Source organism: Schistocerca americana, chromosome 2 (assembly GCF_021461395.2).
Source record: "Schistocerca americana isolate TAMUIC-IGC-003095 chromosome 2, iqSchAmer2.1, whole genome shotgun sequence".
NCBI classification, from domain to species: Eukaryota; Metazoa; Arthropoda; class Insecta; order Orthoptera; family Acrididae; genus Schistocerca; species Schistocerca americana.
The window spans coordinates 595,146,662-595,218,750 of record NC_060120.1 but is presented as its reverse complement, the minus strand read 5'-3'; the positions used below and the strand labels follow the sequence as shown (position 1 = coordinate 595,218,750).

Sequence of the window (72,089 nt, the reverse complement as noted above, 5' to 3'; positions counted from 1 at the left end):
AATCGAAGATTTCCAGAGTCATAACACAACATGCATTTGAAAAAAGACAGATTACAATGGGGAGAAGTCGAAAGACGGGCAGATATGAAAGAAAGGAGGTGACTGGCGCGGCTTTCAATGCTCGCAACGCAGCTTATGATACTGTTAACCACACTAATTCAAGATTACCAGCCTCTCTCATCAGTGGACGATGGGGACGTGGATAAATCCATACAACATATTTGTAACAGATCGGACAGCTCAGCAATCAGCAGTCAGTAGGAGACGCACTACCAAGGACTCATCATAGACTGACCGTAAAAGCTGTAGCGTCCCATTTAAAAGGCGGCTCAAATCGAAGAAGACACCTTGGAGAGTTTTCACAGAAGAACTGGCTGCTGAGATTCGTGAGCTACCTCCAGTCGCTAACTCCTATGACACACTTATACAGCTCACCAGACGAATGTCTCGGGAACACATCCCTACAGGCTGCCCGAAGGAATACTAGCTGGACTTAATAACAATGTAGAAATAATCCTAGAAAAGTACAAGCATCTTTACAATATCGACTGTTCTCTGAAGACACATTGCAGTCTGGAGTGGAGCTGCTCGGAGTCTTACCAAGGTGAAGTGGTGTAACTTAGTCACATCACTGGGTATGCAGCGAACAGCAGACAAGCCTGGAGGCTACTCAGGAATATCGGCGATGACCCAACAATCTACAAAACACTGACACTGGTGTTTCGACAAATCAAATCGCCCATCAGCTTCTACTCAGTGGAAAAACCGCCCAAAGATTGTCCCGGCTTTCGATCATAAAAGACTGGGAAAATGAACATTCACTTGAGGCTCCTGCCATAGCTGTGGAGCTGCGGATGGTAATAGACGAAATGAAAAATAATAAGGGAGCCGGTCAAGACGATTTAAGGATCGAACAAATTAAAATAAACATTTTGGGCCAAAAACCCTCAGTTACCTAACGGACCTAATGAGCAACTGCTTCAACACCATACAGATCCCCAGGGTTTGGAGAATGCCCACCCAAAACCAGGCAAGAATCCGATAGATGTTAGGAACTTTCGTCCAGTATCTCTGCAGTGTCACTTATTTAATGCTCTCGAGAGAGTGATGCCGCCCAGAATATCCATACTTGTAGCTGAGGTCCTAAGCCCTGAAAAAGACGGTCTTAGACCAGGACGCTCATGCAGTGGGAAAATTTTGACTTTAACACAGCACGTTGGCGAGAGATATGAAAGAAAGGAGGTGACTGGCGCGGCTTTCAATGCTCGCAACGCAGCTTATGATACTATTAACCACAGTAGCTGACATATTATGCTGTGACTTGGCAAGACAGCCAAGCCACTATGAGATAGCCGAAAGGCATGCGTTTAAGCTCACGCAGGCTGGCGTGAGGTCTGGAACAGTTAAAGGAGTTGAGTCTAGTAAAAAAAGTACGTAGCTTCTGGAATACTTAAATTTAATCCATAATTGGTAAACATCGGTCTGACGGTACATGGATCACAAGATAAATAGCAAATGTTAGTGGCGCCTTGCTAGGTCGTAGCAAATGACGTAGCTGAAGACTATGCTAACTATTGTCTCGGCAAATGAGAACGTAATTTGTCAGTGAACCATCGCTAGCAAAATCGGCTGTACAACTGGGGCGAGTGCTAATACGTCTCTCTAGACCTGCCGTGTGGTGGCGCTCGGTCTGCAATCACTGATAGTGGCGTCACGCGGGTCCGACGTATACTACCGGACCGCGGCCGATTTAAAGGCTACCACCTAGCAAGTGTGGTGTCTGGCGGTGACACCACATATTACGTTTACCATTTGAATAGGGGTTTTTGATTTTCACGATTCGTGCAGTGATTACAAAGAATAGCCGCTTTTATGTTAAAACGCAGGGAAGAAATAGTAGGTGGAGAAACCAAAAAGATTGGTCTCGCTCAGGCTAGAGTATTACCTCCATTGCCGTATGGGGTAGCCGTGCGCCAGGGGCGCCTTGCCATGGTTCGCGCGGCTGCCCCCTGAGCCGTGGCGGCTCACATCGATAGTGCCACTCTGGTGGTTTATCTTTACTGCCACGGTCAGGGCGGTAAGCAGCGCCCTCTGGGGCCTACGCGAGGAGTAACGAGGCGACGTCCTGTGGGGTGTGTTCCGGGACGTCGTGGAAGACGGTTGTCGGGTTAACGCAGCGAGTGTGGGACCGGACCTATCGCATGGAGATATACAAGTTGGCTCTGAACGGAAGGCGCCGTAGCAAGCAGCGGGAAGCGGGCGTCCTGTAATTTGTGTGAAGGAGTAACGATTTTTGCATTGTATGTCCCAGTGGTTCCCGAGAGTTGCGGTGGCTGCTTTCGGAGAAGAGAATTGGTAAGAGCTTGTGTCTACGCTCTTTTCCGTACGATGTTGCTGCCTGCCGTTATAAACGGCTGAAAATTAGGCGCTTGTATTGACTAAACGGAAACTGATGTAAAATCACGTTTGTGATTGAGTCTCACGTACTGTTACAATTTAGAGGCGAAAACTGTGGTGCTTTCACTAAGTCTGGTTCTTTGCTGTGCAACTAAGGGAGTTAGTTATTTGGAGTAACTGAGGGAGCACCATTATGTTGGTGTAAGTGATACGTTCTCCATGTTTCGTCTATGGCTTTGCGAATCGAAATCGTGGGGGAGTACACGTGAGTAATTTTCTATTGTATTGATGGTGATGTTGTAAAGACTGTTCTCCGGTGTGTTAAATAACGCGCTGATTTGTAGCCAATCTAAGCAGAAGTTACCATTGCTACTTGCTTATGTGCTACTGTCCTTATGATTGGCGTTGTTTGTCTTTTGATTGAGGGCGTGCGCACGTTTTAAAAAGAAATAATTACGGCTCCTATTTATTAAGGTTGTCTAGTAAGGAAATTGCTTAAGCTTTTATCATATGCTGGTCTGTTTGCCTATCAAATTGGCTTTCTATGCAGTAATTGAAGGAATGTGTGTGGTGGTTCAAGATTGTAGGCTGACTAGTATCTGAACTGGTTTTTAGCTTAAGGGCGAGATCAGCATCCCGCAAGCCCACACGCTGCGCGTGGTTAAATGTTCCGCTATTAGGGAGCCGGCTCTCTGTTCTTGGATTGTGTAAGGATACGTGATGAGTGCATCGCTGTAGTTTTCGCGTGCTAAATTGCGGGGTGGAGAAACCAAAAGACTGGTCTCGCTCAGGCTAGAGTATTACCTCAATTGCCGCGTGGGGTAGCCGCGCGCCAGGGGCGCCTTGCCATGGTTCGCGTGGCTGCCCCCGTCGGAGGTTCGAGTCCTCCCTAGGGCATTATCGTTAGCGTAAGTTAGTTTAAGTAGTATGTAAGCCAAGGGACCGACGACCTAAGTAGTTTGATCCCATAGAACTTACCACAAGTTCCCAAATTTTGTTACCTCCAATGCTGTTTATTATACACACTAGTGGCCAACCAGCGTTTCCAATGGGAGGTATTTTATATATGCTGATGACACAGCAGTGGCTGCCCAAGGGAACATCTAAGAGGAAGTGGAGGAGCAATTAAGTAGTAGCCTTGAAATATTGCGGGATTACTACAATCAAAACCACCTGAAACCAGTCCCAGTAAAGGCGCAAGTTTGCAGTTTCCACCTGAGGAATAAGAAAGCAAAATGAAAATTCAATGTGAGTTGGAAAGGGCAAGAGCTAGAGCACTAAGCACTACTGCACTGCCAAATACTTAGGTGTGAAGTTGCACCAAAAACATTGTTATTTAAACAGCAGTGTTTGATGACCAAGCAAAAGGTCAGTGTTAGGAATAATATCATTCATAAACCGACCAGCGCAAACTGGAATGCTGACCCACAATATCTTAGGACAACAGCCATTGGACTCAGTTAGACGGCAGCTCAATACGCTGCGCATGTGTGGAAGAATTCGATTCACGTGCAAGAATGTTCAAGGAAATTGAAGAATACAGAAGTACAAATCGCTGAGGAATGAAATACGTCGGAAGTGCAGGGAAGCTGAGACGAGATGGCTGCATGAAAAATGTGAAGAAATAGAAAAATAATTGGTTTCGGGTGAACTGTCTCAGCACATAGGAAACTCACAACAACCTTCGATGAAACTAGAAGTGAGGGTGGTAACATTAAGAATGCAACGGGAATTCCACTGTTAAATGCAGTGGACACAGCGGATTGATGGAAAGAGTACATCGAAGGCATCTATGACGGGGAAGTTTTGTTTGATCTGATAGAAACAGAAGCACGAGCAGATATAGAAGAAATAGGGGATCCAGTATGAGAATCAGAATTTAAGAGAGCTTTGGAAGACTAAAGATCAAATAAGGCAGAAGGGATAGATAACATTCCATCAGAATATCCTAAATCATTGGAGGAAGTGGCAACAAAACGACTATTCACATTAGTGTGTAGAACATATGAGCCTGGCGACATTGTATCTGATTTTCGTAAAAATATCATCCACACAGTTTCGAAGACTGCAAGAGCTGAAAGTGCGAGAAGTATCGCACAATCAGCTTAATAACTCATGCATCATCGTTGCTTACAAGAATCATATACAGAAGAATGGGAAAGAAACTTAAGGATGTGTTAGATGACGATCAGTTTAGCTTTAGGAAAGGTAAAGGCACCAGAGAGGCGATTCTGACATTGCGGTTGATAATAGGAGCAAGACTAAAGAAAAGTCAAGACACGTTCATAGGATTAGTCGAACTGGAAAAAGCATTCCACAGTACAAAATGGTGCGTGATTTCCGAAATCAGCCGCGTGGTGTAGCCGCGTGGTCTAGGGCGCAATGTCACGGTCCGCGCGGCTCTGTCCGCTGGAGGTTCGAGTCCCTCGGGCATGGGTGTGTGTTTTGTCCTTAGCGTAAGTTAGTATAAGTTAGATTAAGTAGTGCCTAAGCTTAGGGACCGATGACCTCAGCAGTTTGGTCTCATAAGACCTTACCACAAGCTTCCAGTTTCCAATTTTCGAAATTCATAGAAAAATGGGGGTAAGCTATAGGGAGGGACGGGTCATTTACAATATGTACAAGAGCCAAGAGGGAATAATAAGAGTGGACGACCACGAACTAAGTGTTCGGATTAACAAGCGTGTAACACAGGGATGTAGTCTTTTGCTCCTGCTGTTCAATCTGTACATCTAAGAAACAATGATGGAAATGAAAGAAAGCTTGAGGAGTGGAATTAGAATTCAAGGTGAAAGGAGATCAATGATACGATTCGCTGATAAAATTGCTATTCTGAGTGAAAGTGAAGAAGAAGTATATGATCTGCTGAATGGAATTAACAGACTACTGAGTACAGAACATGGATTGAGAGTAAATCGAGGAAAGAGGAAAGTAATGAGAAAAGCGAAAAACTTAACATAAGGATTGATAGTCACGAGGCAGATGAAGTTAAGGAATTCTACCACGTAGGCAGCGATATAACCAATGACGGAAGGAGCAAGAAGGCTATCAAACTATACTAGCACACGCAAAACAGGCATTCCTGACCAAGCCATGTCTACTAATATCTAATATAGTAGGCCTTAATATGAGGAAGAAATTTCTGAGAACATACGTTTGGAGCACAGTACTGTATGGTTGTGAAATATAGACTGTGAGAAAATCAGAATAAAAGAAAATAGAAGTATGTGAGATGTGGTGCTAAAGAAGAATGTTGAAAATTAGTTGGATTGATAATGTAAGGATGAGGAGGTTCTGCGCAGAATCGGAGAGGAAAGGAATATGTGGAAAATACTGACAAGAAGAAGGGACTGGATGATCGGACATCTGTTAAGACTTCAGGGAATGACTTCCACGATACTAGAGAGAGCTGTAGAGGTCAAAAATTGATGAAGAAGACAGAGAGTGGAATACATCCAGGAGATAACTGAGGACGTAGGTTGCAATTGCTAGTCTGGCACAGGAGAGGCATTTGTGGTGGGCGGCATCAAACCAGTCAAAAGACTGACGATTCAAAAAACAAAAAAAGCCATCTGTGTAGCTGATTATTGGACAACACATATTTAAACTGTCCATTTTATTATAGTTGACGTATACCAGTTTTTAACGCTTGTGGACTCGGGAAATAAGTAAATGTCTCATTGACATAGATGTCATTAGAGATGGAGCACAAGCTTGAATTGTTTCAGGGACGGGAAAGCAAATCGGCCGTGCTCTTTCAAAGGAATCGTTTGCCTTGATCGATTTACGAAAATAATGGGAAACATAAATTTTGATGGCTGGACGCGGATTTGAACCGTCTTCCTCTCGAATGCGGGTCCACTCTGTCCAGAGTTGAAGAATGAGAGACAGCACGACTGTTGTGAGCAAAACGTCTAAATGTCACACAAATTAGCCATGAAGTTCTCGTAGTTTATGGACCAAATGCAATGTCACGTCCTGTCCCAGTGAAACAGAGCCAACAGTTTCAACAAAGCCTCACAGACCTGAGTGATACTGATGGGGGAGCATGGCTATCAACATTAACCACAGACAGCGTCCAGGCAATCGAGGAACTGATTCGCAGCAATCAAAGATTTTCCTATGATGGTGACGTTCACACTGTGGCTCCGTAACCAAGTATTAATTCGATTGGTAAACCGTTCCCATCTTTCTTCACAGAGAGATATTGACTATGATGAAAAGTAGTGTCATGAATCTGTGTCACTTTGAGTCTGGAGCAGCATTCAATAAATGTTACTTGGCCTTTCTTAACTTCTTTTATAAAGTCCCCTGTTGTACTGTACATTACACTGAACAGCGGGGAAGCCAGTCTGTTAGTTCGATGGTTCTGTCTTTCCAACGCTCGCACCTTCTCGGTAGCGAGCGTAATTCTCTGAACTGCATCACCCCAGAGATTATACTCTCTCTGTACTGTCCTTTGACCTTACAGTGTTTGTCCCGCGAATTCAATTTGTCATGGCTTAAGTTCTCCACTTGGGCTCAATTTGCCTTTGATTCTGTAATGAATATGTACTCCAGCTGACGTCATTATGACGCCTGGGGTTATTAATTCCTTAACGCACAAACGCTCTCTCGCTTGATAGCTATAGTACCACATCCATAGTGTGTTCAAAGACCTACTGTGCGGCCGATTCAGTACCTGACAACTTCTGTGTAGGGACCAGATTTCCTTGCAGCGCCGAAAAACTCATCTATACCATACCGCTCGGACCGAGTCATGAACCAGCGGCCGAGAAACAATTTTTGACACATTAGAAATTCAAATAATGAAATTTGCCTTCTGTTTTACTCCTCTACAATTCTCAGCCTCGTCCTCTGTATCGTAAGGTCTGTCTCCCATTGCCATTTCTGACCACTTGTTGTCTTGTCTGGCGGCGGAATACAATCTGTTTACGAAGGCTCTCAGGCCGTTTACGATTATGTCAAGGAAATAATATTCATGGTAATGTCTAACTGATCACAAGCAGTTCATAGGGTACAAATGGAGTCGCATATTCTTTAACATATATTATTATAAGTTTGTAAAGTTCATTTCCGTTCTTCACATAGTTGATGTAATATTGGATGAATACTTAACCTGGGCTGAAAAAGAATATCATCGGGAATAAAGGTAAGTCCACTTTTTGTCAAAGTCATTTATATAACCATTTATTACGACAAAATTCCTAAATAACTACGACACTCACGTGGCCGGTGTCAGTAGTTTACTAGCATTTTTAGATGTGATTAATCCAATAACAACTTCGTCAGAAAATATAAATATTCATGAAACTTCCCGTCATATTAAATGTATATGCCTAACCGAGACTCGAACTCAGGATCTTTGCTTTTCGGAGGCAAGTGCTCTACCAACTGAGCTACCAAGCACAACTCGGACGCCTTCTCACAGCTTCAGTTCTGCCAGTACCTCGTCTCCTACCTTCCAGACTTAACAGAAGCTCTTCTGCGAAACTTGCAGGATTATCTCTCCTGGAAGGAAAGATTTTGCGGAGACATGGCTTAGCAACAAACTGGAGGATGTTTTCAGAATGAGATTTTCACTCTGCAGCAGAGAGAGTGCTGATATGAAACTTCCTGGCAGATAAAAACTGTGTGCCAAATCGAGACTCGAACTTGTGACCTTTGATTTTCACGGGCAAGTGGCCTATCAACTTTTATTTTTTATTTTTTTAATTTGAAGCGAAGCCAGTCCCCTAGATTAGTAGACAAGCATTCATTCATTTTCTTAACATTTACCGCTTTTTTGAGGAAGGTAAGAGAAACAGAAACCTGTATTACTCACAAGACCATAGTACACATATGTTATAACTGTCCTGGAAGGAACCTCGCTGCCGTCCTACCATGGAGCATGAAATAACAACAAAGCCAAAGTTGGGCAACCTCCGACACCCTTTAAAAAGTATTTATAGATATTAAAACAGCATTCAAAGAAACATTCCATTGCTAGCTGTGCAAGTGTTAGTTCTTTCTGGGTCGCATAATCTCTTAGTTTTCCTAAGCTGATCACTTCACTTGGTCATTTCCACAGCGACAGCACCGCCGCGCATCTTTGCGCACTCAGCGTAGACCAATTACGTGGCGGGTCCGGGAAAACCGTTCCTACGAAATTTGCATACCAAGCCTTGTACTTCCGTAGCCGTGACAGTTTTGTGTGGCCATCCTGCAAGTACTGCCAGTAATCCAGTACGCTCAGTACGTTCATACGTGTGTCTCTATATATGTAATGGACCGTCATACCTGTGATCGACGCCACTGCGTTCGTCTTATGACGCGGAAAATACCTGTATATATAGTGCGCCGCATGAACGCTGTCATCTTCCTTGCTAGAGTGCAGACAGCCAACGCCTCGCCGCAGTCCAGCCGGTCACCGACCGTATCCATCATACCACATTGCTGACACATTGGCGAATCCGCCAAATGTGTTGCGTACTTTTTGTTATTCGTTGGGTATTTCCGGTTCACTACAATGTACCATATTGACCGGATTGTTGTAGGTAGGAGGGGGAGGTGCACCGTGCACCACACCGCTTGCCAATTAAAGGCAGGATGTTTCCGTTCCACCCAGTTCCGGGCGATCTGTCGAAGAAGCTGATGGTACACGACTGTCGGGACGTTGGGAAACACTCTCGAACGTAACTGTGTTGAATGACGAACGTACGCACATACGTTAACGGGGGTGATATATGGCCGACACTGACTGCGGGAAGAGGCGATGTTGGTAACAGTTCTTCGATGATCGTCCCCCAAAACGAGTGATTCCTGTTGGGCCACCGTTTTAGAATAGTATTAATATATATGGCACGCGCCTTCTCGTGAACGTTCACTAAAGCCCCCATCTCGAGCTGGGGGGATAAGGGTGTTGTACTGTGCGCTAAAGAGGTGTCCCAGGCTTACATAGTACCCAAAAACCGCCTGAATCCTCATAGCCATCGTGCGCGTCAAGGGAAGAAGGTGTGTCAGGTAAAACATCAAGGGAGCGAGATAAAGGCTGACGAGTGATACTCGCTGCAGCATATCTATAGATCGTAGGGCGTTTAGTCGTCTGACTTGCGGACTCTGAGCACCAGCCGTCGGTAGCTGTCCGCAGCCGTTCCTGCCGTCTCCTTATGGAAGGTGATACCCAAACATCAGAGGGTTTGTAGGACGGGTAAGGATCCATCCATTTCTGGTTCTAGTCCACGCCCCACAAGCATGAATTGTGATTTTCGGAAGTTGACGTCGCTGCTAACTGCCATCCCGTACGTCTGTAACCAATCAAGTGCTGATTGAGTCTCCCCCTCATTCCGGACGAGGAACACAATGTCATCCGCGTATGCTCTGCATTTGAATGATAAACGCCGCAGGGAGTTCCTGGTGAGACGGCGGCGAGGGCCTGCAAGGCACGGTCCTAAGGCGATCGCGTATAGGAGGATCGACACGGGGCAACCCTGTCTGATTGATCTTAAGATCTTAAGATACTTTGTTCTCCCTCCGTTGAACGCCTTCGCTAATCTGGTGCCGTGCAACAGCCGCATCACTGCAGTGGTCAATAATGGCGAGACGCCCATCCTATTCACCACCGCAGCGAGGTACACGTGATCCTCTCGATCAAAAGCATGATAGAAATCTATGGCAACCAGTGCCCCCCAAGAGGCGGCATGCAGCCGCGAGGGCGACGACGTCACTATGGTCTCCCAAGGCTGTGTGGGTATTACTGATGCCACCAAGACAAGTCTGATAGGCATGTATTTGATCCGTCAGCGACATTTTGATACTGCTGCCCAGTATGTGGATAAAGATCTTGCAGTCACTGTTAAGGAGGGTTAAGGAGCGATAGTTAAAAGGTTGTTTCTCACCACGTTCCTTGGGTATCGGGATCACGAGCCCATCCGTAAATTTTACGTGAACCGGTACTTCCTGCCACAGAAGCTCATTAAACATCCATAACCACATTTGTGTCGTAATGGTCACAAAGGCACGGTAAAATTCGAACGGGAACCGGTTTGGACCGGGGGCCTTGTTGGAGGCACCTCTTGTAATCGCTTCCTCCAGGTCCTCAAACGTAATTTCAGATAAAATGTCCGGTTCCCCGTTCATACGCGTTGCATCTGGGATCTCTTCCCCAGCTCCCTCTGGCTCTTCCCGTCGCCCGCATAGAACATGCAAAAGTGATCCGTGAGAGTCTGTGCTATGCCCCTCAGTGTTGAGAAACGACGGTCATCGCCGGGATAGATTTCATGAATTAACGTCCTTCGTCTTTTTCTTCTTCTTTCCTTTATCACATAATGCATCGAGGGAACTGTTGGGCAGGCAATCCTGCGACCTCGCGCGTATCGTCGTATCCGCCATCCTTAGCGTCGCAAGTTGTACCAGCTTCTCCTTGACTCGGTGGACGGACGTCTGACGTTCTGGTTGAGCGAGTAGTTCCCGGAGGGAAGTAAAGTAAAAGTCAGTGGTCGTGCGCTGCCATCGAGAAACCTCCGTCCCACAACCTACTAACGTTGCACTCGATCCACCACTGTAGGACAGAACAGTAAAAATTTCGTCGACCGAGGTAGCCATGCCACGCGTCCTCCACCATGCGTCGGAATTATGCATCACGCAGGTAGGAGACGTTCATCTTCCAGTTACCCCTCCGTCTCCATACCTGCTGTCCATCAAGGGTAACCGTGCGAATACACTATGTGGTCAAAAGTATCCGGACACCAGGCCGAAGATGACTTGCACTTTCGTGGCGCACTCCATCGGTAACGCTGGAATTCTATATGGTGTTGGACCACACTTAGACTTGATGACAGATTCAATTCTCGCAGACATGCGTTCAATCGGGTGCTGAAAGCTTTCTTGGGGAATGGCAGCCCATTAATCACGGAGTGCTGCACTGAGGAGGGGTATCGATGTCGGTTGGTGAGGCCTGACACGAAGTCGGCGTTCCAAAACGTCCCAAAGGTGTTCCATAGGATTCAGGTCAGGACTCCGTGCAGGCAAGTCCATTACATATCAGCGCACACTCCGCTGCAGAGTGAAAATCCCATTCTGGAAATATCCAACAGGTTGTGGATAAGCCATGTCTCCGCAATATATTTTCTTGCAGGAGTGCTAGTTCTCCAAATTTTTCAAAAGAGCTTCTGTGAAGTCTGGACGGTGGGAGACGAGGTACTGCCAGAATTGAAGCTCTGAGAGCAGTTCGTCAGTCAAGCTTGGGAGCTCAGTTGGCATATTACTTGCCCACGAAAAGCAAAGGTCCCGGGTCGAGTCGCCGTCCGATACACAATTTTAATTTGCCAGGAAGTTTCATATCAGCTTACAGTCCGCTACAGAGTGAAAATCCAATTCTACGAATATAAAAATTCATGTTACACACATTGAAAGTCACGAAATGCTGTAAAATAGTTAATCAATTATACATCGTTTTGTCACATAGTAAAAGAGACACTGAACATGATCGCAGTGGTATAAAATATGTCAATCAGTTGTAGAGCAAGGGGTGACCGAGTGAAAGAGGGCGCAGTTTATGTGTTATGACGAATCTGTTAATTGATTAATGAAAATATACTGCCGAAACCAGTAATGTGTATAAGGTAGTTATTATGCGAATTTGACACAATACATCATTACACAAACATTAACAAGGTATCATATTTCCGTTTGACGATATGTCAAATTTTAAAAAAAGCCGTTTAGAATGTCATTCATGTAGCTTGGTTCTGCGTATTACAGTGCCTTAATTTCTTAGGGATTGCTTTAACAATCACGGACAGGGGAAGAAGGTGGTAAGTCCAGTACCCATTCGAGACAAGAGAGACATATCCGTAAATATCGTACTGTATCACATAAACAACTGAAGTTTCTAGATAAGCGATATAAAAGAAAACAATATAATACGGAACAAGACACCAGCTTTTACTCCTATGCGCAAGTTAATGTTTTCATTCAAACCCCGACCAGTGAGAAAAGTTAAGTTTCACATTCAGTCCTACTTTATCTTACATATTGGGTCATAGAATGGACAGTGAATAACTTGGCTAACGACAAAAAATCGAGAAGGCCTCGAGGAGAAATGGACTACTCGCTGCAAGAAGAAGAATTTCTATTTCTTCGAAGTATGTATCAAGTAAAGAATCAAATACAGAAAAAAAGCACACCTGTAATGTTTTACAACGGCCACTGTGATTTTATTACGCCTGGCGGTGAGTGCCATTTTTCACAAATCCTGTCAGTTTTTCCAGAGAATTTCGTAGACCTACAATAACTTAAAAATATTTTGTTCCCCGTAATCAAAGCCTGTTACACTTCAGTAGCACATGAGTAATGTATTCTCTTCAGTGCTATTTGAAAAACATTTACGAAACGCAAAAAAAGGAAAATAATTCTTTCATAGTTTAGCAGAAGTTGAAAACCAAGAATGAATGAAATGTGAACATATAATTCGGTACTACCTCTTCTGCCTACAAGCTGAATCATGTGACACTTGTTTACACTGTGCTTTTTATTTATTTTGGGAATGAACATATGAAAACCAAGATGAAAGATTACTCCAATAAATATCTACTGCTAAAAATGAAAGATTTACGGAACTATCACTGGGTTTCATTTAATGAAATTGTTCTTCTGAAAAATTTGCTAGTGTTGACTTACTACCCTCTAATCTTCATAAAATGTCTTTGTACTTTGGAAAGAATATTTAAAACCGTCGCCTCATACGCTAAGTAGATGATATAGGGACGAACAAAAGTGCGACTCAGCTGGAACCGAATAACTCGTGTAAACTTTTCAGAATAATACTAGGGTAGGCTAGTTCGTCTTGAATTGGGAGCAGGTGTGTACAACATCCTTGGTCTCTATATCTCAGACGAAGAATATGAGAGCGAGACCCAGAACTATTTTGTTCGTGATAAGGCAACAGCTGCTTCGTTACGTGAAACATGTCGCATCATGAACGGATTCTCGGTGGATAGTTCTAGTTCTGCACAACGATTCTCAACTAGCAGGAACGATGCTTTTTAGACTAAAGTTCACAAATCCATGATGGTGCTCGATAAACCACTGTAAAAACATCAGTAATGTGCCAAGAGGCTGAGCTGCTTGAGGATGCCCCGATTGTTGTAGGAATTCAATCTTCTCCCCAAAATAGCAGCCTACAGATTATTCTGAATGCCTCTCTGCACGCCATTAGACCATTTATGTACACAAAAATACTTGTGCTACAAAGAGACAAATTTTGATCTAATGCCATTTGATTTAATTTTTCGTTTTCTTTTGTATTTTACATATATGTTTTCTCAATTTGAAATTTTTTGTATGTCCATTCAGATCTGTGACAGAAATAAATAAATTAATTAATTAATTAAGATACAAAGGACTTACAGACATTTAATGTGAGCGGGCATTGATTGAAATCAATAGGAAAAGTTGAAAATTTGTGTTGGACCGGGACTCGAACCCGGGTCTCCTGCGTACTAGGCAGATGCTGTGACCGCTTAGCTATATTTTCTCTTTTTTTGTTTATTATTTCGGGCCTTCCTGCTCCCATTATAGCCCTGCCTTGCTCTCACCAAAAATGAATTCATCGGCAAGCGTCTAAACCTTTAATCGGTGGTTTTGGCTCCATTCGCGACGACATTGTGGAAAGGAACGTAATCGATGCAAACAAAGGTGTCAATTCGGTTTCTCCCTTTGCGTAGACATCGATGAAATAAAGCAGAACACAATCCTAGCTAATCGTAGGAATTAACGTCGGGATGCAAGGTGTTACCTTGCAGATTTGGGAAACACCAACATACCAACATATGAAGAAATATAAAGCAAAATTTCTGAAAAGAAAAGTTATCTTCTGTTGCATTATTCCAATGATGATGAAAAACTGCTTGTCTCGATGAAACGAAACGTAAGAGTAAAAAATGCCACCTAAATAAAATAACTTCTTCAAATTGCCGTCGAATGGCAAACCAAGGCTGCACGTCACTCTTCCGTTAGTAGAAACACTTTAGTCGAAGAAAGCACACGCCGCATCTCACGTTGCGCACAGTCGGGCTACTGACGTCACTGAAAAGAAATAGTTCTTCGTAAGAAAAAGGTAACCTCACAAAACAATAGGGAAACGCAGAAGGAAAGGGCCTTTTCATTTGTGGCCATAGATGTAGAAGTTATGGCAAGAAACAAATTGCGTTGAAATACAAATTCCTCTTTAGGAGTACAAATTCATGCGGGATAACGAGTTCTTCGAGGTGAGCTGGTGCAATCAACAAAGCTAAGAGGTGCCAGTGAACTTCTTCGAACCATCCGGACGCAGTGGTCATCGCAACTGCACGGATTATCCTAGCACGCCTCCCGTCACACTCAAATCCTCAACTTACCTACACACTACTGGTGTAGTGCCCCTTGCCCATTATCCTCACTACTCGCGGTATTTCGCCTATACCCTTAAGAGTTCGAGCCCGGTGTGCATTTGGACTGAAGAGATCATTGGCCCCTGTATACACACATCAAAAAAGTTTTGCATCAGCTCGGCTCCTAGAGTTCCGGAACTTGACCAGAAAATTGCAATAGAGATCAACATAAACATCATTTCCGCCCTTTTTATTACTCATGAAAACCACACATCGCATCTTGTACCACCCTACAGCGTAACCTTCAGTGGAGGTGTTAAAGGCTGCTGTACACACCGGTACTTCTAATACCCAGTAGCACGTCCTCTTGCATTGATTCATTCGTCGTGGAATGCTATTCAAAAGTTCATTAAGGCACTGTTCGTCCAGATTGTCCCACTGCTCAACGGCGATTCGGCTTAGAACCCTCAGAGTGGTTGGTGGGTCATGTCGTCGATAAACAACCCTTTTCAATCTATCCCAGGCATGTCCGATTGGGTTCGTGTCTGGAGAACATGCTGGCCACTCTAGTCGAGCGATGTCGCTTTCCTGAAGGAAGTCATTCACAACAAGTGCATGATGAGGGCGCGAATTTTCGTCCATGAAGACAAATACCTAGGCAATATGCTGCCAATATGTTTGCACTATCGGTCGGAAGTGGCATTCACGTATCGCACATACGATACGGCGCCTTCCATGACCAACAGTGGCGTACGTCGTCCCCACAGAATGCCACCTCAAAACGGCAGGGAACCTCCACCTTGCTGCAATCGCTGGACAGTGTGTCGAAGACGGTTTGCCTCCATACACGATTGTCTGGTTGAAGGCATATGCCACACTCATCAGTGAAGAGAACCTGATGCCAGTCCTGAGCAGTCCATTCGGCATGTTGTTGGACCCATCTGTACTGCACTACTTGGTGTCGTGTTTGCAAAGATGGACCTAGCCATGGACGTCGGGGCTGAAGTTGTGCATTATGCAGCCTATTGTACACAGTTTGAGTCGTAACACAACGTCCTGTGACTGCACGGAAAGCATTATTCAACATGGTAGAGTTCCTCCGAGCCATAATCTGTAGGTAGCGGTCATCCACCGCAGTAGCAGGCCTTGGGATGCCTGAGCGAGACATGTCATCGATACTTCCTGTCTCTTTCTATCTCCTACATGTCCGAACAACCTCGCTTTGGTTCACTCCGAGACGCTTGGCCACTTTTCCTGACACAAAGTAACAATGCGGACGTGATCGAACCGCGGTACTGGCCGTCTAGGCATGGTTGAACTACAGACAACACGAGCGTTGTACGTCCTCTCTGGTGGAACACTGGAACTGTTCGGCTGTCGGACCCCCTCCGTCTAATAGGCGCTGCTTATGTATAGTTGTTGACGTCTTTGGGCGACCCAGAAGAAGGCCGCTGCAATCGTGACCGATACGTTGGTTTTTCTCCAGCAGCAGTAGTTTTTACGTTATGACGGGGTATCATACCCAGAAAACTTTTATGTCGATCTTTGGGCGAGTTTAGTGACATCTCTGAACAGTCAAAGGGACTGTGTCTGTGATACTGTATCCACAGTCAACGACTATTTTCAGGTGTTCTGGGAAGTGGGGTGATTCAAAGCTATATTTTATGTGTGTATATAAGCGTGACATTTAAAAGAAAATGCATTACTTTCGAGTGCTACTATCTCACACAATATGTTACCTCCTAGCATGTCGACTTCGCTCTACACTTACGTCTGAGATACGTTTAAGTCACGTGGCTGAATAAACACATTACCCTTTCCTGTAAAAATAAATAAAGAAAGAAAGAAAATTAAAAAAAAACTATATTGAGTACGTACAGTCGAAATACTCTACACGCTATGCCCGTAGGGTCGGTTCGAAAATATTTTTCCATACAAGCGACTTTCCATTTGGCGCCTCCCACCTGCCCATTTCTCACAGGTACACGTTCACCCTTGCCAGTTTTCGCTACTAACTTTGATTCTCTGCTAACTGTGATTTGCTCTGTATGCAAGTCTTACTCTTGGGCACCCCTGGCGTCCACATCAGCTTGGAGCCCAATCGGCCGTTGCTAATTGTGGTACGTCCTGTACAGCTGTGGCACCTTTGACGACACTCTCATCCTGCTGTCCCAGCGGCTTGTACCGCTTGCGTCTTAAACCGGCCCTGTGTGTCCGTCGGATAAAGAGCAAAGACGCGAGCAGAATATGGTAGCTAAAGAACGTAGAATTCAAAAACTTCTTCGTAAATAAACTATTTCTAACAACCAACGCTACAAATCCAAATCTTGAAAACAAAACTCAGTCAGAAGCCTTGTTCGGTGCTCAACCCCCTAAAAGTGTGAATTATGGACATCAGGGAAGACAGAAACGAAGCCCTCAGACAACTCTGAAGTTTGGTGTTGCAACAGTCTCCTGAAGACGAGACTAAATGATCGATTAAAGAATGAGCTCTTGTAGCTCGACAACGAATGAAATATTTATTTCTTTAACCTGATATGATTAGTACCATCAGACCCTCTCTTACATCTGGCCCCGTTTTCACACATACAGTATCTTTTGTGCATAGTAGTTAGCTAAGAAACAGCAATTTCGGTGTGACAAACAGTATTAAAATGATTTGAGTGTCCGCAGCGGGTGGGCAGGCTAAGACCGCTGGCGGCGTGCAGCCACTGTCGGATCGAGGGGCTGTAGCCGACCACCGAACCCAGGGCGTTTGAAGTTGAGTGAACCTTATCCAGTAGCGAAACCTCCACTCTTTGAGATCTCTCAGTTTTTTGCGCGTTGCTGCTCCCAGTGTCGGTGAGACCAACCGCAACAAGGTTGGCGGAAGCTATTAGCTGCCTTCTACTGCTTGATATTAGTTTGAATTTGGTGTTGTTACTGGTGAAGTGCAACCAGCGTCATCTTACTGCTTAGTGGCTGCTAACGCCCTAGTAACCTGCCCTGGAGGTTAGCGTAATTCGCGGCAGTGTACTTTCTACATCTACATTTATACTCCGCAAGCCACCCAAAGGTGTGTGACGGAGGGCATTTTACGTGCCACTGTCATTACCTCCCTTTCCTGTTCCAGTCGCGTATGGTTCGCGGGAAGAACGACTGTCTGAAAGCCTCCGTGCGCGCTCTAATCTCTCTAATTTTACATTCGTGATCTCCTCGGGAGGTATAAGTAGGGGGAAGCAATATATTCCATACCTCATCCAGAAACGCACCCTCTCGACACCTGGCGAGCAATCTACACCGTGATGCAGAGCGCCTCTCTTGCAGAGTCTGCCACTTGAGTTTATTAAACATCTCCGTAACGCTATCACGGTTACCAAATAACCCTGTGACGAAACGCGCCGCTGTTCTTTGGATCTTCTCTATCTCCTCCGTCAAACCGATCTGGTACGGATCCCACACTGATGAGCAATACTCAAGTATAGGTCGAACGAGAGTTTTGTAAGCCACCTCCTTTGTGGATGGACTACATTTTCTAAGCACTCTCCCAATGAATCTCAACCTGGTACCCGCCTTACCAACAATTAATTTTATATGATCATTCCACTCCAAATCGTTCCGCACGCATACTCCCAGATATTTTACAGAAGTAACTGCTACCAGTGTTTGTTCCGCTATCATATAATCATACAATAAAGGATCCTTCTTTCTATGTATTCGCAATACATTACATTTGTCTATGTTAAGGGACAGTTGCCACTCCCTGCACCAAGTGCCTATCCGCTGCAGATCTTCCTGCATTTCGCTACAATTTTCTAATGCTGCAACTTCTCTGTATAATACAGCATCATCCGCGAAAAGTCGCATGGAACTTCCGACACTATCTACTAGGTCATTTATATATATTGTGAAAAGCAATGGTCCCATAACACTCCCCTGTGGCACGCCAGAGGTTACTTTAACGTCTGTAGACGTCTCTCCATTGATAACAACATGCTGTGTTCTGTTTGCTAAGAACTCTTCAATCCAGCCACACAGCTGGTCTGATATTCCGTAGGCTCTCACTTTGTTTATCAGGCGACAGTGCGGAACTGTATCGAACGCCTTCCGGAAGTCAAGAAAAATAGCATCTACCTGGGAGCCTTTCTTCGTCTTGCCGATGCTGTCCGGCATGGTGTGTAATTTGACAGCTTCCTTGATTGGGGTATAGATAATTGTTCATTGTCTACCTTGGTTATAGTGGTTCCTTCTGCCTCTTGGTGTTTTAAACACCGGATTCTGGAGACGTGGTAGTGCTATCTGTCACTTCGCCCTCATCTGAATTATTCCATCGTTGTACTGGTTTTCTGGCGTTAGGTGGATTTGGTAAGAGGGTTGACCGGCGTTTGAACCGTCTCTAGTTAGAGTTGCCCTCCTTAGGTGAACATTACTCTTGGCTGCCAGTCTCCCCGCTTACACAGCTGTAGTGACCTTCCTCAGGTCGATCCATGGAGCGCTATCTGTGGATCACTCCGTCTTACTTGGTCAAGTTGTCATAATCGTTTAAAATTTACCTTAATGTTTTAATGTGGAATTTGCGTTCCTTACTTGTAACTCAGGCCTTCAGCCATTAATTGTTTGTAACATTGCTTGTGGCCTTCAGCCAACAAATATTTTTCAATTCTGTCTTAATAAGGCCTTCAGCTGTCACTATAGCCTGTTACAGATTATTGAGACTGTTTAAAAAATGTTTTAGTACTTGTAACATGTGGTTGTCTACCTTATGGGTAATTCAGGCCTTCAGCCATTGTGTGTTTCCGAAATTGCTTCTGGCCTTCAGCCGACAAATAATCTTGAACTCTTTCTTAATCAGGCCTTCAGCCGTTAATTGTTTGTAACATTGCTTGTGGCTTTCAGCCCACAAATAATTTTCAATTCTGTCTTGATAAGGCCTTAAGCCGTCACTACAGCTTGTTACAGTTTGTTAAGATTGTTTAGAAAAGGTTTTAGTATTTTTAATGTGTAATTGCCGTCCTCACTTGTAATTCAGGCCTTCAGCAGTTGAGTATTCTGAAATTGCTTGTGGCCATCAGCCAACAAATAACTTGCAATTCTTTCTTAAGAAGGCCTTCAGCCGTTACTATAGCTTGTTACAGGTTTTGATTCTTCAAGAAGAAAATATCGTAGTATTTGCTAACGTGTAACTGTTTTCCTCACTTGTAATACAGGCCTTCAGCTGTTGAGTATTCTGAAGTTGTTTGTGGCACTCAGCCGAGAAATAATTTTGAATTCTTTATTAGTAAGGTCTTCAGTTGTCAGTGTGGTAAATTCCTTTAAAATGACTGTTGAAAATTATTTCCTCAAATAAAGTGTATGCGTTTACTGTAGCCAACGGTAGCTGATTACGGCACCATCCACAATCGTTGCCTTATCCTGCCTCTTCCTGACTGCCGGGTCTCAAATAGTAACAGTAATAATAATATTAATAATAGTAAATAATGACGATAATAATGATAATAATAACAATAATGATAGTGGCAAGTACAAAAAGAATTTATAGATTATAACAAACGACATACAAATCCGAAAAAGTAGAACGATTGCCAAAACTGCAACTGAAGAGATTGTGGAAGGAAAGAGTCGCAGGTCCAGTTGATAATATATTGACGGGAAGGATGGTTCAAATGGCTCTGAGCACTATGGAACTTGACATCTGAGGTCATCAGTCCCCTAGAACTTAGAACTACTTAAACCTAACTATCCTAAGGACAACACACACATCCATGCCCGAGGCAGGATTTGAACCTACGACCGTAGCAGCAGCGCTGTTCCGGAATGAAGCACCTAGAACCGCTCGGCCACCGCGGTCGGTGACGGAAAAGAAGCGGTTGTGCGAGATAAACGAAAGTTGATAGACATGTTTCTACATCGGAAAAATAGTGTCTATTCAAATTTCGCGTCAGTCGTATAAGAGGGGAGCCTGGTAGCGCTAATATGAGGGCACAAATAAGGTTTGCTTTAAATACACGCTGTAATGATCGTGAGCGTTAGTTACCTTTGAGATTGGACGTGGTGAGTTGATGTTGGTCAAGAAAGCCTTTAAGGAGGCAAAGCCGTCATTATCAACACAACACTGAGTTTGAACGAGGGCTACGAGAAACTGGATGTTTCTTCTGCTGTATTGCAGAAAGACTTCATAGGAATGTAGCCACTGTACATGATTGCTAGCGGCGGTGGTCACGAGAATGTACGGTCGCATGCCGGCCCCGTGGCACTATCGAGAGGGCGGACCATCGCGTTTGGCGTATGGCTCTGGTGCATGGTACTGCATCTGCAACAGAAATTTCAGTGTCATTTGACATGACAGTGACACAATGAATAGTTACAATTCGGTTACTTCGAGGAGAGGTCCAAGCCAGATGACCTTTAGCGCGAATTCCAGTGACCCGAAACCACTGCCATTTGCGACTTCATTTGTGTCAAGCGAGAGCTCATTGGAGGGCAGGGTGCAAGTCTGTTGTGTTTTCTAATGAAAGACGTTTCTACCTCCGTGTTTGTAGTGGCCAGGTATTGATTAGAAGCAGGAAATTTTCGAGCCTGCATACATCCTGTCTGCGTACTAGGCATGCTGTAACTGTAACAGGAGCTGTGCTCTTGGGTGCGATTTCCTGTGACAGCAGGAGCACTCTCGCGGTTACCCCATACACTCTGACTACAAAAATGTACATCAGCCTGGCGGTACCTACTGCTGCCATTAATGAACAGCATTCACGGGGCGTCTTCCAGCAGGATAACTTTCGCTGAAATACCTCTGTTTCAACCCATCATGCTTTGCAGAGTGTTGCAAGTTATCTTGAACTGCTCGATCACTAGATCCATCTGCAATCGAGGACTTATGGGACATCACCGGACGACAACTCCAGCGCCATCCACAGCCTGCAGACGTGGAACTCGACCACACAAACTGACTTCCCGGACCTGATAGGAATGTAGCTACTGTACATGATTGCTGACATCTACATCTACATATACATTTATACTCCGCAAGCCACGCAACGGTGTGTGGCGGAGGGCACTTTACAGACGTGGAACTCGACCACACAAACCGACTACCAGGACCTGTACAAGACAAAGCATGCACAATTGCATGCTTTCATTCTACCTCCTAGCTGTTACACCGGTTATTAATGTACTATCATTTCGCATTTTCAATGGTTACTCTCGTGCTTACATTGACCTATGATCTAGCAATGTTAATCATTTAAATATGTTACCTGGACAAATTTATTCACGAAATTATGTTACTCTGCACTCATTAAATTTCGGTATTGCATTTTTTTTCGTCAGTGCATAAGATGTGACAGTTACGCAGGAAAGGATCAGTGGCAAGCAACATGAGGGGAGAACTGTCTCAAATCAACCTTAAGTACGAAGGCTGCAACAAAGTGCATCTGCATTTTCGCGTGTTTCTTGTAGTGTACGACGTCCCGGAAAAGCTTCTCTCACTCTTCCCATCTTCTGGCGATGTGCTGATATATCAGAGTCCGTCTTCTTGGGTTTCGGCGGCGGGAATTTAACTCTCTCAACAGCGAATCCATAGAAGTTTAACAATGGCCTCGTCAATTGATTAAGAAGTTGACAACTCGGCCACGTCGTCCACTGTTGCCCTACCATCGTCACGCTGCGAAAACAGTTGTAGACGCAGCAGTATGTCTGATTTGTTACTTTCTCAGTAATAGGAAACTCATTAACCTAGCCGCTGGAGTGACCGCGCGGTTTGAGGCGCCATGTTACGGCCTCCCCCCGTAAGTTCGAGTCCTCCCCCGGGCATGGGTGTGTGTATTGTTCTTAGCGTAAGTTGGATTAAGTTAGTTTAAATAGTGTGTAAGTCTAGGGACCGATGATCTCAGCAGGTTGATTCCTTAGGAATTCACACACATTTGTCTATTTTGCGTAAATCGTATAAGATGGCATGGCCGAAACAGAAAAGACACGAAATCCCTACTGCCAATGGCAAGTAAATAGTTTCCGAAGAAGAGACGTTTGTTAACATCGGACATAGATTTAACTATTAATGAAGTATTTTCTGTAAGTATTTGTGTAGAGTGTAGCGATGTGTGGGAGGGAAACATGGACGATAGACAAATTAAACAAAAGAGAATAGAAGCGTTTGAAATTTGGTGCTGCAGAAGAATGCTGAAGATTTGATGAGTAGATCTTTTAACTACTGAGGAGTACTGAGCAGAATTGGAGAACAAGAAATGTGTGGCACAACTTGACTAAAAGAAGGGATTGGTTGATTGCACAGATTCTGAGATATGAAGGCATCTTCAATGTAGTGCTGCAGGGAAGCGTGGGGGGTAAAAATCGTGGAGGTGGACCAAGAGATGAATACAGTGAGCAGATTCGGAAGGATTTAGGTTGCAGTGGTTATACGAAGATGAAGAGGCGTGTAGAGGACTGAGTAGCAAGGAGAGCTGCAACAATCCAGTCATCAGACTGAAGACCACAACTACATGGCAATGCTGGTTGGGCATCAATAAAGCTGACAGCAGGATGCCAGTTTTGAAATCTCTTCGTTCATTTCTTGCACTTAAACTAGGGTTCAGAAGCTTAGATTAAGTATCACTGTACATAAAAAACTAAACTAAACTCCATTCGAACAGGCCATGAAGGCCCAACGGTACCGACCGGCCGCCGTGTCATTCTCAGCCCACAGGCGTCACTGGATGCGGATTGGAGGGGCATGTGGTCGGCATATCGCTCTCCCGACCGTGTGTCAGTTTACGAGACCGGAGCCACCAGTTCTCAATCAAGAAGCTACTCAGTTTGCCTCACAAGGGCTGAATGCACCCCGCTTGCCAACAGCGCTCGGCAGACCGGATGGTCACCCATACAAGTGAATATTATCTGTACATACTGTGGTGGTTAATTCACCCTAATCAACCAATTGCTGTTGAGCGGGAGGGCCGGGCCGCGTAAGCAACATTCACAGTTTATAACAATAACACTTTTATTATACCTTTTTTTTTCCAAATTAAAATTTTATCTTTAAAATTTTTGTGATAAGGTAAGTTAGCAAAAAAAAAAATCGCTACAAGCACGGGCAACCTCCTTATTCAAACAACAACATTAATCTTTAAACAAGCATTACGTGACTAGCAAGTTAATTAAATTCTGTAGACAGTAAAGCTCCCAAAAGGAGACTACAATAATGAGATAAACTTTAACCAATAATGGATATCACAAATTTTTTTTAACACAAAATAAAATAGAAACAGATACGCCCCTTCGTGACACATTTTCAAAACAGGTGACGTCACCTAGGCACGGGCTAATTCAAGTAGCAGAAGGGGGGCCCACTGGACCCAGACCAGAGGCGGCTAGACCCAGAACCCACATCAAGCGGGCGAGCTGTGCCGTACACAGTACACTATAACACACTGAAATAAAGGTCTTAGAGCCGGTGCTACAATACAATTTCAGAGAAAGGGGGAAGGGGGGGGGGCGGCAAACATTAACTCCTCAAACGTAAAATAACTACGATGTATAAGATGATAGCCTATTTCACGAACATTGAAATAAAATAGTCAAGGCCAAATCAATAACTAATGCCCTTGACGTAACCTTAAAGGACGAGGGTGAATAGCATAATACCAAGTCAGCCTAGAAATTTAAACTACACTAGTAGGTTAACATATGCTCACTGAAACTGGGCAGCTCATTTAAATTACCCCTAAACAGGATACTGATATACTTAGACAGTCAAGTAAGTCTGCCACTTCACTGTTTACGAGTGAACAAGTAACACACTCATATAACACAGAACGTAGAGATTCAATGTTAAGCCTGTGCTTTGAACCAACTATAACAACGTCCACACAGCTCACTGTACCAGGAAAAATATCACAGTTCTACCATACTGGCTTATGCTGTCCGTCATTCCGTACAGCAATAGTACCAATTAATACACCTGGCTTGCTCGGACTGTATCACATCACAAAATCCACATAGAACTTTAACCAAACACAATAACACGTGTTTACTTAAACAGCACCAAATAGAGGGGACACGACAACAGATTCCGGTCATGGTGCCGATACTTGGGAAGCAAGGGTCAGTATAATATGCGCACCAACAACATGACAAGCAATTCTCACCCAATCCCTTATGAAATCCTTTACAGATCCAAATCAGGGCCGCACGACTCGATTCGGGTAATGTGGGCGAGTCCAGTTCCCACAGTACAAGCCAGGTCCTCTGCGTCGTGCCCCGGCCTGCTCACCCACGCTCGCCTCAGATTCTGACGCGCTGCGCGGCTCTTCGGCTGTCCCTCTCTAGCGCCCCACGCCCGTCGTGGCCATAAGCCACGTCAAACGGCCGAGCCCAAAGATCACACCATACTGACCCGATCGATCAATCGATACGAGCCGGCACGGCTCACACACCAATCATAATTCTACACAAATTGGTGTTACCTGTAAAAAAATGTGCACTGCGTGCTTCGAACATAGTAGCGACTGAATGACGATATCTGCGCTATAGTTTTGTTTGAACATTCACAGCAAGTAGGTATGGCTGTACACAAAGAACGAAAACAGAGACGTTTTTCTTGGATTATAACTGGTCGGCAAGACCCATAGGAAAGAGTAACAGAAATGCTCGGTGAACGAAATGGGAAAACTTGGAAGAGAGACGACGTTGTTCTCGAAGAACCCTGTCGGGTAATAAAAGTCGTGGAGCAACCAAAAATCGCACACGGCTTTTCTTTATAGACATATTTCATTCGACGGACGTGACTTTCCTCCCCCATCTAGCACCCAGTGGCCACACGTTAAATATCTCTCGCTGCAAATATCTGCGCAATCATACGGCGGTGGTGTAGACAACCAGCCGTATTTAACGTGTGGTCCTTCTCTTTCTCCAAGCACAATGGCCCCTCCAAGTGTGTAGGTCATGCCTTCAGTGTATCTATTGGATTTAGGTGAGTACTGGATGTGCGTATAGTGCTGCACCACGACTGTAGTTCTGCAGTGTGAAATTGTTACTTCGGTGCGTGCTTCACTTTCGAACGTTTACCTCATCCTATAAAAACCATGTATTTGCGAAACGATTTTATTATTTTTTTGTATGATCTAATCTTACTGCGGAAGGAAATGTTACTGAGAGAATCTGTGACATGCAATATTTATTCTTTAGCAATAGATTTCGTAGTCCTAGTGTTAAAACGTGTGTCGTGATCCGTCTTCTAAACTTGAAGAAATGTTTTCCGCAGCATAGCAATAACACGTCTGTTTTACATTCAACTTGGTGGCAAGGTCTGGCTGGGTGCGTCACTCCTTTTATGTTGACATTTTGTGAGGAGATGACTGAATTAATGAACAAATGCACAATCAACAGTCAAGAGTTGTAAACCATTATTCTTCACTTTGCTTTTCTGGCACCAACTGTTAATATAGAAAAGTAGTAGCAATTGCACAACCCTGAGTAATCGCGTTAGGCATCCCTTCTGGACTCTCTCTTGTAGCCTCGCATCTTTGTCGCTACCGTGCGTCTCACATTGACTTACCGCACCTTCCTCCGGGTGCACCTCCTTTCGTCGCAAGCAGTGTCCACGTTAATAGCACGCACAGAACATACACCTTTCACGTGATAGATGATGATGAAGTCCCATACTCGCTGACAGAGCGTAGGGGACGATGCGGGAGACCCGCACCACTGTACTAGGCAAGATCCTAGCGGTGGTGGTCTGCCATTGCCTTCCTCCGACCGTAATTCGGGTGAATGATGATGATGGAGACGACACAACACCACCCAGTCATCTCGAGGCAGGTGAAAATACCTGACCCCGCCGAGAATCGAACCCTGGACCCCGTTCTCGGGACGCGAGAACGATACCTCGAGACCACGAGCTGCGGACATAGACGCAGAAGCGCAACACTATTCTGGTCAATCCCTTTTCTTTACAGTATTTTTATAATCCAACAGTTACATCAAAGGGGGATTGCGTTCAAAACCGAGATTAGATATTCATTTACGTATCACACACAACTCAAAAATGCAGTTGTTGAGAAAAATCGACTTAAAGAATTCTATAAAACTTATATTGAAACAGTATAAACGTCCTCTAAATTTCAAGTCAGTAGTGTTGACGATAAATTCCATTATAGCCTGTAAAACATTAATATGGACATGGACGAGTAGCTCTGTACTCGTCGAATGTGAGGTATTATTAGTAATTTTTAATTAATTTTTTGAGTAATGACAGTTTTCTTAATTTTTCTAAAAATTATTTTTGAGACGCTTGTGTAATGTTTCTGCCACTTTTCCACCTCAAATAATATACATATTTTTTGCTTACCTTGATGTTAAACGACATCGGAAACCACATGAGAAAAATTAGTACTAAAGTTAAAATAAGAAATGAAAAATCATTTGTAATTGTTGCATTAGAAAAAATACAAAATGCAAAATTATAATTTATGAAAATTAATACAATTTAGTAAGGAACACAAATTAGGTACAATTAAAGGAACACAGTTTACGAAAACATAGAATGATATGGCCGTGCGGTTCTAGGCACTTCAGTCCGGAACCGCGTGACTGCTACGGTCGCAGGTTCGAATCCTGCCTCGGGCATGGATGTGTGTGATGTCCTTAGGTTAGTTAGGTTTAAGTAGTTCTATGCTCTAGGGGACTTTTGACCTCAGATGTTAGTCCCATAGTTCTCAGAGCCATTTGAACCATTCTGAAGCATAGAATGATAAATGGGCTTACATAATGTAGCAATACTTTTCGCAGGGAAACGGGATTCAACGTGAACTTTCTTTATAGCAGAAATTTCTACTTTTTTTTCTTGTGCGTTGCAACGCACGAAATGTTATAATATTTAGAACTGCTGTAATCGTCAGAACAGTATTCCTTCAGACAAGCGTAATATAAGATTCAGACACTGTACAAACACTGGCATCGTAATAATCAAGTATATTGAAAATAACATCCAGTTTACCTTATACAGGAAAAGAATCACAGCTCAGAATGTGCCGCTCTTCTTGAATGACCCATGCACACCTGCCAGTAGTAGCGCTGAAGTGATATCGTTCTTGCCATGGCGAATCATGAAGCAGCCTACATGAAAACTGACACGACGGTGCTGAAGTGGACAAATTGCGAGATAGAGATGAGACATTTTTCTTGCACTTGGGGCATTTCACACGTATTTTCAACGACAAAAACTAAAGACTACCGTTGTTTCACTTGCGGCACTTTTCACGCCTGGGTGCGATTTGAAGAATTTGAAACATGAGTGCGTTAATAAAAAATGTGAAGTCTCCGAAGAATTGGTCACCTTAGAGCGTGGTGTCATGCTTGTGCTGCAAGATAATCTGAGAAGGTTCAAATTCAAATGGTTCAAAGCAATATGGAACCGAATATCTGAGGTCATCAGTCCCCTAGGCTTAGATCTACCTAAAGCTAACTAACCTAAGGACATCACACACATCCATGCCCGAGGCAGGATTCGAACCTGCGACCGTAGCAGCCGCGCGGCGCCGGATTCAAGCGCCTAGAACCGCTCAACTACAGCGGCCGGCCAATTAGAGAAGGGAGATGGTGAAACCATGTGCCGGCAGCAACCTACTACGAATACAGCAAGGAGTCCGCCGGACCTAACGTCGCCATCTGACGGACGAATCATCACCAGAATCACAGTCTCTCAATACTGAAACGCAGTGGAAATGTTTGGGAACGCAGGGCGTCTGCCCTAGCTCCTATGATCAGTAAATTTGCACCCCACCTCTACTCTTCTCGACGGCCAAAGAATAGTTATATAAAATTCTTCCATTATTTGAATGCAAACTGATATTTCCCAGCTGAGAGCCATGATGAAAGAGTGCTTTAGCGACATTTGCTACGGAGACGTGTGATGGAGCTAGCGACGTTTCGAGCAGTATTGCTGACAGCATTCATTAGAAAGAAGGTAAAAGTAACGTCTGTGGCGCAAGCCAGTGCCCGAGCTACTGGCCTGACTATTTGGTATCGCCATGGTACTCATTTAATAGCCGGGTGAGAGGATCTGGGGCGATCCTGTTAAGATTGGAACGAGGAAAGATTCCCGCTTCTATCCGGGACTGGAACCGGTACTTCCATAGCCGGAGTCTAGCGCTCTAGACCGCCACGGTCACCGTTAGGAAAAAGACTGCCTGTGGTAGTAGCGGTCGGTAGTGTGTGTGTGTGTGTGTGTGTGTGTGTGTGTGTGTGTGTGTATTCATTTATTTCGTATGTGTGTTTGAAGCGTGATGCTTTTGTTGTGCTGTTGACGACAAGGTGAAGTACTGCTTATAGAGGCTGACAACCGCACAGTGCGAGAAACTCAATGCTAACACACAGAATGCTCTTACCTATAGATAGAGTCACACATGATTGCAAATAAACGCTCCTGTTCCGGACCACGTATCTAGTGCTTTCTCCCTTTGTACCATTCCACACAAAAAATTATGCACTATTTGTAAACAGACCGTGCGCAATATGGTACCATACACACACGCGTAATTGTTCACAGATTTGCCCTCTGGTTTACTTTTTTATTCATGTGACGTACTTATTATTCAATAAATGTTCCAGTGAAAGGCAACGGAACATATATTAGTGGATACGTACGCCGTCGGTGGACCTATCTATTGACGCCACACAGAAGTATTGATCACTCTTTGAGGTTACAGGTTTTTTTTAAAACATCTGTCGAAGCAAAGTGGGCTGCCCTGTAGTTGCTGTAAACCGAAGTAACCGTCTACCGCTAGGAGACTGCCTTCGCCCTGTGAAACTAACGTAGCAAATATTAAATGAAACATCTTCTCACTTCACCTCCGGATATATATAATTCACTTGTCCTGCAAAGTAAGGAACTGATGATCTTCCAACGACGCTCGTTGCCGTATAATACTTGCCATCCTCATATCGTTTACAAATTGCCATGCTAGTGCGTGTAGCTAACTAACTACCCATGTGTTACCTCTCATGATAAATCCATTTAGTATTGTAGAAAAGCGGAGATAAAATCATAGCACTGAAATGAATGAAAACTGATAACCCGTTCAGCACTTCTCTATTCTCGTTCGGCTAATTATACAGAGGATGAACTACTTTCAAAGCGAATGGACATCAGACAACATTTCCGTTTTGAAAGGTACTAAATGTAGTTTTGTCGACTCTCGTTCCAAAGATTGCTGGAAATGGGTCATCAGACAACCTCCAGTGCAGAGGTGTTTATTAAAAGCGAATATTAACTCCAATTCCACAAAACATCAGTTTTTCCTTCCAGGAACCAATTATGACGTATAATAAGTAACAGAGATGTTAAATTCTCCTAGAAAATCTGTTTCTCTCGTTCTTATTGATGTAGGATGCGCTTAATTCTGTTCGCATGACTCTATCTGAAAAGACTCGCTTTTCAATAGGAGCGAGGCAAGACGTCATGCAGTTTTCGGAATTGTTCGACAGTCCTTATTAACCCGTTTTCGAAGTTGCTACCATATGTCATTTTAGTGGCTCAGTCTTTTCTAATATAGATTTCATACACATACTACTTTCTTTCTCACGTAGTTTCTCTCCTGTTCTATTTATGATTAGTTTGGTTTGCTCATGAATTTAATTGGTGCTTGAGTATAATTTTTGTATAAACATCAAAGACGGTCGGCTCATAGTACGTGGTGACAGTATTCAAGTGTACGTTATCGAGCAACCGAAACAGATACAGTAATCAACAAAGGGGAACATTCATAGTAAGCAAGGAGTAGAACATGACTTGTCGAAGTGTTTATATGTTTCTAGGTGAGTCTACACCGTCAGACATCTCCATGACGACATCTTACCCTTGCAAAGCGTAAAATTGTGTGACGAAGGAATAAGTTAAGAAGACCTCACCTAGTTTTCAGAAATACAGAAAGAGTTCTCACTTTATAGTAATTCCTGGAGTATACGAGTAGACGTCGTCGAAAACATCTTGTATTATATTGTCCTAACTTAATATTCGCCAACTGTTTTTGGGTAAACTGCTCCCTCTCTTTCCCAGAAAGCAATATAAACGTGCATAAGACACTAGTTGAATGTTCCTTAATTATTTAGATCTCTACTGCGTCCATGAACAATTATCGCCGTGTGTGCCGCGTCTAAGTGTTTGTTGCTTTGAATCGTACATTCGCGCGGCTCCCCCCCTCGAAGGTTCGAGGCCTCCCTCAGGCATGGGTGTGTGTGTTGTCCTTAGCGAAGTTAGTTTAAGTAAGATTAAGTAATGTGTAAAGTCTAGGGACCGATGACCACAGCAGTTTGGCCCCATAGGAACGTACCGCCACCAAGCCATGAATCGTACGCAGCACAAATGTGTTCCGCAGTCGCAGGACTGCACTAAATTTCTCAACGTGGATTTTGAACACATGCTGAACACCAGTAGATGATAATCTAAAAAAAAAGTTAGTGCCTACGTGATAGTTTCGGTTGCAGCCAATGCCACACTGTGGCGTTTTCACCATCTAATAGTCGCAAACGTCTCGGGTGCTACACTTTGCGAATTTCGAATTCATTACGATTGCTTTCTGATCTCAGATTGGATCTAACGAACATTTTCACACAGGATACATCAATGCTGAGTAGAAAACACCTCTGTATGTAAAATGGCAGCTCTACTTCTCTTCTTTAGGCAATAATTTGACATCCTTCCCAAGAAATCTACGTCTATCTCAGACAGCGAATTTGATGGCCATCAGAAACTGGTGCAGTGTGTTTTAACGAAATGAAGCGCACCTGAACTTAGGAATTCTACAGGCAGTGGAGGATATATGAACTGAATGTTGTAAGTTGAGTATCGAATTACCACTGCAAACTTCTTTACCCACTCATACATATGAAAACAATACTCGTCACAGAATTTGGATAAGTGTATTTTCCTTTGTTGTGAATGAACATGAAACAGACTTGTAAACTGAGAACATTTTTATGTTATCTGTGCAAGCAGAGTCCACAGCCCATTCCACTAACTACTGGAATTATTGCAGCCCACCTCTTTTCCACATGGAGTACCAGTGTTGTCTCAACAATGTCTTCAGCACTGTACAAGTTCCTCGATAAAAGTCGATGATTATCAAACCAAATCTCTGATAAATGAGTTATGCAGTACTCGTAAAAAGAGGAGTGCGATTATCGACTGCCAACGAGTGACACATATGATATCATGTCTGCGCTTTTTGCAGTGACAAATATTTTTGTATCTCAGAGCCGTTCCTAATTTTTATGAAATCTAAATGAGAATGGCCATACTGAATATTCTGGGCGTTTTGAAACCCAAGCGCTATAATTATGCGCTCAGTATTACACGCAGATTTTTTCAAAATATCAAAAGGTGACAAGGCTGTGTCTTAGCCATCCGATTGTATGACATCTCTGCCGTGCATGTTATTAGTTCTTGAATTTTGACTAACGGAATCTTAATTTTTGGAAGAGCTATTACCAACCTAAGATTTGCTTGTGACACCGTGCTTTTGTGCCATCGGCGATGAACTTGCTGTATTGCTGAGTATTAAAAAAAGTAAAGAACGTTAGTCTGTCATACTGATTAGACATCAGTGTTAGCAAGTCAAAATCCACGATAATTTATCGAAGAGTACCCGTCCAACCCACAGCATGGTTAAAGGAAATGGAAGTCGGCCTTACTTTCATCTATCTTGGGTTAATCATACGCGACACAAGCAATTATGTCGAGAAGAAGACGGGTGACGCCTTGCCGAGTGACAATGAAAAAGCTTACCAAAATGTGGTAGAACAAAGCGGTAATGAACAGTACAAAGATGTGTCTTATTGAGATAGTCGTGTCTGTCGTCTTCTTTTACTGTTGCGAAACATGCCCCTTGAAAGTCCGAGACAGTGTACTGACGCATCTGTCTTTTGGTGCTGGTGCAGGATTCTGTTTATCAAATGGACTGAAATAAGAAATAAAACGTCCATTATTGACCAGTTCAGTATCTCCAGGCGTTTTTCCTCTTGTGAACCAAAACATTCTCCAGTTCTTTGACCATATTATGGCAAGACACGGAGAAAATCTGGAGAAAATAGTCATGGAAGAAAATATCGACAACACGAGATCGAGGGGGAGAGCTATGAGCAGATGTATGGAGCACATCAAGAACATCTCCAGCCAGTCTCTTCAGCAGGCCCTAAGAAAAGCTGGTAACCGTCCAGGACGGAGACGCTTGGTTCATGGACTCAACAATGAACACAACGAAATTATGATGATTTCACTAGTCAGTTTGTTTGCCTGAATGTGGACGTGGGTGACTCCACAAGAAGTGTTCCATTACGGAGCATATCTAGCGGTTTCGAATGTTTTTTTTTTATATCCGAAATACAAGAACATAATTTGACCCATGACGTGAGCCTTCCTACAGCTATAATTAATTGAAAGTCCCTCAGCATTATTCGCTACCGATTTCCTTCGTCGCCGATTGGGGCACGCAGCTGGAAGGGGCGCCAGAGGTGCACAACTGTAGGAGTTCTACACAAGAACGTATCACAGTTTAGTAGTGGCCGCTAGGAGCTCCTATAACATTATTTGTTTATGGTTCATTTTTGTTGTGTTGGCAGAAGAGCCAACACCGTGTTACGAGAGGAGGCCGAAATGCACGCGTTTTAGCTCACGCAGGCTGGCGTGAGTAGGGAAGAACTATACCGACGTGAGGTCTGGAACATGACAAGGAATGAGAATTCAGAAAGCGGACGTAATTAGCTTCATACTTAACTTTAATCCATTAATGATAGTACATGATTCACAATATTATCTGTTCAGAATACATTCGTAGTAACTGAATATGGCGCCTTGCTAGGTCGTAGCAAATGACGTAGCTGAAGGCTATGCTAAACTGTCGTCTCTGCAAATGAGAGCGTATGTAGTCAGTGAACCATGGCTAGCAAAGTCGGCTGTACAACTGGGGCGAGTGCTAGGGAGTCTCTCTAGACTAGACCTGCCGTGTGGCGGCGCTCGGTCTGCAATCACTGATAGTGGCGACACGCGTGTCCGATGTATACTATCGGAACGCGGCCGATTTAAAGGCTACCACCTAGCAAGTGTGGTGTCCGGCGGTGACACCACAATTTTAATTTTTATAATTTTTCTGCTTAAAAATTTTCGCATATTCGTACTATATTTTTTGTATATGTAAAGGGTACTACACTGGAGGCTAAAGTTCTTTGCATTGTATGTGAGTAATGTACGTAACATACTACGTAAATAGTTTATTACGTTAAATCATTTTCTGATGACATTTTGTGTTTAGAAATATTTGTATGTGTAAATTGTTCATGTTGATGTAAATTTGACAGTTTAAGAAATGGTCACGCTTAAGAACAATGTAAGAAATAGGTGTTACGCAAAAGCCAGTGTGCTTTTTTTAAAAACTAAAGTGACTCGGAGGAGTGAAAAAGGTGCCAATGGCGAATTGGCGCGCTACCTAGAGCAAGCATGGGAAGTAAGTCCCACAGTCTGTATGTAGCAGTGATTGAGGCAACACGATTGTGGAGCAGGAGAAGCTTTATCTGCAAATTTGCACAAAAACGCCTCGGATGAAGACTGCAAACGGCTTACGGCACAGCTCCGAGTTGTTGGGATACTGTATGTAAAATTGAACGACGCCAAAGAGATAAATTGTGCCCATACAGCAAGATACTTGCAGGCCGTACTATGGGAGTGTAGCCGCTGTAATTGTTCGCCACCCCGAAGCCTGTAGCCACCAGATAAGTTATTTGTATTTTTACTTTTTTACGGCGTGAACCATTAACTTAGACTGTGAATAATCATTCTTGAACTTTAAGGAAACTGGTTCACTCTGTTATTTCATCCTAATCGTACAATTACACTATGTGATCAAACGCATCCGGACACCTGGCTGAAAATGACTTACAAGTTCGTGGCGCCCTCCATCGGTAATGTTGGAATCCAGTATGGTGTTGGCCCAGTCGTAGCTTTGGTGACAGCTTCCACTCTCGCAGGCATACGTTCAGTCAGGTGCTGAAAGGTTTCTAGAGGAATGGCAGCCTATTCTTCATGGAGTGTTGGACTGAGGTATCGATGTCGGTCGGTGAGGCCTGGCACGAAGACGGCGTTCCAAAACATCCCAAATGTGTACTAAAGGATGCAGATCAGGACACTGTGTGGGCCAGTCCATTACAGGGATGTTATTGTCGTGTAACCACTCAGCCACAGGCCGTGCATTATGAACAGGTGCTCGATCGTGTTGAAAGATGCAATCGCCGACCGTTGCGGCCGAGCGGTTCTAGGCGCTTCAGTCCGGAACCGCGGTGCTGCTACGGTCGCAGGTTTGAATCCTGCCTCGGTCATGGATGTGTGTGATGTCCTTAGGTTAATTAGGTTTAAGTAGTTCTAAGTCTAAGGGATTGATGACCTCAGATATTAAGTCCCATAGTACTTAGTGGCATTTGCACCAACTTTTTTTTTCTTTTTTTTTTTGAAAGATGCAATCGCCGTCCCTGAACTGCTCTTCAACAGTAGGAAGCAGGAAATTCCTTAAAACATCAATGTAGGCCTCTGCACGCAAAACAACAAGGGGTGCAAGCCTCCTCCATGAAAAACACGACCAAACCATAACAACACCGCCATAGAATTTTACTGTTGGCACTGTACACTCTGGCAGATCACGTTCACCGGGTATTCGCCATACCCACACCCTACCATCGTATCGTCGCACTGTGTACTCCACACAAAGTTTTTCCAATGTTTACGCCCCTTACACCAAGCGAGGCGTCGTTTGGCATTTACCGGCGTGATGTGTGGCTTATGAGCAGCCGCTCGACCATGAAATCCTCACCTCCCGCTTAACTGTCATAGTACTTGCAGTGGATCCTGATGCAATTCGGAATTCCTGTGTGATGGTCTGGATAAATGTCTGCCTACTACGCACTACGACCCTCCTAAACTGTCGGTGGTCTCTGTATGTCAAGAGACAAGGTAGGACTGTACGCCTTTGTGCTGTACGTGTCCCTTCAAGTTTCCACTTCACTATCAAATCGGAACCAGTGGACCTAGGGATGTTTAGGAGTGTGTAAATCTCACGTACAGACGTGTGACACAAGTGACACCCAGTAACCAGACGACGTTCAATGTCCGTGAGTTCCGCGGCGCTCCCCATTTGCTCTCTCACGATATCTAGTGACTACTGAGGTCGCTGATATGGAGTACCTGGCGGTAAGTGGCAACACAATGCACCCAATATGAAAAACGTATGTCTTTGGAGGTGTCCGGATACTTTTGATCACATAGTGTATGTAGGGTTGGTTTATGGTGTTTGATTAATCCGAGTACCCTGTTTTACAGACTTATGAAGTGTCATGTTAATACAAAGAAGCTCCATTGAAATTGCCTTTTTTGTGTAAATATGAGTGATGTGAAATTTTTAACTGTTGCAAAGTGTTATAGCAAAAGTTTGCTTACGAAAAATTCAGTCAAAGTGAAGCCTAGTTACTAGAATCTGTTAAATGACTATACGGAGTTAGTTCATAGAATAATAGCTTTTGAAAGTAAATCCCAGTAAGAAGGAGGTTTTCTTGAAGTGAAATGTTCAGTATAAAATGGGTGTGCTTTAGATTTAAGTATTTTAGTATTTAAGTTTGTTTATTATGGAAAGTACTATGGAAAGGTCTCCCCTGGCTAAATTGTTTTTAGCTTCTTTGAAGTAATCTACTGGGCCTTTTCTCTTTCAAAAACGTAATGTATAAGGGTGTAGCGCAATACTGTTAACGTGGAGTAATCTTTATTTGAAGAAGCAACTTAAACAATAGCAAGAAAGTAGTCAAAATTCGTACTTCTGCTTTTCCAATACTTCTCTGTTTCATTGCCTGGATAGGTTTGCAACCTTTAGTACATATTTTAAACCACTAAATGGAATTTTAACTGAGTTGTCCTAGCTGCAATACAATATTATTCATACTGCGTTTCTTTTTAACCGGTGGGTAAGATCATAGGAAAAGATTTGAAAAGTCTGATTTACTTATTCATTAGACACAACAAATGGTCAAATTCTGTAAAAAGGATAACACTATTGATGAGCTTTTCCTATTAACAGGACAACCCTCCCATAGTGTACTTTATTTGGAAATTAAATTAAATTTTAGTATCAGGGTTGTACGTGGCAACATAGAGACAGGGTTTCTGTTATTTAGATAAAAGCATACTAAACTGCAATAGTAGTGTTATGGTTATATGGCAAGCAGAGAGGGTGGGCAGGAGCCCCCAAAGTAAGTTTTGTGTGCAGTGCGTATCACAGTTAGTACTGAAAGATGACATGTGTTAAAGGAAGTGAAAGGTGGCCACCAAGTCGCTTTTTGAGAAATGTTCTCGAACCGACACTGGTTGTATAGCATACAATTACCTGAGAGTTTTACAGTGCTGGAGAGCACCAGATGCGCTTTATGTAGTGACATATATTACATTATTTCAGAGCCATTCTCGATTTTTATAAGATCTAACTGGGAATGGCCTTTATTGAGAATTCTGCGCACTTTGTAACGCAACCCTAATAATCACGCGTGGAGTTCCTTCAAATTAGAGCATATTTTAAAATAAAATTGGTGTCAGAACAAAACGTATGTATGCAATGGCATCCCAGGTATTCAATTAATAAAGTTCTGGGATCGTAACACACATATTAAAAAATACATAATACTAGTGCACCTGCATACCTTTGTCACAACAACAATATATTACGACATTTCGTTCTCCCAGACAGTAACGTACCAATATGTAAATACCCTCAACAACTGGCCGTTGGTGCCAAGTCCCACAATAAAGTTTTCGGGGCTCGTAGTGGCGATTGTTGGGTTGCAGTTCTCCTCACAAGTGCTTCCCAAACATGTTACGAAGAATACATTTCTAGAAACTCGCGGTCAGCAGTCCAGGTGGTGAATATATTCAACTGCGAGGAATTCTCACATTGAGGAGATCAATGTCGATTTTCGTTGTTCATCTGAAGAAATCTGAATCAACAGCACAACTACTTGCTTTATTTCGTCTCTATACTACTGGATATTAATAACATTCCTCCTGTGAGCAACAAGGACGATAAGACCGAAACACCTATCCATCATATGGCTTCCTTTGTCCTGGGGCCTCAACATCAACTAGCACCTCTGAGCCCTGTTCACACCATGTTGTCTGCAGACGAATTCACGACACGATTCATCCGCAGAATGATACATATTTACTTGTGAAGATCACTTTCTTTGTTTATTTATAGTACAGCCTCGCCGCTGCTGATTGCGTACTACACAGGTCCTTCAACATAATGTATACGATCAGATCAAAAGTTTGCGAACACCCGTTAGCGGACATTAGTGTGGGGTTTGTGTCTTTATCTCGGCTTGAACTCCTCTGGGAACACATTGAGTGAGCTGTCCGAATGTCTGTGGACGAATGGTCGCCAACTCTTCCTCCAAGCGAAACCCGTGAATGTTGTATTGTTGGACGTTGGGATCTGGAGCAAATTTTTTCTGACTCATCTAAAAGGTGTTTCCCTAGGTTCAGGAATGTTATTGTCCAAAAATCATGCCTCAAAGATGCTGCTTTATGACAGAGTGTATTGTCAAGGTGATACAAACAACTACAGCTTCCTAAATGTTTCTTTACTGTACGCAGTACACAACCTGTTCATATTCTTACGCGTTTAGTTTTTCTTATGCACAGTAAGAGGAGCAAGCCCTGACTACTAAATATAACCCCACACTGTAACGCCTGCACTTCCGTACTTCACTTTTGTCACAATATGGTAGGTAACATTGTCCAGAAATTCGCAGTGTCCAAGTGCTTCCATCGAATTGCTGAAAGGTGTAGCGTGTTTCGTCACTCCAAATCATTTGTTCCCAGTCATCCACAGCCCAGTGGCGTAGCTCTTCACATCTTCTCAAGCACCACTTAGCAATGACTACAGGAATGTTTGGTTTACGAGGAGCTGCTCGTCAGCTGGACCTAATCCTTTATACCTGCCTGCTCTCAATCATTGTGCTCCCCGAACTTCTGATAGCACTTTGGAACTCGGAACATTTTTTACAACCACCCTCTGCAATGCTCGATAATCCCTGCCCGTCATAAATGGTCTTGGGTTTACCTGTGGCTAGTCCTTTGCGTCTCCATGTCGCAACATCAACAATAGACTTGGGAAGCATTGGAAGAGTTCAAGCGCTCCTTACGGACCTGTTACTAAGGCGATATTCAACAATTTGTCCACGATCTGTCACTAAGCTCTTTTGACCGATCCACACTGCTTTTCTGATGACTATCCAATACTCCATGTTCTCTTTCATACAGGTGGATTCAAAACTGGTTCTGAGCACTATGGGACTCAACATCTGAGGTCATCAGGCTCCTAGAACTTAGAAATACTCAAACCTAACTAACCTAAGGACATCACACACATCAATGCCCGAGGCAGGATTCGAACCTGCGACCGTAACAGTCGCGCGGTTCCAGACTGAAGCGCCTAGAACCGCTCGGCCACACCGGCCGGCTCATACAGGTGGGCCCGTCTCTAGTAACATCTATTGGTCAAAAAATGGTTCAAATGGCTCTGAGCACTATGGGACTTAACATCTGAGGTCATCAGTCCCCTAGAACTTAGAACTACTGAAACCTAACTAACCTAAGGACATCACACACATCCATGCCCGAGGCAGGATTCGAACCTGCGACCGTAGCAGTCGCGCGGTTCCGGACTGCGCGCCTAGAACCGCTAGACCACCGCGGCCGGCTCTATTGGTCAATTCCGCATTACAGAGAGGGGTCCGGATACTTTTCATTAGATAGCGTATACTGCGTGCACGTGCATTCAGGAAGAGTTGAGATCAAAATTACGTACTGCCGGTCCGGCGTAAAAACTCAGTAATTCGAGTGTCTCATATGCAAACCGTATTTCCTCGTAAGTTGCAAGCTGCACGGAAGGCTGAAAACAACGGTTTTATCGTGCATTTAAGACCAGACATCGATCATCGATCCTCATGATAAAGAGACTGACAGACAAGTTTTAAACAGGACAGCCACTACAGCGATAGACAATCTGATAATGGGATTGATTGTCGTTTCCGTCGAGTTCACAGGTGCCGTTCGTTCAGTTTCCTCTGGTCACAGCCAGTTGTAGACGACAATTGCGACCCTTAAGGCAAATATTGAGGTTCGTTGTTGTAATGCGCTTTAGTTCTCTATTTCATTTTCCTGCTAACATCTGAAGTGAACAGAAGCGAGACTTCCTACGGATCCATTCCATACTGCAAGTTAATAATGAGGGTGTGAACGGAATGGAAATTCACAGCTGCTGCAGTCGCAGTTATATTTCGCAAACAAGTAAAACGGAACCGAACACATTGGCACAGCCATGGTTAATTCCTTTCCTTATTCTGATCGAAGCATAGTTCATCTTAGCTAACCGTCTCTATTTCCTACTTTCCTGAATCGACACATCGGGGCACATAATATAGTCTCGATCTCATTTTCGCCACAACGGAAGCCTTCGCAGCTGGAAGAAATAGGGCGACCATTTTTGCTAATACTGTACCAACTTGACGTTACGTGTTACAAACCGGACACAATAGGAAGGACCAGGTCCCTTTGCTTTTTTCTTTTATAACTCGTTTATTACATCAGAGAAATACACATTTTAAGATAAAATTTAACTACATGAAATATGGGTTAACATAAGTAGTGACAAAACTTCGTTCTCATAAGCGTTTCTTCTGGCAACAAATTTTAAGGAAGCAATGTAAGGTTTATGTCAATTTAGCTCGAGCAGTTAGCTAGTGACTGAATCACGACACAGATACTTTAACAATTTCGGTAACAATAAATAGCGTGAATTTGTACTCACAGTAACCAACTAATCAACAGCCTTGCCATTGAATAAGCAGTAGGCCATTTGGAACGAATTAGAAACACCCAGGAACTTGGGTGTTTAAATGTCTTGCTCACCATTAAGTAAACAAACTTCCAGTAATTAAATGAATAACAAATCAAACACACAACGCTCCACTCAAACTCTTCAGTGGAAGCCAAGCCAAAAATGAAGATTCCATTAACTGACTAGCACTGAAGTCACACTAAAGCTCATCTTTGTGTTCCCAGACACACATGGGGCGAACTTATACAAGACAATATTTTGAAGGGAGCACGTCAGTAAAAGGGGTAGTGGAGCTAACTCGTGCCACTGAAAATTAAGGTACTAGACCGGGGCACAAGGTGGTATACAGTGAGGTTGCCTTAGTGCTATACTGCGCTCCAAAATATTAATTCAAATGGCCAATTCAAAATTAAGTACACACAAACCAGCATTAATTAACGAGGAGTGACACCAGATCGCTCCAAGGGATGACAACACTTAAATGAAAAGACGAATGCCAGAGGCGGCAGTAACATCAAACACATTCTCCGAGTTTTAACCAGGAGTCACTTCCCGCTATACAAGTAAACATTTAACCAAGCACAAGGAAGGAACCCCAAAGAGAAAATTCAAATAAAACCCCCAAAAGATTATAAAGGACAGGGAACCCCAACTATTTAAATTTAAAAGAAGCAGTTCTCCCCAAAGGTAGTGTAAACGCTAAGGCCACACATAAGAGGCCACCAAAATTGGTTACCAAAAGTCTTATACATTTGCTCCTTTTCTTTAAAAGAAACACAAGGCTGCTTAACTTCTGCTGGACGTCCGGTATGTGTCGTGTAGGATACACCAGGCAGCAACCCAAGCTAGGTGGTCGCAAGGCACGGCGAACAAAATCAGGAGAGCAGACAGGCAGGCAGCCAACACATATCCTCCATCCTGAACTGGCAGACCGCGTACAACCAACTCCACATATACGTGGTTGCTTCCCACCTCGTACCTCACGGCGTCTCAGCAGTTAGCCCGAGCAAACTTCAATTGGTACCCGCCCCGCGAATGCGGAAAACAACAAGGCAAGCAAAGATAAGAAACATCGAAGGATTGATAATGGACATCCAAGAGACTGGCGCGCCAGTAACGAGCGCCACGGTTCAAGGACCTACCCAGAAAGTGGGCGCCGCAAGGGAAATGCCAGACATATTCGTTAGAAGAATACTAAGGAAATGTAGTCTATCAACAAAGGACTTATGTTTCAAAACACACATTTGACCAGTGCCTGAATATATCTTATCAGTCTGAGATCCATACCAGACAGGAATTATAGAGGAAACAGAGAAGCCCCACAGCACAGCAGCACATTTCGTTACAGGTTCGTACGCGCGAAAGCGTCACGGAGGTGATCAGCCAACTACAGCTCGACAGCTACAAGAGAGGCGGTCTGCATCGTGGTATGGTCTGCTGTTAAATTTTTGAGAGTATACGCCCCTAGAAGAGTGAGACAATATATTGCATCCTCCTATGTATATCTCGGGAAAAGGCTATGAGGATAAAAATAGAGAGTCGAGCCCCGACAGAGGCTAATAGCAATCGTTAGTATCGCGAACCACTCGCTACTGGAACGGGAAAGGGGGAAAGAGACAGTTGTACACAAAGTATCGTTCACGTCGACCACAGACTGCAAGCTGGCTTGCGGAGCACAGCTGTAGGTAAGGAGGAAAATGTTTTTAGATTTTGAAAAACACTTATTTTAGGGAGACATTTTTGTATTTTCAGGAAGATAATCCTGCACATAAAAAGTGAATGCCATCATTTAAAAATGGAATAAGAAAATACACTAAACTTCTATTACAGCGCTAGAGGCGAAAGTCTGAAAATTGTTCCAGGGTATAGCACTCTCCCCTTCATACCTCAGGGTCTGACTTAAAGAAGTCCACGAATTAGCAATATTTACGCCAACTCGAAAACATCAGTTGTTTCTGGAGACAGCGGTTGAGTCCCATAAGATTTCACACTCATTTTTTGGAGATAGTGGATATCTTCCGCATTTAATTTAGCTGAGGCAGCGTTGTTGATTTATTTGTTTTAATTTCACGGGATTTTTAAAATTTTTAATATTAAACAATCGAATATCGTGTTAAGGGTGTGCTGGAAGACACACCCTTGTCGTTTAGGTATCGAGGCCAGTCGTTGCAAAGCGGCACGAAATGCAACTTGCCCGTAATGTCGGCCGTGGGAAGGTGAAAGGTCTTCGGTTTACTGACAAAATTCTAGGAAATTGTTGCTTATCTGTAACGGGGAATCCGTACAGAACACTTGCGCGCTCCAGTCTTGAGGACTTCTCGAGTGTCTAAGATTCCAACTAGGCCGGATTAAGACATCGAAGCATTTCACAGGCCTGTTGCTAGATTTGTGTTCGATCCACACGCGAAAATTACGGAAATTCTCCGTGAACTGAAACTCTATTGGTTAGAAGGAAGGCGACATTCTTTTCTAGAAAACGCTATTGAGGAAGTTTAGAACAGCGGCATTTGCAAAAAACTGCAGAACCATCCTACTGATGTGTAAGGACCGAGAAGACAACACCAGAGAAATCACGGTTTGTACGCAAGCACACAGAGAGTCGCTATTCCACCACTCAGTTTCCGACTGTGACAGGGAAGGGGTATGCCTGACAGTGGCATACTCAGCTGTGTACCTTATGGTGAGTTGCGCAGTATGTGTGTGTCGATGTAGATACGAATGAAGATGTTTACTAAACTATGTTTAATGCGATTGCATACCTGAGAAAATTGTCTGGTTCAAGGATATCTTACATTGTTTGCACATTCATATTTTCCCATCATAAAACTCATCGATGGTTGTGATCACATGACAAACTGACATCAACAGTAAACTGATGTACGTTTCCGACAAAGCGCTGATATTGAACAGTGTCTCACAGTACTGCATGATTTATTAAACTTCAATCCTCTAAGTTGGTTGGGTTGTGTATCACAATCGCCGGCCGGTGTGGCCGTGCGGTTCTAGGCGCTTCAGTCTGGAACCGCGTGACCGCTACGGTCGCAGGTTCGAATCCTGCCTCGGGCATGGATGTATGTGATGTCCTTAGGTCAGTTAGTTTTAAGTAGTTCTAAGTTATAGGGGACTGATGACCACAGATGTTAAGTCCCATAGGGCTCAGAGCCATTTGAACCATTTTTTAATCACAGTTTCACAGTTTTTTGGGAAGTAAAAATAATTGTTCTTTTCCTCTAGTACTGTTCATTTATACGTATTTTTGAGTACGATCAAGTTATACAGGACATATTATAGAGAAGCTAAAAGTATTTAGCACGTTTTACAATATTATAAAGATATCTTAATTTTTACGTAGCTTTCTATATGATCGTTGCATATCCCCTGTAAATACATTGTGGAATAACGTTGTATATAAAAAAATATTAATTTCCTTTTACAATGGCAAAAATAATGGAACTCTCTAGCAGAATACATTATCTGACATAATGAAATAATACAATTACTTCATTTAATTAAGGTCTAAATCCAAAAGGAATATACTACATAGGATAGGAAACAATAACAAAGAAAAATTAAAAGAGGAAACATAAACTGAACTGTTTACATTTACATTTATACTCCGCAAGCCGCCCAACTTTACGTTCCTACATTTCTTGGCATTCTGCTTCCAATGTATTTTTCTTCTCAGAAGGTAAATTAACATAAAATTCTCTGTGTTGTACATGAAGGTAAATACGAGTACACATACCCAACAACTCCATCCTCTTCTCTGCCGGTTCAGGAAGAAGTTCTTTACATAACAAAGAAAACCTCATAACAGATACAGGAATGTTAACGTGAGTTGATTTTCCCTTTTGTTTGCATCAGAGAATGACTTACTGAAGGTTAAGTGACGTTACGACTAAGACGCAGAGATATTTCATTTGGATCGTCTGCACTGATACTGAACCATGTAACTAGTAATTGCTTCAAGAACATCGACAGCAACAAAGTCGTTCTGGTTCATTTCCTTTGTAATGGAAGATGTACTTAAACAAGCTTAAGATATCACATACTTCCATTCAGAGGAAATCGTGACATCCATAACCCTTCTTTTTCCCCGATTAATACAGAAGTAGGTACCAAGACAGAAAGCTAAGCGTCGAAATAACAAACTGATATTCTACTGTTGTAAAATTTCTCATCCTGCCAAAACAAGGTAGTTGCAAAACTCTTTGTCCAGTTGATGTTTTGAGGAAACTGACGGCCGCACCATGCAAATTATTTTAGTATCAGTTCTTACGTTATAATTCTATGGCCCGTTCTTGCACGTATCATTTTTGACGTATTTTTTCAGCCATGTCTTCACTATCTGTAAAAATATAAGATTATCCAACATTTCTTGGCATTCTGCTTCCAATCGATTTTTCTTCTATGCTTTTATTTAACGATAAAATATCCTTTGGAGTGAAACTTACATTTGTCACGTCCGCCATTTTTTAAAAAAAGTCATACTGTGGCCTTGAGCTGTTGATAAAATATCGTATTTATATCACGAGTACCAGTAGTCTGACCATCATCAAATTCATAAAAGTATTCAAGGCATCATGAATCAAATTCGCTATCGTCAAGTGTGAAAACCATATTATCATATCGAAATACAAGTTTTTTGGTCAGTCTACAAAGTCGTTGTTAACGCTGTGAACAGATTTGTACCACGCAGAGGAGATTGAACAGTTGAACACTGTTTACTGTTCGTGCCAAGGATGGTCACAAAGGTCAGTTTTCATACACTATCTTTGACTCTAGCGGTAAGGTTATAACATTCCAGGCTTATGGTTACCATCCCTGCATTACGTATTATTAGATCAATATTCTTATATCTCCAGCTATATCTAAATTCAATTACTTTTCGATAATAGGAAAAAGGCTTTTAGAAGAATAATAGCAATACCAAACAATAGTAGTTACAATACCTTTGTACCATAAACAATCAAAATCAGATTCAAAAAATTAATATATGGAAAATGTTTAGACAAAAGAATAACATATTTCGTTCTCATCATGTGTAAATGGTGGGAATTAAATCTCGAGCCTAATTAACAAGTATAGATAATTGATCATTTAGCATTGTTAGAATTTTTTCTGCAATTTCAATATTAATGTGATTTTTATGTGTTTAGAGGATGTCTTAAACTTGTTCTACGAAAGTAGGGAATATTATAGAGTGTTTGATAATGTTTTCAAACTATTTCATATTATAAATTAGGTTTTGCATTATTATAACTAGTAGTACATTGTAGGAAGAGTATAAATACTCGGCCTCGAATAATGTTAGGGCAGATGAGTGTTGGACCCACTAGTGGACAGATCCGTGCTACAGTTGAAGTAAGTTCTTGGTGCACGATTTAGGTTTGGATTTGCAATAGAGAAACTAGTGTGTTGGACATTGTCTAAAACAGCATATTAGAACAGTGCAGTATGTAAGGGATCCGTGATCCCACGAACATAGATGCTTGTATCCGACGCCCAGGTCGATAGCAGACAGGAGTCGATTGTCGAGCACTGCAGGAGGCAGTGAGACCGAGTGTCGAGTGCGGAGTAGTATTGGAGAGTGTCGAGCAAGCGGTGGTGGTGGGGAGACAGGCAAGAATGGTGGGCGAGTGAGTTGTAAACGGTAAAATTCACAAGAGTATGACGAGTGAGCACGTCGCCCTGATCGTTTTGGGGTTGACTCTCACTAATACCAATTCGCGAGTAATATGAAACAGAAAGTGACGAGTGCCGAATTACGTGTTTCGCGTCAACTGCGTCGGCCAGCAACAACCATGGATTGCAGTGAGGATTGTTTTGAATGTTAACCATCAGCATTGCGTGTGACGAAGCACTGAAAATCAGCCATCAATAAAAACATATAACCGTAATTAGACGTGTAAGGTGAAGGTAGCAACTGCCTCAGAATTTGTGTGTTAGAAAAAAAAATTATATATATATATATATATATATATATATATATATCAGTTTGTACATCGCTACCTTTGTGGTCCTTAATAATAGACAAACTTTCAATCATTCCACTATTTCGTCTCAGAACAGCTGCACTCAGTTGAAATACCTCCGAAACCAGCAGAAAAACCGATAGCCTTTCTTCCATTAAGCACACGATCATATAATCATAATAATTAACTGTTTGGCGGCTACGATAAATTACACAAAACCCAATAAGGAATTTTAATCGGGGGTGTTTCGTCTTGGCTCCCGGGAAAAGGACAGTTGCAATCTTCGGATCCGCACAATGATTTATTAAGCACCATTTCTGGTTTCAGTGGAATGACTTTTGCAATTATCGGGCAATTTTAGTGATAGAATAATACGGCATTGTCGTTACCGTGACTAAAATTACGGTATTCCAACTAGAAACAGTGTAATATAACATGTATGGTGAAATTAGAAATCGCGGGAAAGAAGCACATTATTTCGACAATTAAGTACAAGAGTGACTGAGAAACAGTAAACAATTTGTTTTTATGAGTTCAAGTGACAAAAGCAGTGTTAATAAACAATATATTGAAGTATGGACACGAGAACCTGCGTGAATTGCTGTAGAATTCATATTCTAAGAAAAGGCGCGTTTGTGCATAATCGCGAGTGAACCAGTCAAAATTCCGTTACGAAAGTATCAGGAGCATATTCTCAACTGTCTTTGTATCCGAAATTATCTTTTGAACGGTGTAAATCGCTCAATTTGATGTGGAGCCATAAACTGTTACTGCATTTGCGAGTGTTGACTGTGGCGTAATTGTTGGATGATGTCACCCAGACTGTGAGCGGCTAGCCAAAGAGTCTGGAGCAGTGAAGAACCTCAACTCGCCGCGACAGCAAGGTTTTGGATAGCGGAGATGTACCACACTGACCAGTGACTACAGCGGAGCCAAGTGGTTGAAGCAGAAACAACGACAACGCGGAGTTCGACATCTAGTGGCGAACCCTCGAAGTATACACCTACCCGCCGATCAGCGAAATACGTGACAGCAGCTCCATCCCGTCGCCAACCACTGGTCTACGAGACTGCTTCAGCGCGATTCGCCGCGGACATAAACAGTGCACAGGGCACCACACCAGCTACAACGACGCTTCGCCTGACAGTGGCCGCGCCGGAGGAGCCAACGCCAACACGACTAGCAGCGCGACTTCAAACGTCAAAACATCGCGACTTCGACAAGCGTCGAGGGGTGAGTGAGGACGGTTTGCTGGCGCGAGACTAATTAGTATTTCACTATCTTCAGAGCGCGGAAGGAACTTCAAATTAAATTTGTCAGTTGCAGAAAATATAAAAACAAATTTTTTAACATTTCTTTGCGAATTTGCTCTGAAGCATGGTATGCTAAAATGCATGTGTTTTCATGCTGTACAGCACAGAATAGTGTCTCATTTGCATTATTTATTGTAAACTACATGTTTATAGGTCTTTTAAGTTGTGTGTATGTTACTTCGAGATTTTGTGTATAAACGCAGTCATTGATGTTTGATCTGGGTAGGCTTATGTAATTTCTGGTGTTCAGTTGAGAGGTCTATTTTGCCAATCTGGGTTAACCTAATGCAGTAAGGATTATTTCGTTATTAGCTAATTAGTGAGTGTTTGGATTACTAGGAGGTTATTTTTTTTTTTTTCTTTTCTTGTCAGTGCATGGTGAATAATTGAGAATGGTTCCTGAACTGAAGGAAAAGGTTGTGGAGGAGGTAATTAGAAAAATGGAGATAGGGCAGGAGGACAAGGATGAGTCAGGAATTGGTAGTAGTGGAATGTCAATGGACAGCCCATTGGGTCATTCAACTGGTTACCCTGAGACACCAGTAAAAGCAATTAGAAAGGAACTGAGTCTTGAGGATGGAGAATTGCAGTCAGTAATACTTAAGATGCTCCAAGAAATCAACAAGCGAATAGAGGGGGTGTCCAAAGGAAATGATGAGATCAAGAAAGGAAATGAAGAAATCAACAAGTGCATAGAAGAGATGTCCAAAGGAATTGACGAAATCAAGAAAGAAAACAAAGAAATCAAGAAAATTATAGCAGAGATGTCCCAAGAAAACCAAGAAAACTTAAGGGAAGGACTGCAAGAATTCTAGGAACAGATGAGAATAACTCTTCAGGAGAGAGATGACAAGCTACAGGTGAATGTAGATCGATTCCGAGAAGAGATGAACGATATGAAAGTAGAGATAATCGGAAAGGCTAAGGGGGGTGTCAGGGAGGTCAAGACTGAGTTGGAGGGGAGAATGAAAGAAATGGAAGCACACCAGAACCAATGGATTGAAGACATGGTACAGGTGCAGCAGCTGTGCCAGGTTAATATTGGTAAATTGGGAAATAGGCAAGTGAAATTGGAGGAGGCTGTGGAACATAGAGTCACAAGTGAGATCAAACAGCTGCAGAAGGGAGTCCAACAGCTAGAAACTAAAACCGAAGAGATTAATAGGAAGATAAATAGTGCCACCTTAACAGTAGGGGAGGGCAAGTTCGTTACGTTAGTAAATGCTGATAATAGGTATACCCAGACAAACATGGGGCAAAAATATACCCCCAAAGGGGCATTAAATCCAATGATGTTTACTAAGTGGTTACGAGGAGTTTTCCCAGCACACTTACGAGATTGAGATAAAATTCAGTTCGCAATAGACAGAATGGAAGGTGAAGCTTTCACCTGGGGAGGTAGGAAGAAAGAAGAAGTTACCAGCTACAGTCAGTTTGAGGAAGAGTTTTTAAAGAAACACTGGTCCAAAAGTCACCAGTGTGCAACACTTGAAAATTTACTGCATCGCAAGTCCCTTAATATCTGGAGAGGTACCTTGAGAGAATTTGCTGAGCGTCTATGGGAGTTGAATGAAACATTGGAGCAGCCATTGAATGACGACATAATGATATCAACAATTAAAAGGAGATTAAGTCGCAAGATGCAAGAAAACTTATCTGGAAGCCTGATTAAAGATAAAGATACTTTATTGGAAGTAATGGTGCAATTAGAAACTATTCATGCACAGGAAAATGACCAGATGCATGACCAGAACCAAGGTGGAAATAATTATCATCAGAATCAGTTTAATGGCCCACCAAATTACAGAGGTAGAGGTGGGGGTAATGGACATAGGAACCATGGCAATGGTCGACAGTTTCACCACAATTATGGGAGAGATAATGATGATAATGACAGGAATTATGAGAGGGGAGAAGATAGACAAAGGGATCGTGAGGTACAAATTGAAGAAAGTTAGGTGTAGGGAGCCAGCAACTCTTTTTCTGGCATAGCAAGTTGCGACTGGTACACTCCCAGCTGGGTGAGACTTTATTTCTTATTTCAAGTTTCACTCCTCTACCATCTTTCTCTGTCTTTAGGTTAAGAAAGTTAGTGTGTAGTAGTTAGGATTGGTAGTAGTCATCCAAGTAATTCAGTCAGGACCCATGTAGCAGATTTATAGTTGACTTAAAATAAGGATAAGTAGTTACTGTTGATGTAGAGTATGAGATGTCAAAGAATCAATAAGTTACAAATAAGTACATTACAAAATTAATAGTGCCAGAAGTAATAAAATGAGAACCAGATCAGAAATTTAATGTTTATAAAATGTGGTGGGAAGCTAATTGGTGAAACAAGAGTTTGTGTAATGTTACAGACTTGTTCTATGAGGCATGAAAAGGTCAAGTAATTGCAAGAGAACTGAAGTAATGTATCAGCTCGTAAGTAGATGAATATATAAAGAAACAAATACATGAGGAGATGGTTGTTCGAATAAATGATGTGAAATATTATTTACGGAGAGGCCAAGGAGCCTGGAGTAGTATATTTATGTAGTTATTGTGGCGAATATGGAGGATTGATGTAGGTTGAAGATATATATTTATTTGCAGTTAGTGTAATGAAGTGTATTGAGTATGAGATGTTTGAAGTATTGAAGTATATGGAGGATTGATGTAGGTTGAAGATAGATATACGTTTATTTGCAGTTGATAATGCTGTTAAATTGAGGGAGTTATGTGTAATGAAGTGTATTGAGTATGAGATGTTTGAAGTATGTCATTTAGCGCATATGCAATATCTGTTTGCAAGTTGTTTGTAGGTATACATGTTGATCTAAAGTATGCTGATAAAACAGAAAGAGTAACTCATGAGTAATTCATGTATCCAATTAGCTATCAGAGTCAATTATGATTATGCTTACGTCAAGCTTTAGAAGCAGAATTCTGGCACTGTGTAATGAATAATAAATATCCATATAGCAGATTTAGATTAACATCAATATAACAGGAAATATTGTATCTCTCATTTGAGTATTAATGATAACCATTCACATATGGCAGTAATGTTTGGCAAAATGAAATGATCAGTAATTTAAAATTTTTCATTGGATGACCACATTAGTTATAGCGATGCAAATAGACATTTTTAGTGCTGTAATGGAGCATTTAAGATCACTGAATCGATCTGTAGAGGTATGAGGGATTGTAAAATAATTGCATAAGTCAAGGTGTAAATGCTGTATTTTGTTTTGATATTCAATTTCGCTTGTGTTAAGGACTCAAATGAATAAGTTGTGAATTTCTTCCGTAACTTTAATGTGTGTTGACCAAGTGAGTTTTAAGTTTTTTCCTTAACTTTAATGTGTGTTGACTGAGTGAGTTATAAGTTAGAGTGATAGTAGTATGGACAGCACAAACCCCGCTGAAAGGACGGCATACCAAAGGGGTAGCTGGCATTCAACTAATTTGTTTTTTTGTCTTTGCTGTAGCAAATTATAATAAGTATGTAGTTAATAGCCCGTACAAACCTTTGAAAGTGAAGATTTTTGGTAATTGAATGTAAGACAAAGTTTTATAAAAATATTTACCATGCTATGTTCATTAAGATAGATTGATTTTGTTCATTTTGTATGATGTTTCTGTAGGGACAGTTTGCTACCGGAGTCAATAGGGTACTATTTGTGATACGATGTAATTTTCAGTATTTGAACCAGAACTTATGTTCCTCACTTTCATTTATATGATATGTGATAATTTTTTACTATTATTCTTTTTCGCCTGTGACTACAAAGAAGGTTTTTAGGGCGGGGATGTAAGGGATCCGTGATCCCACGAACATAGATGCTTGTATCCGACGCCCAGGTCGATAGTAGGCAGGAGTCGATTGTCGAGCGCAACAGGAGCAATGAGAGCGAGTGTCGAGTGCGGAGTAGTATTGGAGAGCGTCGAGCAAGCGGTGGTGGTGGGGAGACAGGCAAGAATGGTGGGCGAGTGAGTTGTAAACGGTAAAATTCACCGGAGTATGACGAATGAGCACGTCCCCCTGATCGTCGTGGGGTTGACCCTCACTAACACCGATTCACGAGTGATATGAAACAGAAAGTGACAAGTGCCGAATTACGTGTTTCGCGTCAACCGCGTCGGCCAGCAACAACCATGGATTGCAGTGAGGATTGTTGTGAATGTTAACCATCAGCATTGCGTGTGACGAAGCACTAAAAATCAGCCATCAATAAAAACATATAACAGTAATTAGACGTGTAAGGCGAAGGTAGCAACTGCCTCAGAATTTGTGTGTTGGTAGAAATATATATATATCAGTTTGTACATCGCTACCATTGTGGTCCTTAATAATAGACAAACTTTCAATCATTCCACTATTCCGTCTCAGAACAGCCGCACTCAGTTGAAATACCCCTGAAACCAGCAGAAAAATCGATAGCCTTTCTTCCATTATGCACACAGTCATATAATCATAATAATTAACTGTTTGGCGGCTACGATAAATTACACAAAACCCAATAAGGAATTTTAATTGGGGGTGTTTAAAGTAACGGATTATTTTGGAGTGTTAAATAGTTTGATTTAATATCGCAAAAGGCAGAATGATGCAACGGCCTTACCGCAGTGTATACACCGGTTCCCGTGAGATCACCGAAGTTAAGCGCTGTCGGGCGTGGTCGGCACTTGGATGGGTGACCATCCAGGCCGCCATGCGCTATTGCCATTTTTCGGGGTTCACTCAGCCTCGTGATGCGAATTGAGGAGGTACACGACCGAATAGTAGCGGCTTCGGTCAAGAATACCATCATTACGACCGGGAGAGTGGTGTGCTGACCCCATGCCCCTCCTATCCGCATCCTACAAGGAGAATGACACGGCGGTCGCATGGTCCCGATGGGCCACTTGTGGCCTGTAGGTGGATTGGAAAAGGCAGAATGATATATGACTTTATATTCGTACTTCGTTGAGTATTAGTGTTGAACAATGCAATGGACCTCACACCCGCATTTCTATGCATTTCACACACACAAACTACTGCATCTGGACTATTTAATATCGCCATTGTAGTAGTAACAGCGAGGCTTATTTCACCGAAGATTGATAATGAGCTCATAAGATACAGGTTTTGAAGTGCATAAATCTACGTTCTTACTTTACTTCAGTAGTAGCGTACATCATTGTAGTGATATCCATTATGGTATCCTGTATTTATTGAACAACAATATTTTTGCTCATGTATGCAGTCGTCGAGGGACTCCGAAGGCAAGTTATTCACAGATAATTAAACCATTTTTAACTACTCACTAAACGGTGGGACGCTACAAACTGTTCAGTCCCTCTCTTTGATACGAATCTGCCCACAGTGTTAACGCCTATCAGTTTTAACATGAATGAGTGCGCTTCATAGTACATTTTTTATAGAATGACGTAATTTATATTACGATATAATAAAAGTGTATTATTCAAGATTTTATCACCTGACGATAACGATTTTATATTTCGGCTAACATGATGTTGAATACTTTTGTGAAAATGATGATGGTCAGACGACTGAAACAGCTGTAGAAATAATTTTACCAGCATCTCAAGGCGGAAACATAACTTTCTGAAATACCTAAGAGCTCTGGAGCTCCACGTACTCAATATACAGGGTGTTCGGAAAGTCCCGTTATAACTTCTAAGACTTGTAGATGGCAGTGAGTTCATGATATTCTGAACTAGGGCCAATGTCCGGAAAAGTACCGTTTCCGTGCTACAGCCGTTTGAAAACATGTTTGCTAGTCAGGTATTCAACAGGGTAGTCTTGGAGGGAAAAGGGGGGGGGGAGGGAGTGTGGTTACGTCCGATTAACTGATGCCATATGACGACTATCCTACATCTCTGACCTGGTTCGAGCCTCATACATGCGTCGGCGAACGTTTCCAGAATACACCGAAATGATCCTCTGCCTGGCGAAGCTGACAGTAATGGAAGAGCTGCTCATTGGCTTTATCAGGATCATTATCCACAACGTCAGACCGCATAGTATAACCTATCCGCCCCACTTAAGCAACGGCTTGGAGAAAAGGGTACCTTCACCGTCGGCAGATGTGACTGTGGTGTTCCAAGGAGACACTGTTCACATGAATTGCAAGAGGCCGTTCTACATCACGTTGAAGAGAACCAATCAACGAGTACGTAAGCAATTTCGCGTGTTTCTTTGCTTATTAATGAGTAGAATAGCAAAACAAGTGATGTACTAGGTCATGCCTCATAAATTACTTGAGAAGTGATCATGTTACCATCATGATTTCAAAGATCTATAGGACGGAAACAGTAAGCTTCCGGACATGGGATCCATTTCAAAATATTACACTGAAGCGCCAAAGAAACTGGTATAGCTATGCGTATTCAAATACAGTGGTATGTAAACAGGCAAAATACCGCGCTACGGTCAGCAACGACTATATGAGACAACAAGTGTCTGACGCAGTTGTTAGACCAGTTGTTGCTGCTAAAACGGCGTTATCAACATTTAAGTAAGTCTGGACGTGGTGTTATAGTGAGACACAGCATCTCCGAGGTATCGATGGAATGGGGATTTTCCAATACCATCATATCACGAGTGTGCCTTGAATATCAGGAATCCCCTAACACATCAAATCTCCAACATCGCTGCGGCCGGAGAAAGATTCTGCAAGAACGGTGCCAACGACGACTGAAGAGAATCGTTCAACGTGACAGAAGTGCAACCCTTCCTCAGATTGCTGTAGATTTCAATGCCAGGTCATCAACAAGTTTCAGCGTGCGAACCATTCAACGAAACATCATCGAAATGGGCTTTCGGAGGCGAAGGCCCACTCATGCACTCTTGATTACTGCAGGATACAAAGTTTACGCTTCACCTGGGCCCGTCAACACTGGTATTGGACAGTTGATGACTGGAAACATATTGGCTGGTCGGGCGAGTCAAGTTTCGAATTGTATGGAACAGATGGACGTGCACGGGTATGAAGACAACCTCATGAATCCAAGGAGCCTGCATGTCAGCAGGGGACCTTTCAAGCTGGCGGACGCTCTGTAATGGTGTGGGGCGTGTGCAGTTGGAGTGATAAGGGACCCCTGATACTTCCATATACGACTCTGACAGGTGACACGTACGTAACCACCCTCTCTGATCGCCTGCAACCGTTCACGTCCACTGTGCATTCCGACGAACTTGGGAAATTCCAGCAGGACAAAGCGACACCCCACTAGTCCAGAATTGCCACAGAGGTGGCCCTGGGAATACTCTTCTGAGTTTAAACACTTCCTCTGGCCACCAAACTCCCCAGACATGAACATTGTTGTGCATATCTGGGATGCAATGCAACGTGCTGGTTAGAAGAGATCTCCACACTCTCATACTCTTACTGATTTATGGACAGCCCCGCATGACTCATGCAGCCCTCCTTCGACATTAGACGAGTCCATGGCACGTCGTGTTGCGACATTTCTACGTGCTACCGTGGGCTTTGCACGATGTTTGGCAGGTGTACCAGTTTCTTTGGCTCGTCAGTGCATCTACTCACTCTCCTCCGTAAGCTCTACTAGTTTATAACCGGGATTCCCGAAGCCCTGTTTGTTGTTGTTGTGGTATTCAGTCCTGAGACTGGTTTGATGCAGCTCTCCATGCTACTCTATCCTGTGCAAGCTTCTTCATCTCCCAGTACCTACTGCAGCCTACATCCTTCTGAATCTGCTTAGTGTATTCATCTCTTGGTCTCCCTCTACGATTTTTACCCTCCGCGCTGCCCTCCAGTACTGAATTGGTGCTCCCTTGATGATGACATGTCCTACCAACCTATCCCTTCTTCTGGTCAAGTTGTGCCACAAACTCCTCTTCTCCCCAATTCTATTCTATACCTCCTCATTAGTTATGTGATCTACCCATCTAATCTTCAGCATTCATCTGTAGCACCACATTTCGAAAGCTTCTATTCTCTTCTTGTCTAAACTATTTATCGTCCATGTTTCACTTCCATACATGGCTACACTCCATACAAATACTTTAAGCCCTGTTTATTCTGCCATTTTCACTGATATACAACGTTCTTTCATGGAGGTCAACTTTACAACTACAAATAGCTCAACCTCGTAAATAGAGAAAGAAAGACATCCGTCTCTATGGTAGCATGTCTCATGGGACATACCACATTATTCTAGTAAAATCTAGAAAAATACACAACCACCTTTGAATGAGGTATTCTCTTATTAAAAATGGTTCAAATGGCTCTGAGCACTATGGGACTTAACTTCTGAGGTCATCAGTACCCTAGAACTTAGAACTACTTATACCTAACTAACCTAAGGACATCACACACATCCATGCCCGAGTCAGGATTCGAAGCTGCGACCGTAGCGGTCGCGCGGTTCCAGACTGTAGCGCCTACAACCGCTCGGCCACTCCGTCCGGCTATTCACTTATTGCATAAGAATGCGGTCTCAACGCGTGCGTGATTTCTTTTTAGGGAGGCAGACAAAAAAACACGATTACGCGTGGTACGGTCGGTCGGATGGTTCGTTCCTGCGAATGCTCAGAAGCGTGGCGAGCGGTGCGGTGTAACAGCTGCACGCCGCCTGAGAATGCGAGGCATATGGAGACCGCCAGAGGCAGCCAGTGCAGTTGGTGTGGAGTGCGCAGCGCCGCGGCTGGACGCGTCACGGTGCGGGCGCAGCGTGGACCGAGCGCCGGCGGAAGTGGCGGCGGGCGCGCTCACACGCGACGGCGCGGCGCGGCAGCAGGTGCGCGCGCTCTGCACGCTGGCCGCGCTCTTCGGGGGCGACGCTCGCTTCCCAGCCGCACTGCCCCACGATTTCTTCTCGCTCCAGCACTCACAGCCTTTCCATCTGTGATGTTGTTCTTGTAGTCTTCAGTCTGAAGACTGCTTTTAGGAAGCTCTCCATGACACTGTATCCTGTTCAAGCCTCTTCGTCTCCGAGTAATTACTGCAACTTACATCCTTCAGAATCTACTTACTGAATGCATCTGTTGGCCTCCTTCTACATGCACACTTCCCTTCCTTGAGGCCTCGGAAGGTATGCTAACAACCGATCCCTTCCAGTATGGTTGCGCCACAAATTTCTTTTCTCCCGAATTTTATCTACATCTACATCCATACTCCGCAAGTCACTTGACGGTGTGTGGCGGAGGGTACCTTGAGTATATCCGTTCTCCCTGCTATTCCAGTCTCGTAACGTGCGTGGAAAGAAAGATTGTCGGTATGCCTCTGTGTGGGCTCTGATCTTTGATTTTATCCTCATGGTCTCTTCGCGAGATAAACGTAGGAGGGGGCAATATACTGCTTGACTCCTCGGTGAAGGTATGTTCTCGAAACTTCAACAAAAGCCCGTACCGAGCTACTGAACGTCTCTCCTGCAGAGTCTTTCACTGGAGTTTATCTATCATCTCCGTAACGCTTTCGCGATTACTAAACGATCCTGTAACAAAGCGCGCTGCTCTCCGTCGGATCTTCTCTATCTCTTCTATCACCCCTATCTGGTACGGATCCCACACTGCTGAGCAGTATTCAAGCAGTGGGCGAACAAGCGTACTGTAACCTACTTGCTTCGGACTGCATTTCCTTAGGATTCTTCCAATGAATCTCAGTCTGGCATCTGCTTTACCGACTGTTAATTTTATATGGTCATTCCATTTTAGATCACTCCTAATGCCTACTCCCATATAATTTATGGAATTAACTGCTTCCAGTTACTGACCTGCTATGTTGTAGCTAAATGATAAAGGACCTTTCTTTCTATGTATTCGCAGCACATTACACTTGCTTACATTGAGATTCAATTGCCATTCCCTGCACCATGCGTCAATTCGTTGCAAATCCTCCTGCATTTCAGTGCAGTTTTCCATTGTTACAGCCTGTCGATATATAACAGCATCATCCGCAAAAAGTCTCAATGAACTGCCAATGTTATCCACAAGGTAATTCATACATATTGCGAACAGCAACGGTCCCACGACACTCCCCTGCGGCACACCTGAAATCACTCTTACTTCGGAAGACTTCTCTCCATTGAGAATGACATGCTGCGTTCTGTTATCTACGAACTCTTCAATCCAATCACACAATTGGTCTGATAGTCCATATGCTCTTACCTTGTTCATTAAACGACTGTGGGGAACTGTATCAAACGCCTTGTGGAAGTCAAGAAACACAGCATCCACCTGGAAACCCGAGTCTATGGCCCTCTGAGTCTCGTGGACGAATAGCGCGAGCTGGGTTCCATACGATCGTCTCTTTCGAAACCCATGCTGATTCCTACAGAGCAGATTTCTAGTCTCCAGAAAAGTCATTATACTAGAACATAATACGTGTTCCAAAATTCTACAACTGATCGACGTTACAGATATAGGTCTATAGTTCTGCACATCTGTTAATTTTATTGCAGTACTTATTCATTAGTCACATTATCTACCCATCTAAACTTCAGCATGTTTCTCTAGAACAACATTTCAACAGCTTCTCTTCTTGTGTGAACTGTTCATAGTTCATGTTTCACTTCCATACATGGCTACACACCAGATAAATACACTCCTGGAAATGGAAAAAAGAACACATTGACACCGGTGTGTCAGACCCACCATACTTGCTCTGGACACTGCGAGAGGGCTGTACAAGCAATGATCACACGCACGGCACAGCGGACACACCAGGAACCGCGGTGTTGGCCGTCAAATGGCGCTAGCTGCGCAGCATTTGTGCACCGCCGCCGTCAGTGTCAGCCAGTTTGCCGTGGTATACGGAGCTCCATCGCAGTCTTTAACACTGGTAGCATGCCGCGACAGCGTGGACGTGAACCGTATGTGCAGTTGACGGACTTTGAGCGAGGGCGTATAGTGGGCATGCGGGAGGCCGGGTGGACGTACCGCCGAATTGCTCAACACGTGGGGCGTGAGGTCTCCACAGTACATCGATGTTGTCGCCAGTGGTCGGCGGAAGGTGCACGTGCCCGTCGACCTGGGACCGGACCGCAGCGACGCACGGATGCACGCCAAGACCGTAGGATCCTACGCAGTGCCGTAGGGGACCGCACCGCCACTTCCCAGCAAATTAGGGACACTGTTGCTCCTGGGGTATCGGCGAGGACCATTCGCAACTGCCTCCATGAAGCTGGGCTACGGTCCCGCACACCGTTAGGCCGTCTTCCGCTCACGCCCCAACATCGAGCAGCCCGCCTCCAGTGGTGTCGCGACAGGCGTGAATGGAGGGAAGAATGGAGACGTGTCGTCCTCAGCGATGAGAGTCGCTTCTGCCTTGGTGCCAATGATGGTCGTATGCGTGTTTGGCGCCGTGCAGGTGAGCGCCACAATCAGGACTGCATACGACCGAGGCACACAGGGCCAACACCCGGCATCATGGTGTGGGGAGCGATCTCCTACACTGGCCGTACACCACTGGTGATCGTCGAGGGGACACTGAATAGTGCACGGTACATCCAAACCGTCATAGAACCCATCGTTTTACCATTCCTAGACCGGCAAGGGAACTTGCTGTTCCAACAGGACAATGCACGTCCGCATGTATCCCGTGCCACCCAACGTGCTCTAGAAGGTGTAAGTCAACTACCCTGGCCAGCAAGATCTCCGGATCTGTCCCCCATTGAGCATGTTTGGGACTGGATGAAGCGTCGTCTCACGCGGTCTGCACGTCCAGCACGAACGCTGGTCCAACTGAGGCGCCAGGTGGAAATGGCATGGCAAGCCGCTCCACAGGACTACATCCAGCATCTCTACGATCGTCTCCATGGGAGAATAGCAGCCTGCATTGCTGCGAAAGGTGGATATACACTGTACTAGTGCCGACATTGTGCATGCTCTATTGCCTGTGTCTATGTGCCTGTGGTTCTGTCAGTGTGATCATGTGATGTATCTGACCCCAGGAATGTGTCAATAAAGTTTCCCCTTCCTGGGACAATGAATTCACGGTGTTCTTATTTCAATTTCCAGGAGTGTAGCTTCACAGAAGACTTTCTTACACCTAAATCTACATTCGACATTAATAAATTTCTCTTCTGCAGAAACGCTTTTCTAACCATTGCCAGTCTACATTTTATATCCTCTCTGTTTAGGGTATCATCACTTATTTTGCTGCCCAAAAGGCAAAACCCCTCTACTCCTTTGCGTGTCTCGTTTCCTAATCCGATTCTCTCAGCGTTATCTGATTTAATTGGGCTACATTCCATTGCCCTTGCTTTGCTTTTGTTGATGTTCGTCTTATACCCTGCTTTCATGAAAATGTCTATTCCGTTCAGTTGCTCTTCCAAGTCCTTTGTTGTCTGTGAGAGAATTAAAGCGTCATCGGTAAACCTCAAAATTTTTATTTCACTGCAATTCCTGCTACAACGTTTTCCATGGTTTTCCTCACTGCTTGCTCAGTGTACAGATGGAATAACATCGGGGACAGGCTACAACCCTGTCTCACTCACTTCCCAACCATTGCTTCCCTGTCATGCCCCTCGACTCATATCTATTCTCTCGTGTCTGCACAAGTTTTAATAAGCATTTCGCTCCCTGTATTTTACCGCTGCTAGTTTCAGAATTTGGAAGACAACATTGTCAAAATCCTTCTATAAGTCAATATTATCCAAAGATTTCTCTAAGTCTTAAAATGTTGTAAATGTAAGTTCTTCTGTCCTTCTGTCTAAGATTGCCTCACCTGTTCCTGCATATCTCCACAATCCCAACTCATATTTCCCGAGGTCACCTTCTAAGCGTTTTTCCATTCTTCCTTTAAGATTTCATGTTAGTATTTCGCAACCATGAATTATTAAAGTGATAGTTCGATAATCTCACCTGTTGCACCTGCTTTCCTTGATATTGGAATTATTATACAATTACTGAAGTGATACATCACTGTGACACGAATATCACACACCTGAGCACACGAAATAACTCTCAATAAACTGCGGAAAAGAAGCTTTGCGCCACCCTTACGTTTGGCACAGTTTGTGCATTTTCTTCGATCGAAAACCTCTCCTCAGCACCCAGGGAAAAGACCCACGCAGTTGCTTGTGTAGAAAATGTAAGTCTGAGGTTAACCCGAAATAATATTCCACTTAGTAGAGTATACCATGTCTTCGATCGCGAAGAGATCAATGCAGCTTGACTAAATTTCAGTCCTTGAGTGAGTCATGATTGGAGTCATTCAACTCATTACAGATACCTCACTTCAAAGGTTGCAATGACGTTAGCCACGTTTGGGCACTGAAAAGTGTCAATGGCAACAGGTGGAAATTGGTGCCACACCGGGCCTCGAACCCGTAATACCAGCTTTACGTGAGCGGTGACCTTAACAGACACGGTCGTCCGAGCACGCTTTCCTGCTGACCTAGATTCTGTTACTCACTGCACCTACACATGATTCCCCTCCTCGTAGACCCTAATTACCATAAGAGATTGGGAGTAGTGTTCAGCCGCACTGAAAGAAAATCGTTGGCTGTCGTCACCTTGTAGATGAATAAAAAATGCCACACTTGGAGGTCAACATGCGATTTCTCATCCATATTCAAGACAAAAGTTTACCTAGCTAAATCGGATGAAAACGAGGAGCTGGCGACATTGTCACATCGTGCAGTGCCTCAGAATGCGCTCTATTGTACCAGCTGTGGTAGTCACTGAGTGGATTGCAGGGACATCACTCCCTCTTGAACCATGGAGGTAAGGCTCCAATCTTAGTCTAATTTTTTTTTTAGACGTCCAGTCCCTGGTGCTCATCGGTAATAAGCAGGAAATATTCTGTCAACTGACAGTAGCCTATCAATGGCAGTGGGGTACATTAAACTTCATGCGTGTGTCTACTGACTGCGCAGTGCACAGTCACAAGTGGTCCTGTCACGTTCATGTAGGGCGGCTTCCCCATGGAGTACACAAATGATGGATATGTAATATACTTTTGGTGCTAGGAGCGTCCGATAAACAAACCGCAGCAGCTGCTCGTGCATATGCAGCACGGTACCCTCAATGGCGCCATCCTGATAAGAACGTTTTTCGTCGGTTGGAGCAAATCCTTCGTCCAAAAGTAATGGACAGAGGTCGTCCAAGGACCATACGTAATCCACAAACACAGGACGCGATTCATGAAACCGTTCACCAGTCACCTCGGCAAAGTTCCTGTGACATTGCATAGCAGTTTCAGCTAGCTCAAAGACTAGTTGTTGAAGCGTTGCACAATCAAAAACTGCATCCATATGATTGTACTCAACACCAGCGGCCAGAAGATCGCATCCGCTTAACTCATGGAGGTATTTTCAGCTTCCAAAACAACCATTACTAATCGGAACAAAACTCTCATGTCATTCGTAAACGTGGTTTTAAGGGACGTTTTGGCATAAATCTGTGAACTGTAATCGTGGAAGGAGTGCTTCTGGGCCATTAGCTATTGCCGGACAAGTTGAACGCGCCCCTGTATCTTACTTTCTTTGCAATACTTTGCACGAAGAGTTAGAAAACATCCCAACTGGTATTCGGTGACAGCTGTGGTTTCAGTGTGCTGGTGCACCGCGGCACTTTGCAATGAATGTGCGTAACTACTAATATGTAAATGAAGTGTTTCGAGGGAAATGGATTGGTCCAATGTTCTGGCATCCACGTTCCCCGGATCTTAATCCACTAGTCTCTTGTCTGCGGACACACTTAAAGGAACAAATGAAATGGAGTGATTACTTAGGCTCAATTGTATGTAAATGTTGGCAAATCAGTTGTCGCAATACCGGGAAAGTTTAGTCTTCAAAGAAGATTACTTACAAAACACTTCCGTATTCCATCCTAAAACACTCCTAAAGAGTGTAGAAGCAATACCACACAGTTAATAATAGGGAGTAGTGACCGTATTCAAGGGAGGGCAGCTTTCTTGATCACTTTTTTTTCCTCAAATTAAGGGGCAGCTACAGTCTGATGAATGGAGTCGATGCAACTTCTAGCTTCTTCCAAACAGTGGCCAGTTCACCTTGTGTCCGCACACACCATGCACTGTCTCATTCCCCAAAATATAAACGCCATTTAAAATCGGTAATACATTTACTCACTAGTCATGAATTAGTTGAGAAGTATACCAGACCTCTACGGCCGCAGGAGTCGAGTACATAAAGCGACACTAGCACTTACAATGACGAGAAACACCACTACAAAGTTAACTCATTCTGTTTGAGCGCTCAAATAAATATGCAACCTTTTTTAACAAAACAAATAAAACTTCTAAAAACAAATAAACAACTCCTGTTCTCAGTGTGCCGATAAATTTCCTATGAGACTAAAACTGCGTGGCGGAATCGAAATCGAATTTGAGGTCAGGGCAAATGACCCATGTTTCTCCGGTCCGGCACACAGTTTCAATCTGACAAGAACTTTCAGCTACTGTTCTACTCTGAAGCATGTCAGAATATGCTAACCTAAACGACGTACACAGTATGTATACAAACCGTGAGCTTTTCTTTGACCTGGGATATAGTGAGTGTTACAGAAACGTTCCATGAACTTAGATAGAATCCTTGGAGGGAAGAAAATTATTTTGTTACGAAACACTGTTCAGGAAGCTTAGAGACCCTGCATGTGCCACAGACTTTAGAATGATTCTACTGCCTCCGACGTTCACATCGCTTAAGCACACAATGAAAACAATGAGTAAAAACTCACTCAGAGTCATGCAGTCAATAGATCCTCTCCCGCTCCATCAACGTGTGGAACAGGAAACTGCGACTAGATCCTTTTATCGGCCATCATACTCAGCTGCAAAAGTAACTGATACTTTCCGGCAGGGCCCCAGTTTACAAGTAACGCTATGATGGCTTCAGGTTTTAACCATCGCACATTTCATCGAGAGAAGTGCAACGTCGTGAGGGTTAGATGAGAGCACACTTTCTGTGAGACTGTTGTAAAGACTGAAAACTAGATGTGAGTCTGTATTAACTTGGGAATCATAGACAAGCAGACCTTTACAAGGAATCCCTTTGAGTCACCATCAGCCGAAGATAAGCGTACCGTAGGCGATATACCACCAAACTGCTTCCCATTTTATGCACTCTCTGCAAACTGAAGCACGAGCAGCTGAGTCCCCATATTTCCTTGTCATTCTAACTTTCAGTAGTACACTTTCCCATATTCTGTGCGTGCAAACTCTTCGGAATTGGAAATTACAGAACTTTAGGCACACATGTTGTTAGTTACCGGAGAGTTTTGATACGTTACAAATGCACAATGAATGGTGTTGAGCACGGGGCCATGGATCCCTTGCACAATTAAGGTTTTCTGGCCATGCAAATTCTGTGATTTCCGGTAGATTAAGAAGAGGTTAGGCAATGTTATGGAAAACAGAAACTAATGATGGTATGAAAACATAAAATCTTGTCTGTCAGGGCGACTAAGATGTATTACTTGTAGCTTCGGCCTATTACTTAGATCTTAGTACATCATCATTTACTTTGTCGTAATTTTATTTTGACATAAATTAAAATATTATTTGCTAATCACTGCAGATTTCAAGCCATTACTTTGCTACTAAACCACGTGATGGTTGAAGCAGCAAATTATTCGACGTCACGTCGATTACCTAGTCTTCCACCGGCTTTACACAATTATGTGCCGTGGCGCTGAGCTGCCTAATGCGTCTTTCTCTATCGCGCCCTTTACTAGAAGAAGCTATCTTTTATTTATTTTCTTGAAGCAACAGTAATCGGACTTATTTGACGCGGAAAGCCACGAAGTCCCTCCTGCACTAATCTCTTCATCTCAGAGCAGCACTTGCACAGATGGGGCTGGAGAAGGCACTGAAGGCAGAGGGCATGGGCCACATTTCAGTGGTGCCAGTTGAGTCTATTAGTAGATCGGGTTTCACTAGGCATGGCCTGCACCTCAATAGAAGTAGGAAGGGGAGGTTGGAAAAGCTTATAGGTGACAGTGTAGTGAGTGGTGATGGGATCACTCATGGAAAAATTCCTGTAGTAGTTGGTGTTAGAGCAACTTTTATAGACCGAAGTCAGCTGATAGGTATACCCGCTTAAAGGAAGTCACTCTAACTAAGGAACTACCTTTAGATGATGTCATGTTTCCAAGCAGAGAAGTAATTAGCATATTTCATCAAAATATAAAAGGTATTAGAGATAAAGTTAGTGAACTGCTTATAGATGTTGACTCTGAAATTATTGGTACATCGGAGCACCACTTAAATAATTTGACAGTTCAGAGCCTTTCTTTACCAGGATAAAGATCAGCAGGCTGTTTTTCAAGGACTTCCTTGCGGAGGAGGGGAGCGGCCATGCACGTAAAAGACAGTGCTCCATTTGAGTCCATAGACGCAGCACGACACTGCACAGATATTTGAATGTTGTGCAGGGGCAGTTGAATTTAGTGTAAGGAAACTTCTAATTTTCGTTGTTAATAGGTCCCCCTACGCTAACCTCAGAGCATTTCTGCTCAAGCTAGAGAGGGTTCTTGATTTACTTTATAGGAAGTACCAGAAATTAGTTATACGTGGTGATTTCAAAATAAATTTTGTATATGGTGGTGCAAGAAAATGATGTAGGTAGTTCTCCTAAATTCATATGATCTAATGAACTCTGTGTATTTCCCAACTAGGGTGCAGGGGAACAGTAACACAGCCACAGATAATATTTTTATTCATTTTTCATTACTAGGTGGGCATTCTGTTAGTAAAAGTGTGAATGGCCTTTCAGTCAATGATACACAAATTTTTACACTAAAAGGCTTTCGTACCCAAACAAATGTCACATATAACTACAAACTAAGTAGGAAATTTAATCCAACGGCAGTAGAGAGTTTTTAAACATCATCAAGGAACAAGATTGGCAGGATGTTTATAGTGCCGATAACATTAATAACAAATAATGCTTTCCTTGACACATTACTCATTAGAACGTTCCAAACGGGGTACTAGCAGTAAAAGGCAACCTGGGTGGCTGACTAGTGGGATAAGGATATCATGTAGAGCCTGTCATAGAGTGGGAGAGGTTTTGTTCCTAGCTTCACACACCAGACCATCAGTGGTTGAACATGACAAAATGTGTGAGAGGGGGGGTGGGGTCTATTAAGCTTATTTGCTATGTTATTATCGGTTGCAACTCACAAGATCTGTTGCAATTGTCTGGCGAAATCCCGGTGCTGGTAGAAACATCCAAGTTTTAAAGAGTAAAGTCAGAGAATACTTGCTGAATAAACACTGAAGAATAGAGACCAGCTGCTGCGACGTTGCAGACAGGGATGTCTTCATCTCAGAGGAGAATACAGAGGGCGAACTGGACGCAGAATTTCCAGCCGCTACAGCCACTGTCTTCCACACTCTCACCGTTTAAGATTGGTAAGTATGAGCCGGCAAAGAAATCACTGAGTCGCAGGGAACGTGATACTAGTTAACATTCAACAGTTTTAAGGTTCACAGTCAACTATTGTTTCTGTCACTCTCTTTGGCAATTTTATTTGTCTTCGAACTTGCTTCTCCGTGGTTCTGTCTTTGAACCAATACCCATCTTTTCAGTCATTGGCTGCATCCGTGAAGTAGTTTTATGTTACGTTTTGATGTTTCCACCCATATGTGCCAATGATACGTTTCATTATTACAGACTTCTGTCGATTTATTAAATGTTTACATGCTTAATTTAATAGGTCTGACGTCTTATGGCAGTAACCTAAATTGTTGTAGTGAGTGCTAGTTTCTTATGTAGTTAGACGAGCCCTTCATTAATTCGTTCATGTGTGGTGCAGTATCTATGTTTTTATGCTTAACTGATTCACGTCAATAAGACATTTCTATTTAGGATACTGTTTCTCTTAAATTTGCCTGATCTTATGGGGAGCTTCTCTCCATGTACATCGTTGGTGATTGAGTTACATCGTTTTGGGGGTATGTTAAACAGCTCGACCAACACCTCGTATGCCCTTCAAATAGAAAAAAATTGCCACATAATATTCCACGATATGAACGGTCTGCACAATTTCATTCGATGCGTTTGTTTGTGGGATGCGATTTGTTTGTGGGAAGAATGCTGGGCGCAGAAGAAAAATAAGTACTGTATGATCACAATGTCTGTACCTATGTCCCTAACACCCTGTACGTATGTGTTGAAACAAAATGAAATGCATACAGGCGTCCTTATTTATTATGTAGCTACCAGTTTCGGCGTTTCTATGCACCGTCTTCAGGTCTTTGGAGTGCCGAAACTGGTTGTTGTTGTGGTCTTCAGTCCTGAGACTGGTTTGATGCAGCTCTCCATGCTACTCTATCCTGTGCAAGCTTCTTCATCTCCCAGTACCTACTGCAGCCTACATACTTCTGAATCTGCTTAGTGTATTCATCTCTTGGTCTCCCTCTACGATTTTTACCCTCCACGCTGCCCTCCAATACTAAATTGGTGATCCCTCGATGTCTCAGAACATGTCCTACCAACCGATCCCTTCTTCTAGTCAAGTTGTGCCACAAGCTACTCTTCTCCCCAATTCTATTCAATACCTCCTCATTAGTTATGTGATCTACCCATCTAATCTTCAGCATTCTTCTGTAGCACCACATTTCAAAAACTTTTATTCTCTTCGTGTCCAAATTATTTATCGTCCATGTTTCACTCCCATACATGGCTACACTCCATAGAAATACTTTCAGAAACGACTTCCTGACACTGAAATCTATACTCGATGTTAACAAATTTTTCTTCGTCAAAAACGCTTTCCTTGCCGTTGCCAGTCTACATTTTATATCCTCTCTACTTCGACCACCATCAGTTATTTTGCTCCCCAAATAGAAAAATTCCTTTACTACTTTAAGTGTCTCATTTCCTAATCTAATTCCCTCTGCATCACCCGACTTAATTCGACTACATTCCATTATCCTCGTTTTGCTTTTGTTGATGGTCATCTTATACCCTCCTTTCAAGACACTGTCCATTCCGTTCAACTGCTCTTCCAGTCCTTTGCTGTCTCTGACAGAATTACAATGTCATCGGCGAACCTTAAAGTTTTTATTTCTTCTCCATGGATTTTAATGCCTACTCCGAACTTTTCTTTTGTTTCCTTTATTGCTTGCTCAATATACAGACTAAATAGCATCGGGGAGAGGCTACAACCCTGTCTCACTTCCTTCCCAACCACTGCTTCCCTTTCATGTCCCTCGAGTCCTATAACTGCCATCTGCTTTTTATACAAATTGTAAATAGCCTTTCGCTCCCTGTATTTTACCCCTGCCACCTTCAGAATTTCAAAGAGAGTATTCCAGTCAACATTGTAAAAAGCTTTCTCTAAGTCTACAAACGCTAGAAACGTAGGTTTGCCTTTCCTTAATCTTTCTTCTAAGATAAGTCGTAGGGTCAGTATCGCTTCACGTGTTCCAACATTTCTACGGAATCCAAACTGATCTTCCCCGAGGTCGGCTTCTACCAGTTTTGCCATTCGTCTGTAAAGAATGCGCTTTAGTATTTTGCACCTGTGACTTATTAAACTGATAGTTCGGCAATTTTCGCATCTGCCAACACCTGCTTTCTTTGGGATTGGAATTATTATATTCTTCTTGAAGTCTGAGGGAATTTCGCCTGTCTCATACATCTTGCTCACCAGATGGTAGAGCTTTGTCAGGAATGTGTCTCCCAAGGCTGTCAGTAGTTCTAATGGAATGTTGTCTACTCCCGGGCCTTGTTTCGACTCAGGTCTTTCAGTGCCTTGTCAAACTCTTCACGCAGTATCATATCTCCCATTTCATCTTCATCTACATCCTCTTCCATTTCCATTATACTGTCCTCAAGTACATCGCCCTTGTATAGACCCTCTATATATTCCCTCCACCTTTCTGCTTTACCCTTTCCTGGTATCTTCACAATAAATAATACCATAAGGATGGCTGCAGGCGTTTCATTTTCTTTGAAAAGTGAACGGACGTGGTCCCCAAGACCTCCAGTCGAAATGATGGACATACAAAAACGTATTGTCATCTGTTCCATACAATTCACCTTTGGAATGACATCTCGTGGCCATGACGCGAGCTACGAGATGGTTAACAACTTAATAGACGGTATCCTTTGGGAAAAGCAGTAAGTAAACAGCCGCTGCAACTCCAGATATTTGTGGAGCTTGATCAGAGTCTACTTACGAGTGTATATAAATATTATAAATTAAATCCTCTAGCTGTGTTTTTCTGTCTGTATGTGAAGGCTAATTCGGGCACTACTGAGGCGATTTTGACACGGTATTCGCTACTGATTAGAACGATTCACGAGGAAGGTTTGTGTTTGCAATTAATTATAGCTACGCCAGATAAGTTGGCCGACCGTAGTTTCTAAGTGCTACCCATGCGGAGCCAGGGCGGGTCGTCATTGGAACAATAAAGGTGGTCAAAGTGACTGCCTTTTACACATTTTATAGCAGCGATTGTGTGTTTCTTGTATCAAAAAATGGTTCAAATGGCTCTGAGCACTATGGGACTTAACATCTGAGGTCACCAGTCCCCTAGAACTTAGAACTACTTAAACCTAACTAACCTAAGGACATCACACACATCCATGCTCGAGGCAGGATTCGAACCTGTGACCTTAGTGGTCGCGTGGTTCCGGAGTGAAGCGCCTAGAACCGCACGGCCACCGCGGCCGGCCCCTTGTATGAAAATGCCCAGGGAACAACCGGTGACTGTCTACCGGTTGAGTTTTCTTCCAGTAGGTGTAACCACCTACTGGACCTGTGTGAATAACGGTGTGGTAACAGGACGTACGCGGGTGTAGGAGGGACCGCCTGCTCTCCTGTGGGACCGGAGCGGTGCTGGAGGCAGCGCTGAATATTCAGCCACGCAGAGAGCGCCAGAGTTGGAGGCGCGGCCTAACTCCGTTACCACTGCCGGCGCGTGCCAAACCGAATTACTCGCAATAATCCTTAACGCACCTCCTCCGCGCAGCTGGGCGCTCCTGTAATTGCTTCCCTGGCACACACACGTGCGTGCGTCTTCAGCGACACGTTCACCTGCACCGCAATCGCGGCGTCTGATCTGTATGGATCCGGAACTGTTAAACGACAGGGCGTGTAGTATTTGGTTCTGGCTGCGAAGCGTGCGCGCGGAAGACGATGCTCCGCGAACTGGCACGTGGAACACGTGTAGCGTAGCAAGAGGTACGCTCTGCTGTGAAGACAAAGCTCTCGGGAGACACAGACTCTAGGTAATCACATTATCTTTCGCTCGAAAGATGTTACGCATGGCCGCCCTTGTCGCATATTCGCATCGAAAGGCTCTAGCGTGCAGAAACTGAGGTTCACTGAGAACCAGTAAGCAGAGTAACCCTACGTAAGCAGAAATATTTCAGTGCCCGCTAATGGTGACCGCTTTTTTTGTCCACTATTCTGTTCATTTCTGTCCTGTAACAGCATGACTACCCTGTTGCCACGAGCGTCAGTTATCGCAGAGGGAAAAGTCGTATCCGCGTTGTCTTCGAAATTACGCAAACTTTGTTGTATCGGCGTATTCATGTTTCAGAGATTTTTCAAGGGCAAATGTGATGAGCCACTTAAAACAAACATACATCATGGATGGAGAGCCAGACTGACAGTCGTTCATCTGGCAAGTGGATTCAACACGGGTGTGGTGCGTCTCCCTGTCTCCAAAGCCAACATACGACGTCTTCAACTATACGGGCTAGTGAATAAAGTATTACATTAGAATGAGATTTTCACTCTGCAGCGGAGTGTGCGCTGATATGAAACTTCCTGGCAGGTTAAAACTGTGTGCCTAGGCAGAGGTCCCGAGTTCGAGGCAGGAGTTTTCATATCGGCGCATACTCCACTGCAGAGTGAAAATTTCATCCCCAGGCTGTGGCTAAGCCATGTTTCCTCAATATCCTTTCTCCCAGGAATGTTAGTTCTGCAAGGTATGCAGGAGAGCTTCTGTGAAGTTTGGAAGGTAAGAGACGGGGTACTGGTGAATTAAAGCTGTGAGGACAGGTCGTGAGTCATATTTGGGTAGCTCAGTTGGTACAGCACTTGCTCGTGAAAGGCAAAGGTCCCGAGTTCGAGTCTCGGTCCGGCAGACAGCTTTAATCTTCCTGGAAGTTTTAAAGTATTGTATTGTTAAAATTATTTTGTATGCTTCTCTTTTTCTCATTTTCTCCTTTCTCTTTCTAAATTTTCGTTTAAAAGTTAATGTTAGTTTACAACAATGATCCCCGTTTGTCTTAGTTCTAGTGAAATTTGTTCTCCCGTTAGCAGATAGATCCATTACCGTCTGGTGGTAATCTTGAAACTGCAGGAAATTATAAAACATGTGATGTTCCTAGACTCCGAGCGAGTTCCGCAAAGCCATTAGCTTGCTACGCGGACATGGGACTAAGATACAACGCCTTGTGAATGGAAAATCATTTTAAATCTAAAGTTTTCTTAGAAGTTACCTTCTAGAATAAAAATATGTTGTTGCTGCTCGTTGTATTTGCTTTCTAGAAACGCACACTGCCCATCGTGTAAACGTATGCCAAGTTACAGTGGAACTCAACGACCTCATCGCTGACACACTAATGTTTTTTTGACGTGATAAAGATAAAACGCTATCATTTAATACAGTGCATTATCCGTCTCTAATGAACTGGTCTTCACAATGTTAAATCTTAATCTTCCTTCTGCATTGTCTCGACACGACCTGCACACATACTTTCCACAATGTTACAGAAAATAAAACTATGAATCATGTAACTCCCACCGAATAAAATTGCATAACTAATTTTGTAAATAACCAAATAAAAAATTTATACATAATTTTTTTGTGGTATGATCACAAATATTTATTTGTAGCTTTCTGAAAATAACTGGAACTTACACTACCGCGTATTATTATTATTATCATTATTATTATTATTATAGCGTACTATTTCCGAATCTGTATGCATTTCCCTAATAATAAATTATCCACAGTACATTTCATTACGGAGCGCGGTCCCACGCACTCCGATAATAATCTGCACAGATGTGCCTTGGATGAGGCATAGTTATAACCATATCCTCTAGACGGAAGTAGACACACACGAGGGAGAACACGACATCTATCGACTGTTGAAATCAAAACAACGGAAACCGAAGGTTCCAACACTTTTATGGCATCAACGATGAAACGGGTGAGCTGCTGGTGGACCGGAAGAAAGCAAAGGAATACTGGAGGCACTACTTTGAGAGAATTT

At 43.3% G+C, this 72,089-nt stretch overlaps 1 non-coding gene and 1 pseudogene across 1 annotated transcript; one reads left to right on the top strand and one right to left on the bottom strand.

Annotated features, from left to right (window-relative positions):
* Positions 1–7,732: 7,732 nt before the first annotated feature.
* Trnar-ccg lies at positions 7,733–7,806 on the bottom strand. Its single transcript has one exon. It is a non-coding gene; the product is annotated as a tRNA-Arg (tRNA).
* Positions 7,807–52,520: 44,714 nt separating this feature from the next.
* On the top strand, positions 52,521–52,638 carry LOC124596913 (annotated as a pseudogene).
* The last annotated feature ends 19,451 nt before the right edge of the window (positions 52,639–72,089 follow it).